This window comes from Coregonus lavaretus (genome assembly GCF_964263955.1).
Source record: "Coregonus lavaretus genome assembly, chromosome: 36".
Lineage (NCBI taxonomy): Eukaryota > Metazoa > Chordata > Actinopteri > Salmoniformes > Salmonidae > Coregonus > Coregonus lavaretus.
In genome coordinates, this window is record NC_140023.1 from 20,465,508 (window position 1) to 20,537,596 (window position 72,089).

Below are 72,089 nucleotides of genomic sequence, written 5' to 3' on the forward strand. Positions count from 1 at the left end.
CGGCGATGTCATTTACAAAATAGCCTCCAACACTCTACTCAGCAAATTGGATGTAGTCTATCACAGTGCCAACCTGGTTTTGTCTCCAAAGCCCCATACGCTACCCACCACTGTGACCTGTACGCTCTTGTTGGCTGGTCCTCACTACATGTTCGTCGTCAAACCCACTGGCTCCAGGCCATCTATAAATCACTGCTAGGCAAATCCCCGCCTTATCTTAGCTCATTGGTCACCATAGCAGCACCCACCCGTAGTCTGCGCTCCAGCAGGTATATCTCACTGGTCATTCCCAAAGCCAACACCTCCTTTGGCCGCCATTCCTTCCAGTTCTCTGCTGCCAATGACTGGAACGAATTGCAAAAATCTCTGAAGCTGGAGACTCTTATCTCCCTCAATAACTTTAAGCATCCGTTGTCAGAGCACCTTACCGATCACTGCACCTGTACACAGCCCATCTGAAATTAGCCCACCCAACTACCTCATCCCTATATTGTTATTTATTTTGCTCTTTTGCACCCCAGTATCTCTATTTGCACATAATCTCTTGCACATCTAGCATTCCAGTGTTAATACTATTGTAATTATTTTGCACTATAGCCTATTTATTGCCTTACCTCCATAACTTGCTACATTTGCACACACTGTATATATATTTTCTGTTGTATTTTTGACTTTATGTTTTTTACCCCATATGTAACTCTGTGTTGTTTTTATCGCACTGCTTTGCTTTATCTTGGCCAGGTCGCAGTTGTAAATGAGAACTTGTTCTCAACTGGCTTACCTGGTTAAATAAAGGTGAAATAAATAAAATAAAAATAAAAATATCTGAATGATTCAGAGGAGAACTGGGTGAAAGTGTTGTGGTCAGATGAGACCAAAATGGACCTCTTTGGCATCAACTCAACTCGCCGTGTTTGGAGGAGGAGGAATGCTGCCTATGACCCCAAGAACACCATCCCCACCGTCAAACATGGAGGTGGAAACATTATGCTTTGGGGGTCTTTTTCTGCTAAGGGGACAGGACAACTTCACCGCATCAAAGGGACGATGGACGGGGCCATGTACCGTCAAATCTTGGGTGAGAACATCCTTCCCTCAGCCAGGGCATTGAAAATGCATTGTGGATGGGTATTCCAGCATGAAAATGACTCAAAACACACGGCCAAGGCAACAAAGGAGTGGCTCAAGAAGAAGCACATTAAGGTCCTGGAGTGGCCTAGCCAGTCTCCAGACCTTAATCCCATAGAAAATCTGTGGAGGAAGCTGAAGACGTCAGCCTCAAAACCTTAATGACTTGGAGAAGTTCTGCAAAGAGGAGTGGGACAAAATCCCTCTTGAGATGTGTGCAAACCTGGTGGCCAACTACAAGAAATGTCTGACCTCTGTGATTGCCAACAAGGGTTTTGCCACCAAGTACTAAGTCATGTTTTGCAGAGGGGTCAAATACTTATTTCCCTCATTGAAATGCAAATCAATTTATAACATTTTTGACATGAGTTTTTCTGGATTTTTTTGTTGTTATTCTGTCTCATTGTTCAAATAAACCTACCATTAAAATTATAGACTGATCATTTCTTTGTCAGTGGAAAATGTACAAAATCAGCAGGGGATCAAATACTTTTTTCCCTCACTGTACAGTAGCACACTTCTGTGTATAACATGAGCTGGTAAGTATGTGTAGGTAATCTTTTCTAAAGCAGCTTTGTTGAAAGATATCACGTAGTAGAACTGCAAAAGTGTTGCTCTCCACTTTCTGGAGGACTGATGCAGTTTTGAAATCAGTGGAATGCCCGGTGGAATTAGAGTATGATAGCTAAGGAGATTCTGGCATTTGATTGCAAATATGCAGAGGAAGTCAAAAAGAGAACACACAGAAGGCTGTTGTATAAAACACCTGTCTCCGGATTACATCTTCAAACTAAGGTAACCATGGCATCCGTGACCGAGAGGGAGAAGCGTCCATCCATGTATACGGGTAAGATAGTCTAGCTAGCTACATTTTCAGATATTATACGTTTCTAATTTTGTCAGAAAGTCGTTTTTATTTCAAGTTAAAGTGTACTGTTAGCTAGCTAGCTAACGTCATGTGTATGATCTGTGTAGTAATATTATTCGTATCTCAGATCCATTTGCATTGCTAGTTATAGCCTAATGTTAGCTAGCTAGCTAACATTGAACCTGGTTGGTTAGCTGCCTGCAGATTCATGCAGGGTAGAAACGTTATGAATTTGGATTATAGTTCATTGTTTTACTTTACCATTGTTCCTCAACTGCAGTGTATGATATACCATTTTCTAGCTCTGAGTCTCTATACTTTTATCCAATGTAAAAAACACCTTTTCAAATGTTGCTACATGAGACCGAATCGAGCCGGTCGGTCACAAATGTCCTGACCGCCACGGCCCAAACCACCACTGCACCTGACTATCAGCGGAGCCTCGTCTGGCAGCGAAACAGTTAATTCAGCCTCATTTACTGCCTTTTTATAAACCATAGCTGATCTGGCTGACTTGCTTAAATAAATATGGTTTCTACTGACTCCTTGTGGATTTGTGTAACTCGATAAGAACCGCATTCTCCTTCAATAACGAGTATTCACTTTTGAACCATACACAAACATTATTACATTTATGTTCAGTGAATTCATAATGTATATCAGCTCTAAGTATAAGCAAGTGCAATCAAACGAGGTAGGCCTATTCGTTCAGCACTTTCGAAATGGACAGCGACAAATTCAGATAGATGTTAGTTCAGATTAATTCAGCAAGATGTTGAGGCCTTAACTTTTACTCTTCTCACACTCACACGAGAGAGAGAGAGAGAGAGAGAGAGAGAGAGAGAGAGAGAGAGAGAGAGAGAGAGAGACATGGACTCAGTAGTTAGCCTACCATTTGAAGCATTTTATTATGTGGTCTAAAAAGGAAGGAAAATACAATTTCAACAAGGATCCACTTTTATAGACAATAATATACCAATGCACAGACAGTGCATAACATAAACAAAACCACCCTCGCAATATGAACTGGAATTACATGGGTCCATTACTGAACAGAAATATACTGAACAAAAATGTAAACACAACACGTAAATAACATGTACAAAAAGCTTATTTCTCTCAAATTTTGTGCACAAATTTGTTTACCTCCACGTTAGTGCGCATTTCTCCTTTGCCAAGATAATCCATCCACCTGACAGATGTGGCATATCAAGAAGCTGAATAAACAGCACGATCATTACATAGGTGCATCTTGTGCTGGGGACTATAAAAGGACACTCTAAAATGTGCAGTTTTGTCAAACAACACAATGCCACAGAGGTCTCAAGTTTTGAGGGAGTGTGCACTTGACATGCTGACTGCAGGAATGTCCTCCAGAGCTGTTTCCAGATAATTTAATGTTCATGTCTCTACCATAAGCCCCCTCCAACGTTGTTTTAGAACATTTGGCAGTACGTTCAACCAGCCTCACAGCCGCAGACCACGTATAACCACGCCAGCCCAGGACCTCCACATCCGGCTTCTTCACCTGCAGGATCGACTGAGACCAGCCAACCGGACAGCTGATGAAACTGTGGGTTTGCACAACCGAATAATTTCTGCACAAGCTGCCTCGACATGACATACAGCTTTTTGTGTCACCTGCTAGTTTATTTCGATAGATGGGCATTGCAGACAGTGTGCAGAAATTGCAGAGGAGGCTCATTGGTACTGTTCCAGACCACATCTGAAGTGTGGTGGGCTTTCTGCGCTGTTCCAGCTGCAAGAGCAAGTCACCCAGGTAGGTGCTACACTTTCAGCAGTGGAGGACGAGCAACCTACGGCCGGAGGAGCAGCTACGGAGGAACCTCAAAAGTCGGATACAATGTGCCCTGATGAAGAGCTCCTGAACTGTCTAGATGTTCCTTTTTCTCTCTGCCCTACACCATCGATGCTCCCTCCCTTCGTCCAAGCTATGCTGCCTGACTGAACTGCCTCATATCTGACTACAGACTTCATCACTCTCCATCTTATTATTAACATCTGAAGTTGTGGAAGCCATCGCCCAAGAATCTGTAAGAGTACGATTAATTTAGTTTTTTTTGTTTTAAAGAGACTGAGATTACGTGTGTAATGAAACGCTCTATGTAAAATAAATCTATTATTATTATTATAGTGCAGCTCGATTAGATTAAATTGGGAAATAGACCACCTCTGGCCGTGTCTACACTTGACACTTACATGCGACTTCTGCTATCAGAATACAGTGCATTCGGAAAGTATTCAGTCCCCTTGACCTTTTCCACATTTTGTTATGTTAAAGCCTTATTCTAAAATGGATTAAATAAAACAATTTCCTCATCTATACACAATACGTCATAATGACAAAACGAACAGTTTTTTAGAAATTTTAGCAAGAAAAAATGAATATATACCTTATTTACATAAGTATTCAGACCCTTTGCTAGGAGCATAGAAATTGAGCTCAGGTGCATCCTGTTTCCATTGATAATCCTTGAAATGTGTCTACAACTTGATTGGAGTCCACCTCTGGTAAATTCAATTGATTGGAGATGATTTGGAAAGGCACACACCTGTCTATATAAGGGCCCACAGTTGACAGTGCATGTCAGAGCAAATACCAAGCCATGAGGTCGAAGGAATTGTCCGTAGAGCTCCGAGACAGGATTGTGTCGAGGCACAGATCTGGGGAAGGGTACCAAAACATTTCTGCAGCATTGAAGGTCTGCAAGAACACAGTGGCCTTCATCATTCTTAAAATGGAAGAAGTTTGGAACCATCAAGACTCTACCTAGAGCTGGCCGCCCGGCCAAACTGAGCAATTGGGGGAGAAGGACCTTGGTCAGGGAGGTGACCAAGAACACGATGGTCACTCTGACAGAGCTCCAGAGTTCCTCTGTGGTGATGGGAAAACTTTCCAGAAGGATCTCTGCAGCACTCCACCAATCAGGCCTTTATAGTAGTGGCCAGATGGAAGCCACTCCTCAGTAAAAGGCACGACAGCCCGCTTGGAGTTTGCCAAAAGGCACCTAAAGGACTCAGACCATGAGAAACAAGATTCTCTGGTCTGATGAAACCAAGATTGAACTCTCTAGCCTGAATGCCAAGCATCACGTCTGGAGGAATCCTGGCACCAGCTCTACAGTGAAGCATGGTGGTGGCAGCATCATGCTGTGGGGATGTTTTTCAGCAAAAGGGACTGGGAGACTAGTCAGGATCGAGGGAAAGATGAACGGTGCAAAGTACAGAGAGATCCTTGATGAAAATCTGATCCAGAGCGCTCAGAACCTCAGACTGGGGCAAAGGTTCACCTTCCAACAGGACAACGACCCAAAGCACACAGCTAAGACAACACAGGAGTGGCTTCGGGACAAGTCTCTAAATGTCCTTGAGTGGCCCAGCTAAAACCCGGACTTGAACTAGATCGAACATCTCTGGAGAGACCTGAAAATAGCTGTGCAGCGACGCTCCCCATCCAAACTGACAGTGCTTAAGAGGATCTGCAGAGAATGGGAGAAACTCCCCAAATACAGGTGTGCCAAGCTTGTAGCGTCATACCCAAGAAGACTCAAGGCTGTAATCGCTGCCAAAGGTGTTTCAACAAAGTACTGAGTAAAGGGTCTGCAAAAATGTAAAAAAAACTGTTTTTGCCTTGTCATTATGGGGTGTGTAGATTGCTGAGGGGAAAAAACTATTTAATCAATTTTAGATTAAGGCTGTGACAAAATGTGGAAAAGGTCAAGGGGTCTGAATACTTTCCGAATGCACTATACAAAGCTTGACGGGTCTAGACGCACAAACAACGCTTTGTGGTCTGATTGTGTTCAGATCTGTCTGACCACTTCAAGTGGTGGTCAGGGATGCATTGTGTGCGGATTTCTCCTCAGTCTGGATGCAATCAGGCTACCGAAAGTGCATACAGTGGGCGTCGTCATCAGCACTCCTCCCACAAGTCTCCAGAAAACTTGTGTTTTGGAACCGAGGCACCTTTTCATTATGATATTGGAGGAAATATGTTCCTAGCATGTGGGGATCGTGTTTGCTGGCCTCATAAATGCTTGCCAGCTAGCTAATATTTAGAAATAATATTTTTTGTTTGGCTAGCGTTATGCTAACTCGTTTGCAATCCCTTTAGCGTTGCTTGCTAGCGATCTACAGAAGTTAGCTGGTTACTTAGCTACAGTAGTTAGCTACTGCCATCAGTTGTTATTGTTATCATCATATTTAGCCTATTCCACCGTTTGTAGTATGCATACTGGCATTTGAATATAGCGCGGGAACGGACACGGTGGACACATTTAAATGTAACAGTAGACGCATGACGTGTTCGGAATTCCATGATCATAACTCCATTTTCAGAATACAAAAGCTGCATAAACTGTCAAGTCTAGACCCGGCCTCTGATGTACTGTGGCATTTACAAAATGGCTACTCTGATGATTCGCTCCAGTTGACTTTTCCTTGATGGTGCTGCCAACAATAACTGCTTATTCAAGCTCAATGTGCTCAAGAGAGATACATGTGTATATTGTGGAGGCTAACACTCAGACTCTCTACTGATGAGGTGCCTCAGGTTGAACCGAGTCAGAGCCTAGCAGGTCTAGAGATCTTGTGGGTTTGGCCCAGAGCTCACCGCGAGAATCCCCAACTCATTCCAGTGGTGTCTTGGTCCAGCTCAGGATTCCACAACTTATTGGAAATTCCCTGAGCACCTTGGGGTATTTGTGGCTGAAGGCTGAAGCTTTTAAGGGCCTGAGGCGGGTTTACAAGTGAACTTGATGTTGGCATTGGTAGTGTTATAAAAGCAGAGCTTGAGTCCAAGCAGCACATTTGATGGGGGATCTGCCTGCAGTAAGGTGCTGCTCAGAATCTCTGATCTAAAATTCACCTTACATGCCAAATAACCACTCTTTATGTGATCAAGTTGAGCAAATCTGTGCAGCACCTTGCTCAAGCTTATCTTCTCGAACATGCTGTGTGTTGAGAGGGATTGTGAGCTTTGTGCATGTTCAGGTATTTATTATGTATTGAGCTCTGTTGTTTTTCAACAGGTTCAAGCCTACAGAACGCTTCCTGTCATCCCGTGCTTGCTTGCTCACCCTCTCTCCCTCTGGGCGAGCTAAAATTATTTATAAGTCTCGGCTAGCTAACTTGAAACCGATAACCCACATGCTATTTATACTTTATTTCAAGGAACAAATACTAAACTCCAGGGTCGTGCTTGCATCTCCAGTCAGCTACTGGTAGGCCCTGGGTCCCCAGATCACTAGGCTAACTCATATCCAACCGACTCCACATACCAAATCCTGCCTGGGTCGTCAACCTCATTTAAGTTTGAAGGTAAACTTGACTAGACTACTTTAAAAATGGTTAGGAAACATTCAAACACACTGTAATTTTAGTGAATTATCCCTTTCATTTAAGGTAGAGAGAACGGTGAAAGGTAAGAAAATGCGGCACAGTGAGAAAGAGAAGAATGAGAGACCTGGAATCAAACACGGCCCAATGTAGATTACACTTAACAGTTTTATTTGGAATATTAAGACAATGAAGCATAAGCCAAGCGCCAAGAGTGACAGCTACAAGTGTCGCATCATACGGCTCTTTAAAATGAACAGGCTATAATGGAAAGAAACAACTTTCTGAATGGTGAAGCAGATGCACAGAACAACAAAGACATTGAAAATGTGAACATTTACACTCTCCAAATCCTTCCTGACAACTGTAAAAAAAAAAAAAAGATTTTTAATAAAGAAAGAAAATGGAACAGCGATATTCGTCTGACCAGAGTTTGGTAAGCTCGTGGCAGTGCCTGCGGCCCCAGATTTGAAAGGGCTCTTGTGATTGGTCAGAACGAATAAGGCAGTCTGGGAACACAATTGTGCTGTAGAATGACAACCATTAGTCCCCATCATTGTCAAGTCCTGTTGCCACGGCACCCACATAGCAACCAATGTGCACATACAGCATTAAAGTGACAGAGGATTGCGACCATTGTTACAGTACACTCCATTGCATATAAGGGAGAAGAATAATACAAAATAATAATTATTTAGTCGTACATCTTTTCTTTTTCTCGTTTGCATATAGCATTTTTACCCAGCTTTCCAAAAATAATAGGGGAAAAGATGAGAATAAAACGTTTTTATTTTTCCTCTAAGAGCTGAAACCTTGATCCAGGCCAGGGGTCATGATGTGGTCAAACAGGGTTGGCTGGTGATATGACCTGCCTGTCTCAGATTTATTACAAGAAGGTCGAGAAGAGATCCTGGAACTAGCCTAATGGTGGGCCTGCCTGAGAATAGGTGGACAAGAGGCATTGTTCATAGCGGTTCATAGGGGGTACCCCTCACAGCAGACTCCACATCCCCTCCACCAGACCCCCTCTATGTGGTCTACACACACACACACACACGTCTGCAACTCAACAGAACAGAAATCTGTCCTCCAACATTGCTTGTAATGTATGAACACAAATGAAATACTCCAGGACCACCATCTTCTCCTGACTCACACCCACATCTCCACCTTGAACAAATAAACAAACGCGCACACAGACACAGACAATTAAAGTGCCATTACTTCAACAAATCCCAAGACCCCCCCCCCACACACCCCATTCCCACAGCAGGAAACCGCCGTTCAATGGTAGATTGTGTGACTGAGGCGCTACTCTCTTTTAATGCTAACTTTAGCCTAGCTTCCAAACTGGGCTGGGGCGGCCGCAACATGTGGAGGGGAAGCAGACAGCAGTACAAACAATAGCCCCTAAGTCCCCTCCACATATCCCAGTAGCATCATGTTGAGGATGTGGTCAGAGAAAGAGAGGGGGCGAAAACAATTCTCCCTCACTAAGAGTCACACAGCACCCATTAGGAAACACAGTGGCCCTTTTAGCACACGGTATATGTAGATCCTGGCGAGGTACATTTAGCCAGTGATTAGCACCCACGGGTGGGGTGGGGTAGTGCCAGTAGGCCATAGACGTAGCATGATAGACAGGTGGCAAAGAGTAGGCGTGTGTGTGTGTGCGCGTGTGGGTAAGAGCCTGTGTGTGTGCAGGCGAGTGAGTTAACAGATATCCCATACAAGATGTCAGGGTGATAGAGAGACATGGATGTGGACATAGAACATACAAGTGCACATGCAAGTGACTTATATGTCAACTTATTTATTTTTTTAAACCGTCCTCCACAGCCCTTCATAGATCATACAAATGGGTGATTTTCACATGCAATCTTCAAGCTTTCTGAAAACAAAGTAAGTTCTGTCTGATTGGGTTTAGGACACAGAAGAGAGAGAGAGGGAGGGAGGGGGGATATGAAAAATAACATTGTTGATTGAACTATCACCCACACGCCTCAATTACACCATTTACCCTTGACAATGAAACACTTTCCCGCCCTTCCGCCTCCAAACCATAACACATACCCACACATCACCTTTCATTATTACACTGTGATAGTAGCACAAAGGGCTTGGCAGAGGCCAGAGGGGGGTTAGTCATTAAAAGCATTTCCAAGACTGAGGTGTGAGGTGATAGGGGCTCATCTCTGTTTCTACCTGGTAACATCGCCTGCACTGTATACTTCAGCCAATCAGGCATTGTTGGGGTATCTGTCCTAAGCTGTGATTGGCTGCCATTGAAATGTTTGTTCAGTTTTGAAAAAAAATTCAGTATGGTAATTTTAAAGAGCCCTAGAGACATAGTGGCAAGCAATACCACTAAAAACAACACAGGTTGTGTGCAACACCGTTGAATAACAGAGCTTTGGTCACAGACACTCAGAGATGCTCATGAATAAGCTAATCATATGCATTCATTGAATTTTCATTCATGATCCTCCCACTCTGATAACCCTCAACACACACACACACACACACACACACACACACACACGACGCGTTGGGTAGTTAAAATAAACATTTCCCCTGCCATTCAGAGAGACGGGATTCGAGCGTTACCTATCCAACCAGGATAAAAATCACTGATATCACACCGATATTTTGTAAGAGTTATATTTGTATACATTTGCAGATAGTATTTCCATATACAGGGGTACTCCTCATTTCGTATCTTTTTCAGAGTGTTACATAGATTTTATAGACTCGTGCCTATGTGTGTCAATATAGGTGTGCAGTGTCGAAGCCCTCCAAGACCTGACGCTGCCTTGCCCAACCTATCCAGCCACCTATAAAACCCAATGAGTTTTACAAGTGAAGCCAATAAATTATTCTAGACAGCAGTGGCGGCTGGTGGGAGGAGCTATAGGAGGACGGGCTTATTGTAATGGCTGGAATGGAATAAATGGAACGGTATCAAACACATCAAAGATACGGAAACCATGTTTGACTCCATTTATTCCATTCCAGCCATTACAATAAGCCCGTCCTCCTATAGCTCTTCCCACCAGCCTCCACTGCTAGACAGTGGAGTAGTGCATTCACTTCTAGCTAGCTAGCTAACATTGACAATATTTTCTTGATGAAATAGAAATGTGAAAAATGTAAATATGTATATAAAAAATATTGAATGTGCACCAATGAACAGAGAGCAAGCTCAGAGCTCACACTTCATCCCCTGCTCCTCATCATTCCTTTTCCACCTCATCATCCATTTAAAGGCTACATGAGTGGGAAGTGCTGCTGGAGTATTCTATGCACCAGGCTCAAGAGTTTTAAGTAGATCAGGAGGCTCTATGAAAAGGCACATAGGTTACGCTTTGTTGTCTTCGTCTTCCTGATGCAAGCTCTCACAATATGCTGGGTTATTATGGGCATGGCTAGCAGCAGTGACAATGCGCATATCAAATGTAGCTCCTTCAGGTACTAATAATATAAAGCGGGACTGTGGCTGTAATGTGTAAAGGGGAGTTAAGTTAACTGTAAAATATCAATGGTATGTAGAGGGAGCAGACATTAATTATATTAACCCTAAGTAGCATGGTGGATGCCACAGAGAGAGATAAGTGACACCATGAAGGCAGAACACAGGTCCAGAAACAAACCAGACCCTGAGACAATAACCAGTGTGTGTGTGTGTGTTCAAAAACTGCACGCACTGTCAAAGTGCCTGTTCTGTTGCCAGTTTGAGCCACTGGCAGACATGTGTGAGAAAACCACCACCAGGACAAATATCATTAGTATTGTTCCATTAGAAGAACCGTACACCTGTGCCAACACAGTGGTGGTGGGAGACAATGATTATGCTTAGATAAATGACAGTGAGGATATCTAAAAGCCAAGGACTCACAGTGACCACACACACTCCTATGTATGCCTCGCTCCCTATAGGTGTACGGAAGCAGGATGTTGTAGCAGCACCTTTGGACATGGCTGCGTTCCGCATTGCCCTTGGGGCGAAGACCTCCTGGACAGCACCCTTAAACAGCACCTTATTTCCGACATAGGCCTACTCAATGATGCATGATGATGGCTGGGTGTGTGTCTGTGTGACTGTCCACCAAACGGGCCCTAACGAGCTGCAGTAGGAGTTGTAGTCGCAGCAAACCCCCCCTCCAGAAGTGCCACTGTCAATCCCATACCTCAAGCCTCATGATGCCCGCCAGGCAGTCTTCTAGCAATAGGAAAAAAGGAAGGATAGAAAGTATATGTGAACTGTACGACATAGCTAGCTAACCATGTGGGCCTAGATAGAGACTGGGGGGGTGAGGGGGGGCATGCAGGCAGCTCATGCTGTGGGATCAGGCAGACATTTGACAGAATGAAAGAGGAGAGAGGGAGACAAAGCATGAAGGCTTGTGCTCTCCCGTTCTGAACCTGTTCAATACTAAAAATGTGCTTGCCAGACAGCATTATACTGAATATAATCATACATATGTATTCCATGTGATGTAAGTAATAACTAAAACAAAAGAGATTAGAATGAATCTTCGATAGATCACTTTACCTAACTCCTCCCCTCCAGTTACCCCTCCCCGCCTGACTGAAAAGTGCCATGTTCAGTATGGCCTCTCCTGATTGGCTGGGAGTTTTTCCTGTTTTGACTAAGCCCGCAGCGGCGCGCACAGGCCACCGGAGCCCCGCCACTATTTGATCTTGAGTGGCGGCTCCCACTCCAGCCAGCGCACGCGCACTTTCTGTTTGTAGTGATACTCCTTGAGGAAGTCCTGCATGGCCGGGGGCAGTGGCAGGGCGCCGATGCCATCGTACGTGGTCCGGGGGCAGATGGCGGCGCGTGCCAGGTGCTGCAGGCCGAAAGGGAAGGTCCGGTGGAGCGGCGACGTGAGCAGTGGCTCAAAGAACATGCAGGCGCTGGGGTCCTTGTAGTGCTCCAGCAGGCCTGTGACGGTGGATGAGTGGAACACACAGGGGTCGTGGGCGTCGAAGCTGAAGTTGTGGTTCCACTGCTCGATGCGGGCGTGCAGAGAGCGGTTGTAGCGGCGAAAGCTGACCGAGAACAGGTAGTCCTCCTGGGCCGAGTCGCGCAGTAGGAAGGTGCCCTCGGGCCGTCCATCCAGCAGTGCCTCCGCCTCGTAGCGGTCCATAACGCCCCAGTAGCAGGGCAGTGCAGTGATCTGCAGCAGGTCCGGTACCAGGCAGTGGATGTAGTCGATCTGGGTGTGCACCTTCCATGGCCCAGGCTGGTTCCGGCTCAGATTGCCATCCCCGGACGCGTGCCGCTGCTTGGGCCTCCGGGCCTGCAGGCAGAGGGTGGTTGAGTCCTCCTCCGAGTCACAGTCAGCCAGCTGGGCTGTAGCCCCTCCGAGCACCTGCACCGATACCCCTCCTGAGCAGCTGGCCGTGGCGCCCCGGGCCTCCCCAGAGGCCTCTGCAATGCCGGGGGCCATCTTTGGTCCCAGTTTGTACAGAGAGGAGCCCTGCGCCAAGGCCTCCAGGGTGTGGATCTGGGCGTTGGGTGGGGGGTCCACTCCCTCCTCGATGCTGAGCCTGCGGCGTTCGCGCAGACGCTCCTCCTCATCCTCAGGGGAGGGGTGGGCAGTGTCGAAGGCGTCAAGCAGAGCCGTGGAGGAATGCGGGCTGACGGGCGCCGTGTGCTGCTTGATCAGGTGCCACTTGTTGGCCAAGTCCGAGCCCTGGGGGAAGGGACAGGTCTCCAGCATCAGTTCTGTCAGGTGGATCTTGCGCTTGGAGATGGTGGGGGTCTTGGAGGAGCGCGAGCGGCGGCGGGGGGGAAGGGGGAGACAAAGGCCCACTGTATCGCTAAGCCGCTGGCGCAGAGAACGGGTGCTCAGACTGCGCCCTCCGCCCCCAGAGTCACCCATTTCCTGGATGGAGCTGACCCCATAGCGACGCTCCCTCCGGCCAGTGGCCCCGCGCGTGCGCCCTGACCGCCTGTCTGTATCCATGGAGCTCTGGGTCTTAGTGGAACATGAGTGTTTTTTCTTGCCCCCCCAAGGTGCATGGCGTGAGTACGAGTCTCTCCGGGCCATAGGTACTCCCCCACGACCCCCCCTCGCATCCTCACTGTCTTTGCTGTCTATGGTGATCTCCACTATCTGGGGGATGTCCGACACACAGTTGTGACGTCGTCCTCCAGTAACCATGGGGAGCGGCAAGAGGCTTCGGGACAGGCTAGAGGCCCGAGAAGCCTGGGCCTCGCCTGAATTGCCTCCCCGTCCCAGGTCAACCACACAGTGCATACCGTCCACCTCCACCACGCTGTTCTCTGTACTGGGTCCCGCACCGTCACTGTGGAAGAGGGTCTGGCATCGGCTCCTCAGGTTGCTCCACATCTTGCCCACTTTCTCCATGGATAGGAGACCAAGACCTGCCAGACAGATGGACACATCAGATTAGACCAGTTGTAGGGTACAGGAATCTCACACAATCCATGGCCTACATTACTATACAATTGCAGAATTGAACATAAAAAAACCTTAATTTTAGTTAGGCCTAAACAAAGCTAGGTTTTCATCCAATTGGCGACAGATTTCCATGCGAATATTCTTGAATCCGCATAAAGAAAATGTGCGCATTTTTACACCAGTGATATGTTTTCACCAAATGGACTTGTTGCGGATAAAAATCAGTATGTGATGACGTAGTGCACACTAAATGTACTTTTTCGCTTAAGTGTACATGTACCAAATCTAAGTTCAATGTGTTTCCATCGCATTTTCAACTCTAATTATAGTTTTGTCACAAAAACGGTTGCGTTAAATAGCAAATGTGCCTACTCTGGTCTTGGCACCTGCGCTCTAGCCAACAGCTCCCAGATTCAGAGTGGGTAGGCTGTGCGGGTTGTCTAGTCTACATGAGGTTTTTATGGATAAGAGCGTGAATATTTTTGTCAAACGGCAGTCGGCATCGATCATCATGTCACCAGAATAAGACACTGGATATTTATATGTTCATCATAACTTATTTCATATGTAGCCTAATAAACTGCATGGTCGTAGTGGGAGGACCACACACCATATCATCGCGTGACTCCAAATTTACTTCGATATGATGGTTATTCTATCAATATTTGCACATAAAGGTGTTTCCACTGCCATTTCCCACATACAGTGGGGAGAACAAGTATTTGATACACTGCCGATTTTCCTACTTACAAAGCATGTAGAGGTCTGTAATTTTTATCATAGGTACACTTCAACTGTGAGAGACGGAATCTAAAACAAAAATCCAGAAAATCACATTGTATGATTTTTAAGTAATTAATTTGCATTTTATTGCATGACATAAGTATTTGATCACCTACCAACCAGTAAGAATTCCGTCTCTCACAGACCTGTTAGTTTTTCTTTAAGAAGCCCTCCTGTTCTCCACTCATTACCTGTATTAACTGCACCTGTTTGAACTCGTTACCTGTATAAAAGACACCTGTCCACACACTCAATCAAACAGACTCCAACCTCTCCACAATGGCCAAGACCAGAGAGCTGTGTAAGGACATCAGGGATAAAATTGTAGACCTGCACAAGGCTGGGATGGGCTACAGGACAATAGGCAAGCAGCTTGGTGAGAAGGCAACAACTGTTGGCGCAATTATTAGAAAATGGAAGAAGTTCAAGATGACGGTCAATCACCCTCGGTCTGGGGTTCCATGCAAGATCTCACCTCGTGGGGCATCAATGATCATGAGGAAGGTGAGGGATCAGCCCAGAACTACACGGCAGGACCTGGTCAATGACCTGAAGAGAGCTGGGACCACAGTCTCAAAGAAAACCATTAGTAACACACTACGCCGCCAGCGCATGTCCAGGCCCGTCTGAAGTTTGCCAATGACCATCTGGATGATCCAGAGGAGGAATGGGAGAAGGTCATGTGGTCTGATGAGATAAAAATAGAGCTTTTTGGTCTAAACTCCACTCGCCGTGTTTGGAGGAAGAAGAAGGATGAGTACAACCCCAATAACACCATCCCAACCGTGAAGCATGGAGGTGGAAACATCATTCTTTGGGGATGCTTTTCTGCAAAGGGGACAGGACGACTGCACCGTATTGAGGGGAGGATGGATGGGGCCATGTATCGCGAGATCTTGGCCAACAACCTCCTTCCCTCAGTAAGAGCATTGAAGATGGGTCGTGGCTGGGTCTTCCAGCATGACAACGACCCGAAACACACAGCCAGGGCAACTAAGGAGTGGCTCCGTAAGAAGCATCTCAAGGTCCTGGAGTGGCCTAGCCAGTCTCCAGACCTGAACCCAATATAACATCTTTGGAGGGAGCTGAAAGTCCGTATTGCCCAGCGACAGCCCCGAAACCTGAAGGATCTGGAGAAGGTCTGTATGGAGGAGTGGGCCAAAATCCCTGCTGCAGTGTGTGCAAACCTGGTCAAGACCTACAGGAAACGTATGATCTCTGTAATTGCAAACAAAGGTTTCTGTACCAAATATGAAGTTCTGCTTTTCTGATGTATCAAATACTTATGTCATGCAATAAAATGCAAATTAATTACTTAAAAATCATACAATGTGATTTTCTGGATTTTTGTTTTAGATTCCGTCTCTCACAGTTGAAGTGTACCTATGATAAAAATTACAGACCTTTACATGCTTTGTAAGTAGGAAAACCTGCAAAATCGGCAGTGTATCAAATACTTGTTCTCCCCACTGTAATTCATTTTCCCAACACAAAAAGATCCCACCATGTCGAACGAACAAACAATCTGTCGGCATTCATAAAATTACACCGAAACTTTATGTTTCCATCACAGCTGTCGTGATCATTTTTTATACTATATTACTTTACTTGCATAAAAACTGTGGATGGAAACGTGGTTACTGTAGCAATTCTGCAAATTCAAATGGTAGTGATCCTAGAGACAAAATCCGGGTGTTGGGGAAATTGGGTGATTCTTCGCACGTGGGATTCTTGCACATAGATTTTTTGTGTGTGAGAGAAACAGGGCTAGTTGGAGCAGTAAAGTGAGTGAGGAGTTGCCAGGCAGACGTGCAGGGACACGGCTGTAAATGAACCCGGGGATCTGCCTGCTCCCAGCTGATCTGCTGGTATGTACTGTATTACAACGTCCGTCTGGACCTGACCAAGAACTTTCCCTGTCACAACAGTGTAGACAGCCAGCACACACACAGAGACACACACACACAAACACTAAATTCATCAGTGTGCATGGGTTATACTAGGTTCTTGAGAGCAGTGACCCCAAACTGCCTTCATGTTTAGAATCAACTTGTGGCAGGCAGCCCTCTTCCCTCCTTATCAAAGGTAACGGATCTCTTTAACACTGCATTTCCTTCCAATTGAACCATTGATTATTGACTTTAAACCTTTAGTAGTATAATAATACAGTAATATATGCCATTTAGCAGACACTTTTATCCAAAGCGACTTAGTCATGTGTGCATAAATTTTTTGTACGGGTGGTCCTGGGAATCGAACCCACTACTCTGGCGTTACAAGCGTCATGCTCTACTAACTGAGCTACAGAGGACCACTAGTAGTGGATCTCTAGCAGTGGGAGATCTAATCTGCTCTCCAAACTGCCATGGTGTACTCCCAGTCTCCCTCCCACCCGCTCAAATTTGCAGAGATATCATTGTGGTCCTTTGTAGCTCTGTTGGTAGAGCATATTGCTTGTAACGCCAGGGTAGTGGGTTCGATTCCCAAGACCACCTAAACGTAAAATGTATGCAAGCATTACTAAGTCGCTTTGGATAAAAGTGTCTGCTAAATGGCATATATTATTATTATATAGTATTGCCCAAGTTACATAACATAGTTGCCCCAGTTAGCCTAGATGAGCCAAGCAGAGCAGGCTCTACAGTCTGCCCTAGCTTGCTACAACACTGGAACCTCTGTTTCGATAGAGATACAAGAATTTTGCACAGTCAGCTGCAACGGCGTTAAGATGCCCGAGGAATCAGGCCCAGACTCAGCACAACTGATTACGTTGATTTACCAAGGCCTATCCTCCCCTGACCTAGAGCAGCCTATGACTAATACCACTCATGACATCCAGACAGAGCTAGAACCAGATGATCGCTCTTAACATTAGGCTATCTTTTTTACCAAGGACTTTTTATTCTTAAAATGTTGCCTTCATTTAACCAGGTAAATCACTGAGAACAGATGCTCTTTTACAATAATGACCTGACCAAGATGGAGCACAATTAGGACAATAGGACACATCATGTACCCAAGTCAGGTGGTCAGAGGTGGTCATGACAAAAGACAGAGAAGCACGAGATATTACTAATATGTCATGTTTGGTAGAAGACGCAGCAAACATCACTCTCGTGATATAGGCATTTGATAGAAGAAGTGGTGGGCACAAATACCAGTATCCATAATACATCATATGATTTTGATCGCTATCCCCCCCCTCTTATTGCCAAAATAAATTGTTGCATTCGACAAAACAAAAACATTCAAGCCAGTCTGAAATGTCACCTGCTACAGACCTTCATAGACTGTGGCAGAAATTGATTTATGATGGGTGTAGGCCTAATGTACGGCCCAATAAAATCTGTGTTGTGGAATACACAGACGGAATCCAGACATTAAAACGTAATACAATAATATTCAAAAATATATTTAACTTATTAGAAAATGCATTCATTCTGTCTGGCAGAATTATATCATGATTATTTGCATCAATCCAGTGGCCATTTGTTTTGCAAACTCTGCAATCAAATGAGCGCTCGAGAAACACCTCTAACCAAACAACAGTCTCTGGCTGGTGTGCACTTGCATTAAAAAGGTAGGCCTAACTTTACCCCACATTTTTCTGATACAACTAAAGTGGTCTCCTGATGTGATTTAAGCAGTTATGGACTTAGAACTTCAAAAGGGTGACAGAGCTAAAACCTGAAAACATTTGGAAAAACGGAATCAGGCACAAAATAACAGAGTTTACAGGGCCCTACTAATTAGGGATGGGCATTTTACATTTTTGACTGTTCAAGTACTCCGATTTTTTTTTCAAGTACACAAATATTTGTTTATTTTATTTGTGACCCATTTCAGAAAGCTGCCCATATTACAGAAGTCACTACTTCTCATGAGAGCTATTTGAACGTTTAAAAAAATGCACTTTTTGAACATGTGAACTTTTATGTGCCATAATAACAAACTCGTATGTAATCTGTAAATATAAATAAAATGTGAAATCACAAAACTGTTTAGAAACGGAGAAAATACAGAATATTGCCCAACCATGATTGGTTGAGATAATGATGGGGCCGGGACATTCACGAGAAAGAGTCCATTCTATCATGCAAGGCTTCTCTGTCAAATGACACATCCAGCCCTCTGCCACCGTGGATATTATACAGATCCATTGGATTTACTCATATTTTCATCATGGACATGCAAAGTGTAGCTACAGCTTTCAATAATAGTGTTGTCCTGCATACAGCTGTATCAACACAGCTCTGTCTTCTGTGGCAAAAGCAGTCTGGACTGGTTGAAGCCGAGTGGGAAGGATTATTTTGATATGTTTCAGTCTGCTGTGAATCATCAGAATCCATACACAGGTAAGAGTCTACAGTTAAAATGCCAAGATAGCTACACGTGCATACGTTGTCGTCTCAACTGTATCAAAAAGTAGTTTTCATTGCTAGCTATATAGCTAGCTAGCTAGACAGTTGCATACAGGTAACGTTATAGCCAGCTAGCTAGAGGAGCTGGCCAGTTGCATTCTGCTGATTGCTGATGTGCTAAGCCATGCCATGACAATAATATTTTTCATGTTTGCCAGTTTGTCATGTTTAACTTGCAAGCTACCAAATATTGGCACTGTGGTGAAAATGCTATCCGATTAGCATGTTAATCAAACCCCATGGTAAGTGATAGGGACACATGCTAAGTTGGCTAGCGAGATAGCCACGATGAAGTGATAGCTAAATATCTAGATATTGGATAATAGATTGTCGTTTTTTGCATGTTCAACTAGCTTGCTAGCTATATGAATACCATTTACATCTAGCCAGCTGGTAATTATGAAGCTAAATGTTTGCTAAATCTAGCTAGTTATCTTATAGTTTCTGCATTGCCATTGTTGGGTTGGAAGCAGGTTGAGTGTGTGTACATGGCATTTTAGTACATATGTAGTAGTCAACAGGCAATAACAAGCTATAGGATATGAATTAATTTATGTTTTAATATATTTTTCTGGAATTTGTCTTTCAGCAGAAACCTGTTCTCCACCACCAGTACAAGGAGATGATTGAGGTTGAACAAGCAACAATTCAGGTATGTTGTCTTTGAACTTTGAGCTTATTGCTTGAACTTGGGGGTCAATTAATGTTATTGCTGGTATGCAAGGTGTAATGTCTTTCCCCCTTTAAAGCGTCAATTGTCTGGAGCCTGGTGTTGTGGCCAAGGGGTTTTCACTCCGATGGAACCGGGTTTCAGCTGCTGTGCAATGTTGACGTCCTTCCTCCCAGAGATGTGAAAGCATCCCCCGGACTGGACACAACCCGGCAAACGTATATTTTTTTAGAAGATCAGGACTTTTGCAATGAAAAGGCCATGGACATTACATGTCCTGCTCCAAAGGGCAGGACAGAAATATGCTCTCAGGCTAGATTCCTTTGCTCATATTATATCACTGAAAGGATCTTATGATATACATTTGAATTCTTTAAGAGATGGGTGGGTCTAAGGCTTTAGAGGATGTGAACAATGCTAAATGGACGTAGACAAAGAGCAGCACTGTAGCTGTTCAATGTGAAAGGTTATCTTTATTATACAACAATAGGGAACTTAATACTGTTAATGGTTTGCCTAATGGGGGAACTTGGTGAGATAATGTTCAGAGAATCCATTTAGGTAATTTGGTGAAAGTATTACTTTATATTTTATAGTAAAAAAGGTGCGAAGTGATGCGCATCTCGTGCCTGGAACAGTCTACACATCTCAACATCAACTGTTCAGAGGAGACTGCGTGAATCAGGCCTTCATGGTCGAATTGCTTCAAAGAAAGCACTACTAAAGGCCACCAATAATAAGAAGAGACTTGCTTGGGCCAAGAAACACGAGCAATGGACATTAGACTGGTGGAAATCTGTCCGTTGGTCTGATGAATCCAAATTTGAGATTTTTGGTTCCAACCACCGTGTCTTTGTGAGATGCAGAGTAGGTGAACAGATGATCTCCGCATGTGTGGTTCCCACCGTGAAGCATGGATGAGGTGGTGTGATGGTGTGGGGGGTGCTTTGCTGGTGACACTGTCGGTGACTTATTTATAATTCAAGGCACACTTAACCAGCATGGGTACCACAGCATTCTGCAGCGATACGCCATCCCATTTGGTTTGTGCTTAGTGGGACTATCATTTGTTTTTCAACAGGACAATGACCCAAAACACACCTCCAGGCTGTGTAAGGGCTATTTGACCAAGGAGAGTGATGGAGTGCTGCATCAGATGACCTGGCCTCCAATCACCCGACCTCAACCCAATTGAGATGGTTTGGGATGAGTTGGACCGCAGAGTGAAGGAAAAGCAGCCAACAAGTGCTCAGCATATGTGGGAACTCCTTCAAAACTGTTGGAAACGCATTCCTCATGAAGCTGGTTGAGAGAATGCCAAGAGTGTGCAAAGCTGTCAAGGCAAAGTGTGGCTACTTTGAAGAAACTAAAATATATTTTGATTTGTTTAACCCTTTTTTGGTGACTACATGATTCCATACGTGTTATTTCATAGTATTGATGTCTTCACTATTATTCTATAATGTAGAAAATAGTAAAAAGAAAATAAAAAAAAAACACTTGAATGAGTAGGTGTCCAAACTTTTGACTGGTATTGTAAATGTGCCCATTTGGGGATCTGATAGTATTTCTGATTAGCTTAACGCACCACCACTAATGAGCTGTGGAGCTTCTCAAAGTATTGTTTTCTTCACCTCAAACAGCAAGCAAAGGAAGTCTGTTTTTACATGCATTGTATGTAAAATGACAATAGTTCCTCAACGTGTTCGAAAAATCTTTACAGCCATCTCTTTTTCGATAACCACTAAGCGTGAAAGGGAAAACTGTAATGCTCTGATCAAGTGGAAACTTCATAAAATAGGCCTACCTGATTACTTCCTATCCCTTGCGCAAATTGCCTACAACTGTTTCTGTCCTGAGCTCACTGGCCCGGGAAACTCTGAGGCCAGACCCAAGTTAGTTGATACAATGTTTCAAGTTCGTTGCAGACAGGCCATGCTTAGCCAATGCGATTTATAGGATATTTCTTTTTAAAATCAGGATATTTTCTACCTGCAGGCTGCAATGTTTTTATTTGTTGGCTTTATGTAGGCTATTTTTACATAGTTGGCAATGGAAGTTACTCTTTAGGTTTGTATCATTTTCATTTAGATAGAATTTTGATTTAACCACATGACAATGACTTTGAGATAGGAAGACGTTATTATAAATGAAATGAAATAGTTCCACGTAAAAGTGCACATGAAAACCATAACTGGCACGCAGATCGGTAGAAATGTTAAGATAAATTAGCATTCCACATGAGAAAGGTTGCAGACTCCTCGTGTAGCCTATTACCGGCCACTTCAGGAGAGGAATGGCAGAATCTGCAAAAGCCAGCAGGAGTGGGAGGAGGATGGTCGGGTCAGGTTACGTTTTTTCCCCTTCTGGTTATCTTGATCTCTGGCTCCCTCGAGACATTTGTGTCTTATTTAATCAAACGGTGTGCTTAAAGAATCAGACAAGCTCAATACATATAGTTGATTTTATTAACAACACACCGGGTGTGTATGTATACAGTGCCTTCGGAAAGTATTCAGACCCCTTGACTTTTTCTACATTTTGTTACGTTACAGCCTTATTCTAAAATTGATTCAATTGTTTTTTCCACTCATATCTACACACAATACCCCATAATGACAAAGCAAAAACAGGTTTAGATTTTTCGCTAATTTACAACAACAAAAAAATTGAAATATCACATTTACATAAGTATTCAGACCCTTTACTCAGTACTTTGTACCTTTGGCAGTGATTACAGCCACAAGTCTTCTTGGGTATGACGCTACAAGATTGGCACACCTGTATTTGGGGAGTTTCTCCCATTCTTCTCTGCAGATCCTCTCAAGCTCTGTCAGGTTGGATGGGGAGCGTTGCTGCACAGCTATTTTCAGGTCTCTCCAGAGATGTTTGATCGGGTCCATGGTCACCTCCCTGACCAAGGCCCTTCTCCCCTGATTGCTCAGTTTGGCCGGGCGGACAGCTCTAGGAAGAGTCCTGGTGGTTCCAAACTTCTTCCATTTAAGAATGATGGAGGCCACTGTGTTCTTGGGGAACTTCAATACTGCAGAGATTTTTTGGTACCCTTCCCCAGATCTGCACCTCGACACAATCCTGTCTCGGAGCTCTACGGACAATTCCTTCAACCTCATGGCTTGGTTTTTGCTCTGACATGCAGTCAACTGTGGGACCTTATATAGACAGGTGTGTGCCTTTCCAAATCATGTCCAATCAATTGAATTTACCACAGGTGGACTCCAACCAAGTTGTAGAAACATCAAGGATGATCAATGGAAACAGGACGCACCGGAGCTCAATTTTGAGTCTCATAGCAAAGGGTCTAAATACTTATGTAAATAAAGTATTTCTATTTTTAATAAATATGCAAAAAAATCTAAAAACCTGTTTTCGCTTTGTCATTATGGGGTATTGTGTGTAGATTGCTCAGGAAAATGTTTTATTTGATCCATTTTAGAATAAGGCCGTAACTTAACAAAATGTAGAAAAAGTCAAGGGGTCTGAATACTTTCCCGAAGGCACTGTATATGGAAAAATACACTATTTAAAATTGACCAATCGATTGGTCAAAAGAACAGCCGACTTCCGGTCGACCAAGATTTTTTTTTGTCGGGGACAGCCCTACTATGTTTATGGGGGTTATAGCCTAGGCCAGGGTTCTTCAATTCCGGTCCTGGAGGGCCGAAACACCTCTGTTTTTCATCCTCTCCTTCTAAATCAGGGGCCAATTCAGACCTGGGACACCAGGTGAGTGCAATTAACTACCAGGTAGAAATTAAAAACAGAAGTGTTTCGGCCCTCCAGGACCGGAATTGAAGAACCCTGGCCTAGGCTAACCAATTCTAAATGGCACTAGCAGTTCACAAAGTAGCTTAAGCGGAAAATAGACGGGACGCAATTATTCCAAAACTGCAGCTCGTTGTTAGAACACTTATTTTCCTACTTCAAATCAACCAGTCCATTTTGAATTTGTGATAAAACTGTTGTCATTTGGCAAGGAATGTAGCTTGTGTCAGTTAGATACGTTTTTATAGGCATTTATTTCTGTAGGCCTAACGGGAGCTTGTGTGCGCACTCAGCACGTGTGTGTGGAGGGAGCGGTCGGAACACAATTGAGGGAATGAGACACAGAGGGGAAAGGGAATTTAGAGAGTAGAGCACTGTGATGCTTGGCTTGGTTTATTTTTTGTTGTGCCCCGCAAATGCACATGTAGAAATGGAACACTTGAGTCAAAGCAAATTAAAAAGTGGTCTTCAAGACAAGATTTCACTTGCCGGGCAGCCACAAAACACATTCCATCAAATAGTAGTACAGTATTTGATTTTTTTTGGGATCTCTGGTTAAAGATCGAGCTTTGATGTCCGTTCGAGTACTCATGCCCATCCCTACTACTAATGATGATCACACAAATACACACCCATCACTAAGTGGGGGGAGAGAACGAACAGTGAACAGTGTGTAATGATCATAGGCCTAACTCATAAGGTTGCTCATGGCAGGCTAAATAGTGAGGGGAGGGAGGGACGAGTGAGTTTCAAACAGGACGTTCCTCCTCAAACTGTAGCTGTAAACAGCCAAGATTGGAGCAGGGGGCCCGGGTGTGACATCACTCATTCTCACTGTAATTGATCTAGCGTTACAGTCAGTCTCCCGTCCCCGACTAAGTCGTGATAAGAGTGCGAGTGGGGGTGTATTGTGTGTTGGGTTGGAGGTGTTCCCTCTATTCTCTCAAGGGGTGGTGCCACTTCCCCTCTCTCCACAATAACTTACTGACTTTACACAGTATCTCCCTTCCCTCCTTCAAGACATGGCCCTTGAGGCCCCATACACCCTCAACCATGCTAACTTAGTGGTCAAAAGCTTTAGTTATGATAACAGGCATTTGCAATTACAGTAACCTATCCATCATCGGTTCTCACAAGACTTACTGAAAAACTCACTAGCCTATAAATAAAAAGTGTACAATTAATTTAAAAAACAATCCAGCTTTGACACACTTGATATACAGATTTAGTCTAAGATTCAAACAGCAAGGCCATTCACTTACACGCTAGGTTCAGATATGCACAGAAATGTCCTCACATACAGTTGAAGTCGGATGTTTACATACACTTAGGTTGGAGTCATTAAAACTCGTATTTCAACCACGCCACAAATTTCTTGTTAACTATAGTTTTGGCAAGTCTGTTAGGACATCTACTTTGTGCATGACACAAGTAATCTTTCCAACAATTGTTTACAGACAGATTACTTCACTTATAATTCACTGTATCACAATTCCAGTGGGTCAGAAGTTTACATACACTAAGTTGACTGTGCCTTTAACCAGCTTGGAAAATTCCAGAAAATGATGTCATGGCTTTAGAAGCTTCTGATAGGCTAATTGACATCATTTGAGTCAATTGGAGGTGTACCTGTGGATGTATTTCAAGGCCTACCTTCAAACTCAGTGTCTCTTTGCTTGACATCATGGGAAAATCAAAAGAAAATCAGCCAAGACCTCAGAAAATAAATTTTAGACCTCCACAAGTCTGGTTCATCCTTGGGAGCAATTTCCAAACGCCTGAAGGTACCACGTTCATCTGTACAAACAATAGTACGCAAGTATAAACACCATGGGACCACGCAGCCGTCATACTGCTCAGGAAGGAGACGCGTTCTGTCTCCTAGAGATGAATGTACTTTGGTGCGAAAAGTGCAAATCAATCCCAGAACAGCAAAGGACCTTGTGAAGATGCTGGAGGAAACAGGTACAAAAGTATCTATATCCACAGTAAAACGAGTCCTATATCGACATAACCTGAATGGCCGCTCAGCAAGGAAGAAGCCACTGCTCCAAAACCGCCATAAAAAAGCCAGACTACATTTTGTAACTGCAAAAGGGGGTTGCTTGCAAGCCGAAGAACACCATCCCAACCGTGAAGCACGGGGGTGGCAGCATCATGCTGTGGGGGTGCTTTGCTGCAGGAGGGACTGGTGCACTTCATAAAATAGATGGCATCATGAGGAAGGAACATTATGTGGATATATTAAAGCAACATCTCAAGACATCAGTCAGGAAGTTAAAGCTTGGTCGCAAATGGGTCTTCCAAATGGACAATGAACCCAAGTATACTTCCAAAGTTGTGGCAAAATGGCTTAAAGACAACAAAGTCAAGGTATTGGAGTGGCCATCACAAAGCCCTGACCTCAATCCTATAGAAAATGTGTGGGCAGAACTGAAAAAGCGTGTGCGAGCAAGGAGGCCTACAAACCTGACTCAGTTACACCAGCTCTGTCAGGAGGAATGGGCCAAAATTCACCCAACTTATTGTGGGAAGCTTGTGGAAGGCTACCCAAAACATTTGACCCAAGTTAAACAATTTAAAGGCAATGCTACCAAATACTAATTGAGTGTATGTAAACTTCTGACCCACTGGGAATGTGATGAAATAAATATTAGCTGAAATAAAATCACTCTCTACTATTATTCTGACATTTCACATTCTTAAAGTAAAGTGGTGATCCTAACTCATCTAAAACAGGGAATTCTTACTAGGATTAAATGTCAGGAATTGTGAAAACGGAGTTTAAATGTAGTTGGCTAAGGTGTATGTAAACTTACAACTTCAACTGTATTAATATCAGACAGGGATGGCCTCTATTACTGCCATTATAACAGTCCAACGCAAAGCAATCTACAAAGGCAAGATTCATCCCACTCACAGCAAGACTTAACTAAGAACATACGTGCATGTGTAACCTTTTGTGTGAGCTAATCTGTACAGAATACTCGGTTTGCATGTGTAGGCCTAGTTCAATTCCATACACAGACTGATTGGGAACAGTTAGGCCTTTCAAACACAAACAAGGTTGTGGTAGAAAAATAACTGTCCAGTCTACTGGACAATGCAGCTTTCAGCAAATGCACTTAACAGGAGAAAGGTGCACACCCTCCTTTTCCTTTTGTCTTTCCCTCCAAATGGACTGGTTGGTAATGTGAAGCAACATCAAAACGTCCTAAGGGAGGCCATGTTTTTCCATGTGGGTTGGCTGATTTTATCCTTTAGAAGTCTAATTACGTCGACGAAAAAAACAAACAAAGGTTACAGTTTAAAAGACGAGTAATTTGAGTATTTACATTCCCACAAAAACTTTACATTGTGCCCAAAAATAGCTAACCCATGTGGTGTTTTACACAGAAATAAATATTGTGATTGTGCAACTTTAACGGTGGTTATGTTGGGCAGGTGACAAATCTGAATTTTGTACCTGCACGCACTGCCCTGCACATAGCCTACATTTGATTGAGATGTAAAGGCTAAGTTTTTCAAAACATCAGAAGGACATTAGCCTGTCCATTTATCCAACATATCAGAGGTGTAACATGTAATGAAGGGTGTTTCAGAACGACATGAAGGTGGTGGGCACTAGGAAATGGGATGAGGCCTAGGCTACATACACTGCCACCATACTGTAATGTGGTAGAATAGTTTTACAGGCCTAAGAATAGTGAGGCCCTCATCTGCTTACTGCTCCTATAGTAGCCTATATGCTACTGTCGTTAGGCTAACACGGAGCGAGTGACCAGGGAAAAATGACGAGCACTGCCAGTGTGTGTTATGGGGTCAGTTAGCTAATCTGCGTCCATCCTGTGTCCTCATTAGCATGGCTCCATACTGATTAGTTATCAAAGGGACTCGGGTGAGCATTCCAAACGCAGCACCCAAAATAATACACCATGTGTGGCTGGTATAAAAAGATCACTAGTAGACCAGTAGTAGGCCTAGGCCGATATGCACACCTCCCTGTGCACCGTGCCTGTGCATTCAATGCAAAGCTAACAAGATAAGCCTAAATTGCGCAAGAGAGAGATGAGAAGGTGAGAGAGGGTTGCAGAGAGCAACCTATTGAGAGAGGTGACGACAAACCGACAACACAATCAACACCACAACAAACACCCTCTTAACACAACTAAAACTGCAGCCATCTGCAATTCCAGCTTTGCCAAATGACTGAGCAATCCAATTTCACATAATACACACCAACAACAGCCCATAAAACACCATTATGGATGGGTCGTGCTACTTACATTTACATTACATTTTAGTCATTTAGCAGACGCTCTTATCCAGAGCGACTTACAGGAGCAATTAGGGTTAAGTGCCTTGCTCAAGGGCACATCGACAGATTTTTCACCTAGTCGGCTCTGGGATTAGAACCAGCGACCTTTCGGTTACTGGCACAACGCTCTTAACCACTAAGCTACCTGCCGATAGAGCAGGGCAACTCAGATTCTTCATTTAAAATGTATGCCAAAAAACCCTGATTTCAAAGTTTAACAAACCATACAACTCTATGCACAATAACTACTTTTAACAATTTACACCTGAACATTTTACAAAAACACATTTACTGGAAGAACTGTGCAGATGCAAAGTTTGGTAACAGAATTTCAGTAAAAATCTCCCTCCGTTTTTTTATGAGTCCACATTTTCCAAAAACTCTTAAATAACGGCTCCGAATTAAGATTCAACGATGTCTGCTGAAGACTGGGGTGTCAGCTATGACATGACACATTGAAATTCCTGTTAAGGTTCCACCTCGAAGACTGATGCAGGCTACAAATACATACAGGAATTGGGGGTGGGAATGTTGTGGTGATTTCCACGTGTAGCAGAGAAATAACAACAGTTATAAACACGGGTGCGTCAATACCTTCAGGCTATGCTCAAACCCTACACAACACCCCGAGCACTCCGTTCTGCCACCTCAGGTCTCTTGGACCTCCCACCCCTACGGGAGGGCAGCTCCCGCTCAGCCAAGTCAAAGCTCTTCTCTGTCCTAGCACCCCAATGGTGGAACCAGCTTCCCCCTGAAGCTAGGACAGCAGAGTCCCTGCCCATCTTCAGAAAACATCTGAAACCATACCTCTTCAAACAGTATCTTAAATAATCTTCCTCCTCACCTCGACCCCCCCCCCCCCCCCAAAAAAAAGAAATTAATAATAATAATATAAAAAATTTAAAAAATACACTTAACCAGCACTTGCACTTGAAACCCCCCACCCCCCCTTCTAGCTCTGACTCTACTGATAGCTACGTTATTGAGGAAAAATGTACTTTCTATGCCTGTGATATGTGGTTGTCCCACCTAGCTATCTTAAGATGAATGCACTAACTTTAAGTCGCTCTGGATAAGAGCGTCTGCTAAATGCCTAAAATGTAAATGTAATTTTTTTATTAAAATAGGATTTTAAATTGAACTCTTTAACCCTAACCACACAGCTAACCTTAGCCTAACCCTAACCTGAAATTAAGACCAAAAAGCGAATTTTAGTTTTATGAATTTGTACGATATAGCCAATTTTAACTTTGAGGCTGTTTTAGCTAGTGGAAACCCAAGTGTAGGAAACAGCGAAAAGCTGTTTGACTCTCGGACAACTCGCGAATAAGAAGAACTTCACAGCAGGTGTTTCTGATTAATAAAGATTGCCACGCTGGCTTACCGCAAAAATGGAAGAGGAAAGTGGAAGGGGTGAAAGTAAGGAACTTGTCTGTCGGCCTTGCATTAAGGAACATCATTGGTTAAGGAAAACTGTGATAAATAAAAAAGTATATCAGTTTCATTTACGGACCAAAGGATTGACAGCCGTCCCATATAGATTGCAAAATAGTTGGGAAGAGATTTTTGACATACCGATCCCATGGCATAGTGTTTATGAACTGATACGCAAAACGACACCGGATTCAAAACTTGAAATTTTTCAATTTAAATTATTATCTACAATTCTTGCTACCAATATAATGTTATTTATATGGGGGATACAATCTTCCCAGCTCTGCAGATTTTGCTGCGAAGAGACAGAATCATTAGATCATTTGTTTTGGTACTGTCCATTTGTAGCTTGTTTTTGGACACAGGTCCAGGACTGGCTAAAGGATTGCAATATTTACCTGGAGCTAACCTTGCAGATAGCATTACTGGGTGATCTGAAAAGTCATAGTCAATCAATCAATAATATAATAATACTTTTAGCAAAAATGTTTATTTTCAATTCACAATCTGTAGAAACAATTTGTGAATCTGTAGAAACTTTTGTAAGACATCACAGTACAGTTGAAATATATATGGCAAATAGAAATCCTATATGGATGGTGTTGGGAGATAGATGGGAGGTATTGAATGGAATTGAAGGATGGGACTAATAACAACAAATAATAACAAGATAACTAATAATGTAGGCATACTGTGTCCATAATAAGTATATAGGTTGGGAGCTTTTGTGAAAGAGCACAGTTAGAAAGATATGGCATATAGAAGCAAACCAGATGGACATCATGAAAATGATCGGAGCGGTTGAGAGTAGAAGTAGTTCAGGAGAAAAACAAAAACAAAATGTAATTATTGTAAAATTGACTGTGTCCATAAAATGTAGATAGTTAGTATAAGCTGGAAGTAGAGGCCTAAGCATTGTTGTTCACTAGTTTACTCCAAGTAGGGAAAGGGTGGTGGGGTTGGAAAGTAATAAAGGGGAATATATATGTTTTTTTTTTTAAAGGATATGTATGTATGCATGTGTGTGTGTATATATATATATATATATATATATGTAAAACATGGGGGATTGGAAGTGATGCAGACAATTACATTGATGGAAGTTACAATCTATCTGCAATATTAAGCCATCTACCAACCCCCCCCCCAAAAAAAAGATTTAAAAAAAAAAAAAAGAAAGAAGAATGCCATGCTGGTGGATGGTGACATTTAAATAAAACACAGCCCTGAAACTAAACGTAGGCTGAAAAGAATGTCCACGTCATCTCATAGGAAAAGACACGGAAAGACTCACGGAAACATCCGAAGTCACACATTCAGATTTGGCACTTAAAGCCCAAATATATCATACTTTGACTAAAACGATGACTTATTCACTTGCATCGTTGTGCAACATCATGGGTAAGCTCGAAAAAGTGGATTTCTACTGGTGTGGGTGTTACAGAAGGCAGAATAATTTCTCCAAAACTAAATATAAGTGTTGATATTAGTTGGCAGGGGTCTTTAGTTCAACATTGTGTTTTGATGTATTTCTAATACCTTTTAAGACTTTTTCTGGTAGATGTTTTCTAAGACCCCTTTTCCATCTGTTTGACCAGAATCAAAGCCTTTGCTTTTTAGGAAAGAATTGGCTGTAAAAAATATAGACTCTTTGCTTTCATTTGACATGCTCCTATGAACTTCACATGTTGGTGCATATAGAAATTACCAGCAGTAAACAGGCATTTGCCAGCCAATCAGCAGCCAGGACCAGAACTTCCCATTGAATAATGTGCCAAAACTATATTTTAGTGATGTCTGACCCATCTTGACCTTGCTACAATTAGTGTTGGTATGCGATCGAATAAATAAATTAACAAATCTGGAAGTGATTATCAAAACCAGTCAAAGTGCGTCTTGCAAGTGGGGCCTACTAGATGCTAGTGCACTGTGCTTATATGATTACTATTCATTACACATATGATCAACTAGCCTAAACTGACAATAAGTGCAACTCCAGCCCATAGAAAACCCTGGCTGCGTTGAAACTGAAATGGGCTACTTCTGCTTCTCGACAGCCTAACACACCCATTCTCTAGGGATCCTAGTGATCTAAGGGGGGATTGGAGAGTGGACAAGATTAAGGGAGGAAGCCTTCTCTCTGCCCAGACCAGAGTAAATTAGATATTTATGGTGTGTTACTTTTAGAAAGATCTGTGGGATGGCCAAGAGCCATGGAGGGTCTGTTCTGTTCAAGGCACTCACAGAAGACTTAGTTTTTTCAAATTTTAGTTAGTTAGGCCTACTTGTTTAACCAGAATTATGAGAAAGGCTTAATATCAGACGGATCTAAAGCATGAAACACACAGACTGACGATAGACTGACGATAGACTGCCGATAAGCACTTATCACAGTAGGAGGCCGTTCCTTCTCTTGCTAGAACAAAAGACTTACCTGGTGCATACCGAGGAGCCTGCCGTTTCTACTGTAACGTTATTTTGTAATGTTAACTTGCTAGCTAGCTAGTTGTAACGTTAGCTTGGAAGCTAGCTAGTTGTAACTTTAGCTTGCTAGCTAGCTAGATAGCTAACTTTAGCTTGCTAGCTAGCTTGATAGCTAACTTTAGCTTGCTAGCTAGCTTGATAGCTAACTTTAGCTTGCTAGCTAGCTAGATAGCTAACTTTAGCTTGCTAGCTAGCTAGATAGCTAACTTTAGCTTGCTAGCTAGCTAGATAGCTAACTGAGCAAGTCAGTCACAAACTACATATGAAACGAACGGGGTGTTAAGTGCAGCACAATGCACACAACACAATGCTTTACCAAGCTAGCTATCTGGCCACTGTAGCTAGTAACATAATTCAATCACAATGGATCCGTTTCCATGAAGCAGCTGCCTGTAGCTGGCTGCCGAGAGTCAATGCAGTGTCTTTACTTCACCTAGCTAGTGAATCATGCTGACCATTTAGCTAACGTTAGTCAGCTAGTTAAAAATGTATCTATGGGCTGTATGCGATTGAGAGTGAATTACATTTACTGAACAAAAATGTAAACGCAACATGTAAAGTGTTGGTCCCATTTTTCATGAGCTGAAATAAAAAGATCCCAGTAATGCTCCATACGCACAAAAAGCTTATTTCTCTAAAAATGTGCAGAAATTCGTTTACATCCCTGTAAGTGAGCATTTCTCCGTTGCCAAGATAATCCATCAACCTGACAGGTGTGGCATATCAAGAAGCTGGATAAACAGCGTGACCATTACACAGGTGTGCCTGTAACGCAGTAAAATATTTGAAATTGTCGCGGATGCTACGCTACAGGACTGTTTTGCTAGCACAGACTGGAATATGTTCCGTGATTCATCCAATGGCTTTGAGGAGTATACCATCTCAGTCACTGGCTTCATCAATAAGTGCATCTACGACGTCATCCCCACAGTGACCATACGTACATATCCCAACCAGAAGCCATGGATTACAGGCAACATCCGCACCGAGCTAAAGGCTAGAGCTGCTGCTTTCAAGGAGTGGGACACTAATCCGGACGCTTATAAGAAATCCCGCTATGCCCTCAGACGAACCATCAAACAGGCAAAGCGTCAATACAGGACTAAGATTGAATCCTACTACATCGGCTCTGACGGTCGGCGGATGTGGCAGCGCTTGCAAACTATTACGGACTACAAAGGAAAACCAGCTGCGAGCTGCCCTGTTATGCAAGCCTAACAGACGAGCTAAATGCCTTCTATGCTCGCTTCGAGGCAAGCAACACTGAAGCATGCATGAGAGCACCAGCTGTTCCGTACGACTGTGTGATCACGCTCGCCGTAGCCGATGTGAGCAAGACCTTTAAACAGGTAAACATTCACAAGGCCGCGGGGCCAGATGGATTACCAGGGTGTGTACTCAGAGCATGCGCGGACCAACTGGCAAGTGTCTGACATTTTCAACCTCTCCCTGACCGAGTCTGTAATGCCTACATGTTTCAAGCAGACCACCATAGTCCCTGTGCCCAAGAAAGCGAAGGTAACCTGCCTAAATGACTACCGCCCCATAGCACTCACGTCGGTAGCCATGAAGTGCTTTGAAAGGCTGGTCATGGTTCACATCAACACCATCCCGGAAACCATAGAACCACTCCAATTCGCATACAGCCCAAAAAGATCCACAGATGATGCAATCTCAATCGTACTCCACACTACCCTTTCCTACCTGGACAAAATAAACACCTATGTGAGAATGCTGTTCATTGACTACAACTCCCTTAGATCATTCAACACCATAGTGCCCACTAAGCTAAGGACCCTGGGACAAAAACACCTACCTCTGCAACTGCCATTCAGGGGTGCGTGCTTAGTCCCCTCCTGTACTCCCTGTTCACCCACGACTGTGTGGCCAAGCACGACTCCAACACCATCATTATGTTTGCTGACGACAACAGTGGTAGGCCTGATCACCGCCAACGATGGGACAGCCTATAGGGAGGAGGTCAGAGACCTGGCAGTGTGGTGCCAGGACAACAATCTCTCCCTCAATGTGAGCAAGACAAAGGAGATGATAGTGGACTACAGGAAAAGGAGGGCCTAACAGGCCACCATTAACATCGACAGGGCTGTAGTGGAGTGGGTCGAGAGTTCCAGGTTCCTTGGTGTCCACATCACCAACAAACTATCATGGTCCAAACACACCAAGACAGTCGTGAAGAGGACATGACAACACCTTTTCCCCCTCAGGAGACTGAAAAGATTTGGCATGGGTCCCCAGATCCTCAAAAAGCTATACAGTTGCACCATCGAGAGCATCCTGACCGGTTGCCTCACCACCTGGTATGGCAACTGCTCGGCATCCGACCGTAAGGCGCTCCAGAAGGTAGTGCGTACGGCTCAATACATCACTGGGGCCAAGCTTCCTGCCATCCAGGACCTATATACTAGGCGGTGTCAGAGGAAGGCCCAAAAAATTGTAAAAGACTCCAGTCACCCAAGTCATAGACTGTTCCCTCTCTTTACCCCTACCTACAGTTGAAGTTGGAAGTTTACATACACCTTAGCCAAATACATTTAAACTCAGTTTTTCACAATTCCTGACATTTAATCCTAGTAAAAATTCCCTGTTTTAGGTCAGTTTGGATCACCACTTTATTTTATGAATGTGAAATGTCAGAATAATAGTAGAGAGAATTATTTATTTAAGCTTTTATTTCTTTCATCACATTCCCAGCCCAGTGGGTCAGAAGTTTACATACACTCAATTAGTATTTGGTAGCATTGCCTTTAAACTGTTTAACTTGGGTCAAACGTTTTGGGTAGTCTTCCACAAGCTTCCCACAATAAGTTGGGTGAATTTTGGCCCATTCCTCCTGACAGAGCTGGTGTAACGGTCAGGTTTTTAGGCCTCCTTGCTCGCCTCCATGCCTTTTCAGTTCTGCCCAGAAATGTTCTATAGGATTGTGGTCAGGGCTTTGTGATGGCCACTCCAATACCTTGACTTTGTTGTCCTTAAGCCATTTTGCCACAACTTTGGAAGTATGCTTGGGGTCATTGTCCATTTGGAAGACCCATTTGCGACCAAGCTTTAACTTCCTGACTGATGTCTTGAGATGTTGCTTCAATATATCCACATAATTTTCCTTCCTCATGATGCCATCTATTTTGTGAAGTGCACCAGTCCCTCCTGCAGCAAAGCACCCCCACAGCATGATGCTGCCACCCCCATGCTTTACGGTTGGGATGGTGTTCTTCATCTTGCAAGCATTCCCCTTTTTCCTCCAAACATAACGATGGTCATTATGGACAGTTCTATTTTTGTTTCATCAGACCAGAGGACATCTTCACAAGGTCCTTTGCTGTTGTTCTGGGATTGATTTGCACTTTTCGCACCAAAGTACGTTAATCTCTAGGAGACTCCTTCCTGAGCGGTATGACGGCTGCGTGGTCCCATGGTGTTTATACTTGCGTACTATTGTTTGTACAGATGAACGTGGTACCTTCAGGCGTTTGGAAATTGCTCCCAAGGATGAACCAGACTTGTGGAGGTCTACCATTTTTTTTCTGAGGTCTTGGCCGATTTCTTTTGATTTTCCCATGATGTCAAGCAAAGAAGCACTGAGTTTGAAATCCATTGGAATACATCCACAGGTACTCCAATTGACTCAAATGATGTCAATTAGCCTATCAGAAGCTTCTAAAGCCATGACATAATTTTCTGGAATTGTCCAAGCTGTTTAAAGGCACAGTCAACTTAGTGTATGTAAACTTCTGACCCACTGGAATTGTGATACAGTGAATTATAAGTGAAATAATCTGTCTGTAAACAATTGTTGAAAGAATTACTTAGGACATCTACTTTGTGCATGACACAGACTTTCCAAAACTATAGTTTGTTAACAAGAAATTTGTGGAGTGGTTGAAAAACAAGCTTTAATGACTCCAACCTAAGTGTATGTAAACTTCCGACTTCAACTGTACATGTACAAATTACCTCTACTAACCTGTACCCCCGCACATTGACTCGGTACCCCCTGTATATAGCCTCGTTATTGTTATGTAATTTTGTGTTACTTTTAATTTTTTACTTTAGTTTATTTACTAAATATTTTCTCAACACTATTTCTTGAACTGCATTGTTGTTTAAGGGCTTGTAAGTAAGCATTTCACGGTAAGGTCTACACCTGTGGTATTCGGCGCATGTGACAAATACAATTTGATTATATTTTAGACCAGGGTATTCTACTCTTACACTACGAGGTCCGGAGCCTGCTGGTTTTCTGTTCTACCTGATAATTAATTACAGCAGTCTAAATCAGTCCCTGATTAGTAAGGAACAATGAAAAACACAGTGGAACTGGCTTCGAGGTCCAGAGTTGAGTTTGAGGGGACTAGACCATAAACAGGGTTTGATACTGCGACCTTTTTTTATCATCATGAATTATTAAAACTAGCAATGTGCAATTGACCAAAAATTAACCAACTTCCTGAAGAGGCAACAACGGCACGGGAATGCCCCTGTCTGTGTGTGTCAGGGCTCGACATACAGGGGAATTTTCGGAAACCCTCCGGGCCAGTCGATCATCCCTGTCAGTGGCCCGCTTGGGCCAGTGAAAAAAACATTGTAATAATGCTATTTTCAATCTAGGCTATATCATTTATTAAAAACAGATGGATTCCAGAAGCTGTTCGTTCATTATGTTGATTATTTATCACGCTCGCTGCACACATAGCCTATAGATAATCTGTCGGGCAGAGAGAGCGCCAGCTCTCAAACAGCTGGTTGGTGCGTGGAGTGCAGACTGACAGTGGTAGGGGTATGAAAGATTTTCCAAGTTATGATATCTACCAGTAAATGCTAAGGCAAGAATGGGTATGCAAACCAGGTATTTAAAAAGTTCAAAGTCTTAGTTTAATATTTGCGATGCACAATTCAGTCATCATGGAATAGCCTACCTGTAAAATCAGACATTTCCTCTAGGCTCTTTGGTTCTTGAAAAGTAATCGAAGTTATGGTAGCCGATTTAGAAGTTCTATTGCTCCAATATAATTATTCTGTGATTTCATTTCTGATCAGTTTATGAGAGATGTAGGCACTTTTGTTTGTTTCCCGCCATTTCAATTGAAGTCTGTTGCGTTTGTTGCAGTAAAATCATGTGCAGTTATTATGAGCAAGACAACATTGAATATTGGCTTCAATTTGGTTTTCCATACAAAGCGTTCCATTACAAAGGGAACCCGTTTTTTTTGTCAATTTCTCGTTTTGAAACATGATACTGTAACCCCTCAATAACTCTTCAAAATCTCAAATGGCGAGTGACTAGCTACTAGGCTTGGGCGGTATACCGTATATAATTTGAATATTTGTAGATACTTTTTAAATTAATACCTGCAGTCAACTTGTGCAATACGTTAGGAGATAAAGCAGATTGCGTTGTTAATTTCACCTGTCACATTATTTTACATTACGAAGCTTCCTGTAGTTCCCCAGAACAGTCGAGCCAGTCACGTGTTTGTTTGTAAATAGCACAACGGGAGAAAGCAGGAGCTGGTGAGTCCATAACGTTCTATATCTTTCGGCGAGTCTCTGTTGTGCGGCGCACATGAAGTTACTTGTACGCAATTCACTACTAAATGTTTTCCATTGGCTATCTTATAATGGCTTTCTGCCAGAAGTCAAAGTGCTCTGGATGAGTTATCTGTACAGTTGCCATTTTTTTCCCTGTGCTTCCTACTATGTTTTTTCCCCCTCCTCTGTTCTTCTCCCCTCTGCTCCATGTACACATGCTGCTCTTCCTTCAGAAAAGCATTTATCACAACTTTGTTCATTTGCACAATTTCTCTCGTTCACTTTCACTTGTAAAATGTCCACACTCACCGAAAATGACATTTGGTAGCTACTAGCTATGCTTGTATAACTGAATTAGCTGGATTTGCCACCACATGGACAGACTTCATCAGTGCATTTGTGTGTGGAGCATGCCGTCCATTGAGTCAAGCAATGCCCACATTATTCTGACGTAAAAATAATGTAAATGTCAATGCATAATACCATTGGATAGGCCTATTAAAAAATGCATTATTCTTAAAGTGGTAATGCATACTTTTCTGCATACACTTTGGGGGGAGTTTTTTTACTATAGGCTATTACAACAATTAAATATAAAATGTAGGTCCTTGAAAATGATAAGTGCTTGGAAAACTCCTTGAATTTGACTTGCCAATGTCTGTATGAACCCTGTATAGGCTACTTGCGCATCCCGCAAATGAAAGAAAATCTCCTGCTATTGAAATTACGCACGCATCATTCGCTTTCCTGTCAGATCTTGACCTGGGCCAGTAAGTTTAATGACTTTACTTACATGTTTTAATAAGACAAAAAATATTTGATAAAATGTGAAAAGTCCGGACTGGGCTTAATGGGTACAGAGTGTACCCTTTATGCCCATGGGTGTTCCAAATAAGCCCATCTCTTAAATAATACATCCTAATTCATTTCCACATGTTCAAAACTTACAAACTTACATTTCTTATGTAAAATGAGATTATTTTAATAACTTTAGGGAAGATTAATATTAACGGATCATTACTATTCATCATGAAAGTAGCACTCACAACAGGGGGGTGTCCAATCGTATCAACAGAGATCAATATGGACTTAGACTTTTGTTCTTGCCGACCAGTACACACCTGATTCAACTAATCATAGACTTTAATCAAGACATGATTAGTTGAATCAGGTGTCTTATTGCTTGGTTAGAACACAAACATACACCCACACTGGCCCTCTGTTGATAAGAAGCCATGCAACAAAGACCATAACACACACAACTTCCAATGAATTATTGAAAGCTAACTCACATTTGCTGTACTGCTATTCTAATTACTTCAACTTGTCTTCCTAAAGCCCATCTGAAGACAGTTTCAAATATCCCTCTCTGTGTTTAGGTGGTGGACCAAAAAACGGAATCACCTGGGTGAATGAAAGACGACAACATGACAATGCCGCCAACCAAAAGTGCATGAGTAGTCACCAAATAGTAATCTTCTTGTCCCTCAGTTGTTTGCATTTTTATCCACCACTTGTAGGTCTTTCTATCCCTGATATCCCTCAACCCTGATCTTCTTCTTCTCTCTCCCGCCATCAACGACTACCTGTCCACTCCAAACGTCTTGGAGAGAGTACAGAGATTTCTAATTGTTCCTAATCTTGGTAAAGGCACCATGGCTAGATGCACAGTATGCATTAACTGTAGTTTTTGTGTTACTTAAATCTGAACAAAAGAACATGTATGCTCATGTTCATTGAATATTTGGGACACTATCCCCATGTGTTTCAATGTAAACTGGGCTTAATAGGAGCATACTGGGCTTAATTTAATTGGCACATGTTATTTATGGGGAAAAAGACAGAATAGCAAAGTCTACCCATAAAATATTTGGTAAATATACACTATAGACTACAATATTATGCAAAGCTATTATTTATCATATTGAACAATTTTGTTTTATTGTCAATTACATTCTGTATAGAGGGAGTGCTTTTTGTGTTATGTGTACCCATTAAGCTCACCTAAGATAAATGTCAAATTTACAAAAATGGTATCTATGTATAACAATGCAAGGTTCATTTAACAGTAAAATAAGACCAAATCCATTTTTAAAATGTAGGCTGTGAATGGATGAAATCTATTATCTTGTTGTAGTTCACCAAGTTATGCTGCTACTGTGAGACTGACATGCAGGCACGACTGCTAGCATGAAAAGCACATTTTCAAATTGGTCAAGAAATAGTCATGAATGCTCATGAAATATACTATCATGTGCATATATCAGCACATTCGTCTCTTAATTTTAGATAATGTATGATCACTTACAGTGGGGAAAAAAAGTATTTAGTCAGCCACCAATTGTGCAAGTTCTCCCACTTAAAAAGATGAGAGAGGCCTGTAATTTTCATCATAGGTACACGTCAACTATGACAGACAAAATGAGGAAAAAAAATCCAGAAAATCACATTGTAGGATTTTTAATGAATATATTTGCAAATTATGGTGGAAAATAAGTATTTGGTCACCTACAAACAAGCAAGATTTCTGTCTCTCACAGACCTGTAACTTCTTCTTTAAGAGGCTCCTCTGTCCTCCACTCGTTACCTGTATTAATGGCACCTGTTTGAACTTGTTATCAGTATAAAAGACACCTGTCCACAACCTCAAACAGTCACACTCCAAACTCCACTATGGCCAAGACCAAAGAGCTGTCAAAGGACACCAGAAACAAAATTGTAGACCTGCACCAGGCTGGGAAGACTGAATCTGCAATAGGTAAGCAGCTTGGTTTGAAGAAATCAACTGTGGGAGCAATTATTAGGAAATGGAAGACATACAAGACCAGTGATAATCTCCCTCGATCTGGGGCTCCACGCAAGATCTACCTCATGGGGTCAAAATGATCACAAGAACGGTCAGCAAAAATCCCAGAACCACACGGGGGGACCTAGTGAATGACCTGCAGAGAGCTGGGACCAAAGTAACAAAGCCTACCATCAGTAACACACTACGCCGCCAGGGACTCAAATCCTGCTTAAGCCAGTACATGTCCAGGACCGTCTGAAGTTTGCTAGAGTGCATTTGGATGATCCAGAAGAGGATTGGGAGAATGTCATATGGTCAGATGAAACCAAAATATAACTTTTTGGTAACAACTCAACTTGCATCCAAAGATCACCATACCTACTGTGAAGCATGGGTGTGGAAACATCATGCTTTGGGGCTGTTTTTCTGCAAAAGGACCAGGACGACTGATCCGTGTAAAGGAAAGAATGAATGAGGCCATGTATCGTGAGATTTTGAGTGAAAACCTCCTTCCATCAGCAAGGGCATTGAAGAAGAAAACGTAACTGGGTCTTTCAGCATGACAATGATCCCAAACACACCGCCTGGGCAACGAAGGAGTGGCTTCGTAAGAAGCATTTCAAGGTCCTGGAGTGGCCTAGCCAGTCTCCAGATCTCAACCCCATAGAAAATCTTTGGAGGGAGTTGAAAGTCTGTGTTGCCCAGTGACAGCCCCAAAACATCACTGCTCTAGAGGAGATCTGCATGGAGGAATGGGCCAAAATACCAGCAACAGTGTGTGAAAACCTTGTGAAGACTTACAGAAAACGTTTGACCTGTGTCATTGCCAAAGGGTATATAACAAAGTATTGAGAAACTTTTGTTATTGACCAAATACTTATTTTCCACCATAATTTGCAAATAAATTCATTAAAAAATCCTACAATGTGATTTTCTGGATTTTTTTTCCTCATTTTGTATGTCATAGTTGACGTGTACCTATGATGAAAATTACAGGCCTCTCATCTTTTTAAGTGGGAGAACTTGCACAATTGGTGGCTGACTAAATACTTTTTTTCCCCACTGTATCTGAGAAGGTACTAAAGAATATCAGAAAAATATGTATCTGAGGGTGGCCTCAACACCAAAGTTTTTTTGCAGCTTTGAAATTGGCCACTAGCGGGAACTGACACATAATTGTCAATAACTTAATAATACATTTTTATAAAAGTGTGATTTTGAGCGCTAAAACAAACAAAAAACGGGGGAAATCACAGTCCTTCTCATCACTTTTTTTCCATGGTATCAAGTATCTTTTTTTCAAATTCTGCCCTCTAGAGGATTGCAAAAAATAACATATGGCACTTTGAAATCTGCAAAAAAATACATTTTGCACTTTATTTGAAGTCTCTTTTCTTTGCAGTAAATCTATTCAAATCAATGCAATAGCACAAGGGCATGTTCATTTAAAGGATGGCTAGTCATGATTAGCCTGGTTCTGTATGGAATGCAGGCACATTATGGGACATTGGGCGGCAGGTAGCTTAGTGGTTAAGAGCGTTGTGCCAGTAACCGAAAGGTCGCTGGTTCTAATCCCCGAGCCGACTAGGTGAAAAATCTGTCGATGTGCCCTTGAGCAAGGCACTTAACCCTAATTGGTCCTGTAAGTCGCTCTGGATAAGAGTGTCTGCTAAATGACTAAAATGTAAATGACAGGTCATTATCAATTATTTAAAAAATATATATGTACAAAATTGCTGCTTTATATGTACAACAAAAAAGGTATTAGCTGTGTGAACACAAATGAGATTGACTGCTGACACTCTGTTCAGAAGTACTGTCGTCATGCAAACGTTTGACAATTCTACCCAGGGCTCTATGCTAACTATTTTTACATGGAGCACGTGTGTACCTAAAAGTTGGAAAATGTAGGCGCACATAGGGCTGTTATGGTGACTGTATAACTGACACACCGGCGGTTACGAGTCCTGACGGCAGTCAAATTGAACGTGACTGTTTAGTCACGGTAATTAGGCTTCTGTTTGCTGCTCTGATGCTGCTGATGGTCATTAGTAGCCTACCAAACTTGCTAACTGTCTGGCACTCAGCACTCTATTGTCCCTCTAAATCACTCTGACATTAATGCAAAATCTAATCAAACACTTTATGAGAGCCCATGAGCTCATGTTGCGCAACATTTCTATAGGCTATGCAATTGCTTGAGGAAAGTGTGATGGCCTCTATTGAAGAGAGGAGGATCCAATCAGCTTTCTATAGGCTAGGCCTACTATAATTATTTCTCAACTTTACTCATATTAAGCACATTGCTCCTCTTTATGTCAGGAGTATAGCCTACCTGGCTGGCATGAAAATGAACCACGAGAGAAGCATCCTCCATTTGCTATTTAAGTGCATAGATGACATTTCTTTGCCTGCTGCCCCCGTTTCGAGACAGGTGCATGATAATGGTCCATTCTAAATCAAACAAATTTGTGGACAGGTGTCTTTTATACAGGTAACAAGCTGAGATTAGAAGCACTCCCTTTAAGAGTGTGCCCCTAATCTCAGCTCGTTACCTGTATAAAAGACACCTGGGAGCCAGAAATCTTTCTGATTGAGAGGGGGTCAAATACTTATTTCCCTCATTAAAATGCTAATCAATTTATAACATTTTTGACATACGTTTTTCTGGATTTATTTTTTATTATTCTGTCTCTCACTGTTCAAATAAACCTACCATTAAAATTATATACTGATCATGTCTTTGTCAGTGGGCAAACGTACAAAATCAGCAGGGGATCAAATACTTTTTCCCCCTCACTGTATGGCATAGTCAGATCAGGGCCTAACATAAGGACAACTCAGAGTATGCTATTCTGTTCTTCTGAAATAACATTTTCTTCATTTAATGTTTCCTTAAACCTGTCGATTGTGATGGTGTAGGCTATATTACATGGATTTATTAGACTTTTAAAAATGTAGATGTTCCAAAACGTCTGCATCAGTGGCTTGTAGGCTATGCATGGAAGCCAGGACATGCTAAATGTGTTTGTTAATTAACGGATTTGGCTTAGTTTTAGATTAAGCATTAAGAAATGCTTGAGGCCATGACTGAATTCAAACGTGAGTTGGTTTTGGGGTATGGTTTGATGTGGGCGTCTCATGTGTGTTTGCAGGTTGGAAGAGTTAGCCAAATTATTTCGCCAATTAGCTTCAGCCGGCTGGTGTGTGACCGTGGCAAAGTCGAGTTGACTTTGGATAGCCAATCTCCGGGGCTAGTTGGGACTGTCAATAAATTACAAAATGTTCATGAAATGAAGAAAACATTAATAAAATTGACGCCAGCCAATTGTCCAGGAGGACAAAAAAAAGCATGCTTCCCATTCGCCATTAAAGTGCAGAGGCAACTAGGCAGGCTTCAGCACATCACACACCACTTTGCAATGAGCTGGAGGCAGTATGCATTTTGAAAACATATACTTACTTGTTTGAAACCTGAACGTTTTACTACATATTATGAGGCATGTCTTACCTTACTTCAAAGTAGCCTAGCCAAAAATCAACCCAAACGTGCAGGCAATTATTTTATAAAGACTTCCATAGTCTAGTTAGATCTCCCCACTTTCTAACTGATATTTTCATGTCTGTCACATGAAACCGCTCACAATTTTGTTTCCCCGCTAATTGTTTTATGGAACGAACATTCGCACATAGCTGCACTTATAATGTGAACGAATAGTTTATCAACACTTTTTATTAAACATTTGGTTGTATGAGCCTCATTGCTTTTATGGATATAGCCTAGGCCTATTGGTTGAATGAATTTGGGATCTATCATAGCACTGTCCCAGAGTCTTTTTGGAAGTGGCTATTTCTTTCTCGCACAGAACGACAAGCTAACCAATAGAATAGGTAAACTTTTATACTATGGGGGATAGTAGATTAACATAGGCTAGTGATTTTGCTGTTAGTTACTCGTCTCGTTGGCTGAGGAAAAGTAAATGTGGACAGTTATAACATAAGCACCTTTATAATAATAATAAAGCATTCCATGCATCCTCACATTTGCGGACTAACATTTTTACGCATGTTACAGCCTTATTCTAAAATTAATAAAATAAAAAATAATCTCATCAATCTACACACAATACCCCATAATGACAAAGTGAAAAAAGCTTGACATTTCTGCAAATATCTTATTTACATAAGTATTGCTATTAGACTCGAAATTGAGCTATAATTTCCATTGATCATCCTTGAGATGTTTCTACAACTTGATTGGAGTCCACCTGTGGTAAATTCAATTGATTGGACATGATTTGGAATGGAACAAACCCGTCTATAGAAAAGGTCCCACAGTTGACAGTGCAGGTCAGAGCAAAAACCAAGCCATGGGGTTGATGTAATTGTCTGTAGAGTTCCGAGACTGGATTGTGTTGAGGCACAAATCTTGGGAAGGGTACCAAAACGTTTCTGCAGCATTGAAGGTCCCCAAGAACACAGTGGCCTCCATCATTCTTAAATGAAGACGTTTGGAACCACCAAGACTCTTCCTAGAGCTGGCCGCCCGGCCAAACTGAGCAATCGTGGGGAGAAGGGCCTTGGTCAGGGAGGTGACCAAGAACCCGATGGTCACTCTGACAGAGCTCCAGAGTTCCTTTGTGGAGATGGGAGAATCTTCCAGAAGGACAACCATCTCTGCAGCACTCCACCAATCAGGCCTTTATGGTAGAGTGGCCAGACGGAAGCCACTCCTCAGTAAAAAGGCAAGACAGCCCGCTTGGAGTTTGCCTTAAAGGCACCTAAAGATTCTCAGACCATGAGAAACAGGATTCTCTGGTCTGATGAAACCAAGATTAAACTCTTTGGCCTGAATGCCAAGCGTCACGTCTGGAGTAAACTTGGTACCATCCTTATGGTGAAGCATGTGGTGGCAGCATCATGCTGTGGGATGTTTTCAACAGCAGGGACTGGGAAACTAGTCAGGATCGAGGGAAAGATGAATGGAGCAAAGTACAGAGAGATCCTTGATGAAAACCTGATCCAGAGCACTCAGGACCTCAGACTGGGGTGAAGGTTCACCTTTCAACAGGACAACGACCCTAAGCACACAGCCAAGACAACACAGGAGTGGCTTTGGGACAAGTCTCTGAATGTCGTTGAGTGGCCTAGCCAGAGCCCGGACTTGAACCCGATCGAACATCTCTGGAGAGACCTGGAAATAGCTGTGCACCGACGCTCCCCATCCAAACTGACAAGAGTTTGAGAGGATCTGCAGAGAAGAATGGGAGAAACTCCCCAAATACAGGTGTGCCAAGCTTATAGCGTCATACCAAAGAAGACTCGAAGCTGTAATCGCTGCCAAAGGTGCTTCAACAAAGTACTGAGTAAAGGGTCTGAATACTTATGTAAATGTGCTAAAGTTTTTTTTTTATATACATTTGCAAACATTTCTAAAAACCTGTTTTTGCTTTGTCATTATGGGGTATTGTGTGTAGACTGATGAGAAAAATAAAATAAACAGTTCATCCATTTTAGAATAAGCCTGTAACGTAACAAAATGTGGAAAAAGTAAAGGCGTCTGAACACTTTCATACACTGTATGTAAGATAGCCTACTATTCCTAATGTGATGATTAGATAGTCATAATTTAGGATAATAACATAACGCAATCACTGTTCGCTAAAAAAACAGTTCAATGCAGCACGTAGCAGCTTGGAGTAGGCCTAGGCTATAGGCGATATCAGATAGGAGAAGATATATAGACTTTCTCTGCACAGGAAAATGTTGGCCTGTTATTAAAACAGATTTTACTTCACTTTATTTGACTGGAGACATTAGTAGAATCTTTTTAATACAACAACATTTTTAGGGTAGCCTACTCTGCTGACACTGACAGACAAATAAATAAACTTTGTATGATCCATATATTAGGCCTACAAAAAGGGGAGAAACAAATACAATATTTACATTTACATTTTAGTCATTTAGCAGACGCTCTTATCCAGAGCGACTTACAGTTAGTGAATACATATTTTTTTATACTGGCCCCCCGTGGGAATCGAACCCACAACCCTGGCGTTGCAAACGCCATGCTCTATCAACTGAGCTACATCCCTGCCGGCCATTCCCTCCCCTACCCTGGACGACGCTGGGCCAATTGTGCGCCGCCCATGAGTCTCCCGGTCGCGGCCGGCTGCGACAGAGCCTGGATTCGAACCAGGATCTCTAGTGGCACAGTTAGCACTGCGATGCAGTGCCTTAGACCACTGCGCCACTCAGGAGTATGACATCCATCTAATCTGGAGGAGTAAATTATTGTCCAAAAACAAGAAAACGTGGCACTGACCCAATGATAAAGACAGTGAATATGTACATTCACCGGGGATATGGCCAATGTTCTCCGCTGGAGACATTAAGGTGAGATTTATCTTTACGGCAATAGCCATTTGTTTTCCAAATAGTTTTTCTATGACTATTTTCAAATATTGCGATATGCCTGGCTGGGTCTCTCTGCTTTTCACTGACAGTCGCAACTCAATAATCATCTATTTGGTATTTGCCACGCACTCTGCCCATATTGCGGGCCCTTTCGACTGTAGGCTTCGCGATTTTGAAACAATACACCAGTTATTTATTTTTTAAGAAGCTAATGATCCTCTGTGGTCAAATCATGCTTTCTGGTATAGTAGCCTATTTTGAATTATTTTATTTATTTATGTGTAGAAAGGAGTAAGCTAATTAGGCTATATAATTTTGGCAATTTACTTCACTTTAGGGAAAGCTTAGCTTCCCCTAACCTTATGGATGCGCTGCTTATGTATTCTAACATCTTCAAATTGCTCATCGGAATTCGGTAAGAGTGTCACATGCTGTTGCATCCGAGTTGCATGTTCTGTTAAGATAAATTACCATAAACTAAATGTGATTTCTGTCATTCTGAGAACCGTGGGTGGACGCCCTAATCAGGCTATGCAACCAATGTATATCGATCCGAGAAACCCCAACACACACACTTTCCCACTCACCACATTCGCTGCTGCTAGTCACTTTACCCCTACCTACAGTGCCTTCAGAAAGTATTCACACCCCTTTACTTTTTCCACATTTTGTTGTGTTACAGCCTGAATTTAAAATGGATTAAATTGACATTTTTGGTCACTGGCCTACACACAATACCCCATCATGTCATAGTGGAATTATGTTTTTCAGCATTTTTACTAATTAACTAAAAATGAAAACCTGAAATGTCTTGAGTCAATAAGCATTAAACTCCTTTGTTATTGCAAGCCTAAAGTTCAGGAGTAAAAATGTACTTAACAAGTCACATAAGTTGGATGGACTCACTTTGTGTGCAATAATAGTGTTTAACATGATTTTTGAACGACTACTTCATCTCTGTACCCCACACATACAATAATTTGTAAGGTCTCTCAGTCGAGCAGTGAATTTCAAACACAGATTTAACCACAAAGACCAGGGAGGTTTTCCAGTGCCTCGCAAAGAAGGGCACCTATTGGTAAATGGGTAAAAAAGAAAAAAAGCAGACACTGAATATCCCTTTGAGCATGGTAAAGTTATTAATTACACTTTGGATGGTGTATCAATACACCCAGTACCTACTAAGATACAAGCGTCCTTCCTAACTCAGTTGCCGGAGAGGAAGGAAACCGCTTATGGATTTCACCATGAGGCCAATGGTGACTTTAAAACAGTTAGAGTTTAATGGCTGTGATAGGAGAAAACTGAGGATGGATCAACAACATTGTAGTTACTTTACAATACTAACCTAATTGACAGAGTGAAAAGAAGGAAGCCTGTACAGAATACAAAGTATTCCAAAATATGCATTCTGTTTTCAACAAGGCACTAAAGTAATACTGCAAAAAAACGTGGCAACACAATTAACTTTTTGTCCTGTTATGTTTGGGGCAAATCCAATACAACACATTAGAGTACCACTCTCCATATTTTCAAGCATAGTGGTGGCTGCATCATGTTATGGACTGGGGACCTGTAATCATTAAGGACTGGGGAGTTTTTCAGAATAAAAAATAAACGGAATGGAGCTAAACACAGGCAATATCCTAAAGGAAAACCTAGTTCAGTCTGCTTTCCACCAATACTGGAAAATGAATTCACCTTTCAGCAGGCCAATAACCTAAAACACAAGGCCAAATCTACACTGGAGTTACTTACTAAGAAGACCGTGAATTTTCCTGAGTGGCAGAGTTTTCACTTAAAGGGGAATTTCACCCTGGCTCTGCCACAGCATATAGTCATTGCTATATTAACAACATTATGTTTTTATCACAAACATCACAATTATCCAAACAGCAAGCTAGAACCAGTGTTGCCAACTTAGCGACTTTGTCGCTATATTTAGCGAGTATTAAGACCCCTCTAGCGACACATTAAAAAAAAATAGACTAGCGACAAATCTAGTGACTTTTTCTGGTGTTATTGGAGACTTTTGGAGACTCTGACGTGAAAGCACATATCGTTCTTACTCTTCTCAACGAGCAGCGGGTGCTGCCGTGGGCCCCACCCCCGTCCCAAAGCACTCACAGGCGGCCCAGTTCTCGCGCAGCAGTCCCTCCCAGCTGCAGTCAGAGCAGGAGATGTTCACCCCTCCGCGTCCAGACTGCAAATGAATCGCGCATGCGGGAAGCAGCCGCTGGCTGATCCCGCCCTGGCTTACATTCAGGGCGGGATGAAAATGTAAAATGTTCTTTGTCTAAAATAAATCACTGCACAAAAATAAATTACTGCATTTGACTCACACAGCCTCAGTCACTTATTCACCTCGTCCACTGTGTGTGTGCCTCTCTGTGACATAAGCTAAACATCTAGCTGGCTAGCTCATCATGTCTCAGTCTAAACTGTACACTCAAAAATACAGAAAGGAGTGGGAATCAAACCCTGAATTCAAAGGCTGGTTGAAGCCGTTTCTTGGAGATGATACACGGGCATACTGCCTGTATTGTAAGGCTGATTTCTACGCCAAACTTAGTGATGTAAAAAAACCATTTACAAGCTGACGGCTAAGATAGCTCAATTTACAGTAAGCATGGTATAAACATGAATTGAGTAGTATTTGTATAATTTGTGTTATGGGGTTACAGGTGGTTAGAGGTAGCCTGAGGACCACAAAGTACCTTCCAGACTATGTAATCAATTTAGTGTACCCCTCTTATCTTTTTGTAAAACGGGAGTCATTCCACAGTCCCCTGCTGAAAAATACCCCAAAGCGGGGGCATGATGGAGCGGACACACTGTGCGGTTATGGAGCACAACAAGATTGTGGGACAGAAACCAGCAAGGGACACTGAAAGACTACAACCGTAATGCAGATTCTCAAAACACAATACAAAGACGTCTACAAAATTCCCCTGCAAGGGGCTACTATTGACAAGAATGATCTTGCACTCCCTAGTGGCGCAGCGGTCTAAGGCACTGCATCACTACAGTCGGGTTCGATCCCAGGCTGTGTCATAACCGGCCATGACCGGGAGTCCCATAGGGCGGCGCACAATTGGCCCAGTGTCATGAGGGTTTGGCCAGGGGGGGCTTTACTTGGCTCATCGCGCTCTAGCGATTCCTTGTGGCGGGCCAGGCGCCTGCAGGCTGACTGCGGTCGTCAGTTGAGCGGTGTTTCCTCCGACACATTGGTGCAGCTGGCTTCTGGGTTAAGCGGGGGGGGTGTTAAGGGCGGTTTGGCGGGTCATACAGTGTGCATCCTTGTTGATATGTAAGTACATATTTCATATCTTTCAGGTGTTTATGTCTGAAGATGCACTCTGTGACGATAATTTCATATTTACAGTTATGCTAATTAGTAGTTTATACTGCGAGCTAGCTATTGTGAGCTGGCTAGCTCTGGTTTGGTTGTCATATCATTTCGGACATTTAACCCTGTCTTTGTAAAGGATAATGTCCCTCAGTGCGTTGTTTATATGCCCTGTAATTGTATAGGTGTATGGTACATCATTATATGGGTATTCCATTGCATTTCACTGTTTAGAGGTATTCAAGTTCATTGTGCAGTTGTAGCCTGTACTGAAGATGATGGTGCTATGCTTTGTAGTACACGTGTGGCTGCATCCCTTTGATCTCAAATTAGTGCAGTCACAGTCATGTTGTATTGCTCTGTCTGGTCCTGTATAGCATTAAGTCATCATAGTCATGTTATAGCCATGCATATTGTTTATAAGAGATGTGAATTGGAGATTGTATTCTGTCAGTATGAAAAAAAAAAAAAAAGTATGCACTCACTACCTAACTGTAAATCGCTCTGGATTAGAGCGTCTGCTAAATGACTAAAATGTCAATGTAAATATTTCCCAGGACGCATGACTCGACCTTCGCCACTCTCGAGCCCGTTGGGGAGTTGCAGCGATGAGACAAGATCGTAATTGGATATCACGAAATTGGGGAGAAAAAAAGGGGGTAAAATACAACAAAAATGATTATAATATGAATGGGCTGGGGGAGGTTTACAGACAGTACTTTGAGATGAGGAAGGGGGTTTCGGTTATGCTTAGACAGTAAATGTATTGTTGTGTATGAGAGCGATTGAGGTGCCATTTCTCCCCAATCTCCCATACACAACACTTCATACTGTGTAAGGACTGCCTTCCTAAGACTTTTCACACCTTCTTTATCGTCTCTAAACAATACGCTAGCCGGTCCCATTCGGTTGATACCTTTACCAACAAAGGTGTGTTGCCCTAAGTCCCTTCCACAGAAAGTGTAAAATGCTAAGACCACAACCATGTCTTTCCAGGAGACGTGCAGTACCAGCAAATCTTCTGCAAGAGGACCAAACAGTTGGTGGTTAAGAAGCCCTACGCCACTTTCGGCAGAGTCTTATCCAGCTGGCCGTTCACCGCAAACAGGACAAGTCAATCACCATAAGCACAAAGAGTCTCAGCTTCCCCAGCCCACCACTGCCAGTGTACCGGAGACGGATAAAGGACTATGGCTGCGTTTACACAGGGAGCCCAATTCTGATATTTATTTCTCACCAATTGGTCTTTTGACAAATCAGATCAGTTCTGAAAAAGATCTGATGTGATTAAGATCAATTAGTGGAAGAAATATCATAATTGGGCTGCCTGTGTAAACACAGCTAATTATAAGAATCAGGTGTGCTAGATTAGGGTTGGAGTGAAAACCTACAGGACGGTAGATCTCCAGGAACAGGGCTGGAGAGCCCTGATTTAGAACCACCATAAAATAAATATGGATATTTTCTATCAATCTTTGAAAGTTTTCTGCCCTTATGGATTTACATAATATATTTATATAAGCTGTACAGGGCTCTGTAGCATCAAACAGATGCTAGACATTCAGATATCGAAAGGATGTTTATTTGTCAAAATCTAAAATACTGTAGAGTGTACACTATTTAATGATAACTCAAGAGAACTGGGTATTCAACAATGTTATATGGTAAAAGTAACATACAAAAAAAAGAGTATGAACAGTGTAGTACAGTTCAGTGTCCGAGTGTGTCTCAGGTGTGGAGACACACATGCGCAGAGAACTGTAGTTACAGATTGTTACACCAGAAAATGTGATTTCCCCAAAGATTTTAGCCGACATCTTGTCTGTTTCAAGTCTTCTCTCATTGATCGAGACAGGTGGGTGTCCACCCAAATGTGCTGCATGTCATGATGACAGAGACCTGTCTCAATCAATGAGTGAGAAGACTTGAAATAGATACGATGGCGGCGCATATATTGTTGGATTACTTCGAGGAATTTTTATTTTAATAACGGAGCACTTTCTAAACTCAAACTGAGCCCCTGCAACTGGACACTGACATTTTATGAGACTCAAATCAAATTTGATTGGTCGCATACACATATTTAGCTGATGTTATTGCGGGTGTAGCGAAATGCTTGTGTTCCTAGCTCCAACAGTGCAGTAATATCTAACAATTCACAACAATACACACAAATCTAAAAGTAAAAAAATGTAATTAAGAAATATAGGAATATTAGAACGAGCAATGTCAGAGTCCGGAGTGTGTGTGTGTGTATATATACATACATACACACACACATACACACAGTACCAGTCAAAAGTTTGGACACACAACATATGTGGGAACTCCTTCAAGACTTTTGGAAAAGCATTCCTCATGAAGCTGGTTGAGAGAAAGGGTGGCTATTTGAAGAATCTCAAATATAACATATTTTGATTTGTTTAACACTTTTTTGGTTACTACATGATTCCATGTGTTATTTCATAGTTTTGATGTCTTCACTATTATTATACAATGTAGTAAATACTAAAAATAAAGAAAAACCCTTGAATGAGTAGGTGTTCTAAAACCGGTAGTGTATATATTTTTAAAAGGCACCCTATCTGACCACCTTGTCCTGAACACAGGAGTTCCACAAGGTTGTGTCATGTCACCTCTCCTGTTCTCCATATACACTAATGAAATTGCATGCAACAACTGCGACCTCATCAAATATCCGGACGACATGGCTCTGGTTGCATACTTGGAGGGCAAGTCTAGCTCAAGCTACTCCCAGTTCATTGACTGCCTTGTAACGTGGATTGACAATAGCTTCCTTGACCTCAATTTTACCAAGACTAAAGAACTGTAGCTTGGAGGTAAGCTGGGGAACAACGGAAGTCCCTCTTTCGAGCATGTCACCATGAAAGGCTGGGACGTGGAACACGTCACATTTTAAATACTTTGGGACAATTTAAGACCACAAACTTAACTTCCAGGAAAACAATTACCTCATTATCAAAAAGGCAAGTCAGTGTCTCTTCCTACTTTGGAAGCTAATAAGTAAATGCAAGCAAACACACACACTGATCATGGTGTACACTTGATTGAGAGTGTTCTCATTTTCAACATTTCTTCCTGGTATGGGACTTTCTCACTCAGGAACAGGAGTAACCTGGCATAATTTGTCAATCAGGCCAGCAAAACAGCGGGCAGGAAACAGCCACAACTCCAAGAAGTGTACACAGAACATCACAAGGAAAGCACTCCAGGTCTTCAACGACAACACCCACCCACTGCACGCATCCTTCCAAATGCAGTGACAATCCTGAATAAGACTCTGATGAACTGACATGTACATGTTTAGTGTGTGTAATGTGTATGTTTAATGTCTGCTTTTATCCTTTTACTGTAAGCCAGAGCGCCTAAGACACTTTTCCATTCTGTGCAAACTTAATGGACAATCAAGTTCTCTTATCTTAAATAATATGCCAGTATAGCCTTGGGATAGAATAGCCCTACAATAATCAGACGTTTCAGGTTACTGCATGACAATGACAATGGTGGAAGACATACTGGGACACAGATTGGATTCGTTCCATTCATTATTATATAAACATGTAGTGAAACACTTCACAATAGCATTAATTAGGATATGGTGCTTGCACAGAACGACATCAGCTATAACGTTTTCTATAATTTGGACCATTCATTGGATTGGTGAGGTAGGCTATAACCTAATAACCTAACGTTAGCCTAATTTACAACCTAATTGCTAAATATTTTCTAGACAATATTAATGAGTTTGATTGTGAGATTAGTATTTGACAACCTAATATTTAGGCAATCATAAACTAATATTGCATGAGAGATAGATGAGATAGGGCCATTTAAACCAATGTAGCAGTGCCAAATCGAGGCCTATCCTCGGTCAGACAGCACTGGTTAACTCTGTTTAACTATCTACAGTAGCTAGTTAGCTACTGCTACCACTGGACGTTGACAATAGTTGGCATTACATCATGACCTGTAAGTAAGGATCTGTATAATGCGATATGTTTTTGAAATGATGTAGGAGTTGTGATAATATACCTCAGTAGATCGATGGTAACATTATGCAAAAAAAAATACGACAGATCACCCTTCCTCCAAACAAATGGCTGCATTTCGCAAATAACGGTGTCTAGTTAGCTAGCTGGATGCTAACGTGAGCCAACATCGAGTTGGTCTGCTAGCTAATTAGCTAGCTAGGATGAACAAATCTAATACGAAATTACACAGACAGACGTACACAATACGGTTATTTAGCGACATAAAGTAGCTAAATTACATGTATTCCGTAATTATTCATGGTTATTAATATTCTCAACTTACCCTTTTGTCTTTTATAAACACTACTCAACAGTTCTCTTTGTCTGCAAAAAATGGCTATCAAGATAAGTCAGGCACATATCCCCCTTGAGCTCCACGGTGTCGAACGAAACACAAAAACGTACGCGGGCCCTTTTCAATGTCATTCCGAATGGTCTTTCTAATACCTAAGACAATGTATATTTTAAATAAAAACTCTAAAATGATACATAAAAGTGAGAAACCCGGTTCTTTCTCTTGGCCGACACTTCTCTTCGGCCGTGGTGGTCGTTCCTGTTCCTGACAGCCAATACCGTCGCTAAGCAAAGCCGAGAAAAGAAGGGGCGTTCAGTGTGGATTGCAGGCGGGTAGAGAATGGCAACATGGAACTCCAATGGGGAAAGCAGGACGAGAGCGAGCTTCTGATGGTGGATACTGTAGGGAAAGTCCATGCCTGTGGCCCAGCATGACAGACACTGCATATCGCCTGTGGGCAGGCATGACAGGCACTGCATATCGCCAATGACAGCAGAGTAGGAAATCAAGTAGTGGCCTGTTGGCATTTACTTGGAAACGTGGAGAGGCCCCGCGTGTCTCGGTTGATTCGTGTCAATTTGCTCGAGGCAAACAGCAGGTTATATTGGAGGGGCCTGGGAGTGATCATTTCAGTAGCTAATGGGAGACTGGGTTGCTCTCTGCCTGAAAGGTTATTCTGTTGTAATAGTTCCACCCGCCAAATCCTGAATGATTTAATTTACTTTGTACCAATACATTCAACAATGGGCTATGTTATTTCACTTTGATTTTATTGATGTAGGCCAATAGAAATTATATATTCTTACAGCCTATATTACTAGTGACTTCAGTTGACTGATTCAGGGCTCCAGTCTGCGATCATAGCCTAGTCGCATTTTGCGACCCTTTGACTTGGCTGTGCGAGTTAAATGTTTAATTGGTCGCAATGGTGCGAGGTGGACATTCTATCTGCTCGCCTCAATCAAAACGTCCTATTTTGGGGGCAGATAAAACCATGATTCTGTCAAACAGTAAAGTGCGTTATCCTCATGATTCCTGCAATGAATGTGTCTGCCCAGCCGCCTGTTTCACACAATGTTTTACAATCAAAATACTTTTGGTTATGTAGTGTATGTGGACACCTGTTCGTCGAAAATCTCATTCCAAAATCATGGGCATTAATATGGAGTTGGTCCCCCCTTTGCTGCTATAACTCTTCTGGGAAGGCTTTCCATTCAGCCACAAGTGCATTAGTGAGATCGGGCACTGATGTTGGGTGATTAGGCCTGGCTAGCAGTCGGCGTTCCAATTCATCCTAAAGGTGTTCGATGGGGTTGAGGTCAGGGCTCTGTGCAGGCCAGTCAAGTTCTTCAACACCGATCTCGACTAACCATTTCTGAATGGACCTTGCTTTGTGCACGGGGGCATTGTCATGCTGAAACAGTTGCCACAAAGTTGGAATCGTCTAGAATGTCATTGTATGTTTACATTTTAGTCATTTTAGCAGACGCTCTTATCCAGAGTGACTTACATATGAGCAATTAGGGTTAAGTGCCTTGCTTAAGGGCACATCGGCAGATTTTTCACCTAGTCGGCTCGGGGATTAGAACCAGCGACATTTCGGTTACTGGCACAACGCTCTTACCCACTAAGCTACCTGCCGCCCTAGCTATATTGTAGCGTTAAGATTTCCCTTCACTGGAACTAAGAGGCTTAGCCCGAACCATGAAAAAAAGCCCCTGACATTATTCCTCCTCCACCAAACTTTGCAGTCAGCACTATGCTTTGGGGCAGGTAGCGTTCTCCTGGCATCCGCTAGACCCCGATTTGTCCGTCTTACTGCCAGATGGAGAAGCGTGATTCATCACTCCAGAGAACGCGTTTCCACTGCTCCAGAGTACAATGGTGGCGAGCTTTACACCACTCCAAACAACGCTTGGCATTGTGCATGGTGATCTTAGGCTTGTGTACGACTGCTCGGCCATGGAAACCCATTTCATGAAGCTCCCGACGATAGCCGAATCCACTAATTTGAAGGGGTGTCCACATACTTTTGTATATACTGTATAGTGTATCTCATATGACTTTGAAGTACGAAGCTGCACATCGGCTACTGCGAGTGCACTAGGCCTCATTGGGTAGTAATAGCCTATTAAACTTCGTAGGAAATCAATTAAATGTATTGAACTCATTAGGGGCTCATTTACCCAAGTTCATAATAAGACATGAACAGAATGCATCAGTAATTCGTATTTCCTGCAAGTTTCTGAAGAGGCAACAACACGGCAATGCCCCTGTTTTGTCTGTGTGTGTGTGTGTGTGTGTAGTGTGCGTATGTCTATCACTGTAGCCATTAGCGATGCTAATGATAACTGTCTTCTGGTAGATGGAGAAAGGCTTTCCCAAAAACCTTTTAATTAATTAGAAAGTAGCATATACCCTATGGAGGACCACATCTGCCATAATTAGAAATAAATGAATATATAAATGCACACATAAATAGATGAATACATGAATAAATACAGTTGAAGTCAGAAGTTTACATATACTTAGGTTGGAGTCATTAAAACTCGTTTTTCAACCACTCCACAAATGTCTTGTTAACAAACTATAGTTTTGGCAAGTCGGTTTGGACATCTACTTTGTGCATGACACAAGTAATTTTTCCAACAATTGTTTACAGACAGATTATTTCACTTATAATTCACTGTATCACAATTCCAGTGGGTCAGAAGTTTACATACACTAAGTTGACTGTGCCTTTAAACAGCTTGGAAAATTCCAGAAAATGATGTCATGGCTTTAGAAGCTTCTGATAGGCTAATTGACATCATTTGAGTCAATTGGAGGTGTACCTGTGGATGTATTTCAAGGCCTACCTTTAACCTCAGTGCCTCTTTGCTTGACATCATGGGAAAATCAAAATAAATCAGCCAAGACCTCAGAAAAAAAATTGTAGACCTCCACAAGTCTGGTTCATCCTTGGGAGCAATTTCCAAACACCTGAAGGTACCACATTCATCTGTACAAACAATAGTACGCAAGTATAAACACCATGGGACCACGCAGACGTCATACCGCTCAGGAAGGAGACGTGTTCTGTCTCCTAGAGATGAACGTACTTTGGTGCGAAAAGTGCAAATCAATCCCAGAGCAACAGCAAAGGACCTTGTGAAGATGCTGGAGGAAACAGGTAATAAAGTATCTATATCCACAGTAAAACGAGTCCTATATCGACATAACCTGAAAGGCTGCTCAGCAAGGAAGAAGCCACTGCTCCAAAACCGCCATAAAAAAGCCAGACTACGGTTTGCAACTGCACATGGGGACAAAGATCGTACTTTTTTGAGAAATGTCCTCTGGTCTGATGAAACAAAAATAGAACTGTTTGGCCATAATGACCATCGTTATGTTTGGAGGAAAAAGGGGATGGCTTGCAAGCCAAAGAACACCATCCCAACCGTGAAGCACGGGGTGGCAGCATCATGCTGTGGGGGTGCTTTGCTGCAGGAGGGACTGGTGCACTTCACAAAATAGATGGCATCATGAGGAAGGAACATTATGTGGATATATTGAAGCAACATCTCAAGACATCAGTCAGGAAGTTAAAGCTTGGTCACAAATGGGTCTTCCAAATGGACAATGACTGGACTACAGCCATATATAGTAGATTTGAACCTAGAAGAAGACCAAGAGACTGGACTAGGCAAGAAGGAGTCGACCGGGATTGGCCAGAAAATCACGGTAAGCTAACGCTACTGAGTGAGTATCAAGCAAGCTAGCTTGGCTACAACTGATAAAGTCAAGCTAGCTAGCTAGCCACGTTTTACAGCCAGACCTTCACCCTTAAAAAAATGAATTTGTTGTCAGAAACTTCCCACAAGTTTATGGCAAATTAGCTGCAAGCTAAATAGTGTGCCACAAAATGTTGCCAGAAGTTTGCAAATATTTGCCACTAGTGGTGAATCTGCGGCAAACCTTTGGCAACAATAATATTTATTGCCACTAGTGGCAAACAGTTCCGCAGAGTTTTATTTCTGGCGTACAATTCTTTTTTTATATTTTTATTCTGTCAAGATTCTATTTGAATCTGTGGCAAACCTGTGGCAACAATATTTATTGCCACTAGTGGCAAACCATTTACCAGAAGCCGTTTCTGGTGAACACATGAGTTCCAAGACCAGTAACCGTTGATGACCAATCAGGGGGATTAGAAAAATCTGTTGGAAAATGGAAACCACGCTATCTAGCTAGCAACCTACCAAAGTTGTCAGGTGTCTAACTTATTAATTACATTTCCTAATAAACTTTAAAATTATGTTAGCTAATTGATGCCTAGTTAGCAATGTCGTGTTTTATGGGATAGAGTGAAACACATTTTGTTGATACCAGTTTCAGTTCGGTCAATGCCACTAACTGGCTAGCGTTTAGCTAGCTGGCTAGCGCATAGCTATCATATCTGTGCACAATTAATGTGATAGCTAGCTATCTAACTAATGATTTGCCTAAACACTTATTTTTTGCTGTCTTTTAATACCAATATGCATGTCAATATGCTAGTGTCACTGTTCAGTTGCATGTTAGCTAGCACAACCACTGTTATGATGTCTTTTCATGGTGTTGTGGGAACAAGGTTACATTTATTAGATGAGTGACTCTTGGTGCCACACAGTCTGAATAACAAGGATTCCAGTATGTCAAGGAAGCTTACTGGTGTATATCTTAGAATGATTGATAGATGGGATATACTGACTTGGGGTAAAGGGTAATACCATCAAAGAAGGGAGTGCCAACTGATGGTTACCAGATGTTGTTGAAGAAACGTGTAACATGAACTATATAAACTGAGAGATTTTCTTTGTCTAGGGTTGTTATGACAAGAGGCAAAGCATGTGCCATTTGTTAGACGAACCCGGTACCGAATCTATTAAATATTTGTATTAACTCTCCATCTAAGTGTTAAACATCTTCTTGCATCATGAATTACTTGATACCTGAGAAACTCATCATAACAACAACTAAGGTAGAAAAGATATGAGCTGACTTGACATCAAAGCAAAGCTTCACTTTTGCAGTTGGATACCCTTCCCCAACCCATGGTGTTGGAAGAGGCTGTATTGGGAGGAGGATGCATAAACACCCTGGAAAGATGTTTGTGGTGCAATCAGTCATAATACTTTTTTTTGGAATGATAAATGAGTGTATCGTCTTCAAGCTTGATAAGGTAAACAAATGCATGTATTATTCTCATAAATGTAGCCCATACATTCATTCTTTGTAAAAAATTACACTAAACAAAAATCTAAGCGCATCATGTAACGTGTTGGTTCCATGTTTCATGAGCTGAAATAAAAGATGCAACTGGCATGCTGACTGCAGGAATGTCTACCAGAGCTGTTGCCAGAGAATTGAATGTTCATTTCTCTACCATAAGACGTCATTTTAGTATGAAAAAAAAAATGTATGCACTCACTAACTGTAAGTCGCTCTGGATAAGAGCGTCTGCTAAAATGACTAAAAAAAAAGTGAAAAATTTCTTCACCTGCGGGATCGTCTGAGACCAGCGACCCGGACAGCTGATGAAACTGTGGGTTTGCACAACCGAATCATTTCTGCACAAACTGTCAGAAACCGTCTAAGGGAAGCTCATCTGCGTGCTCGTCATCCTCACTAGGGTCTTGACCTGACTGCAGTTTGGCGTCGTAACCGACATCAGTGGGCAAATGCTCACCTTCGATGGCCACTGGCACACTGGAGAAGTGTGCTCTTCACGGATGAATCCCGGTTTCAACTGTACCGGGCAGCGTTGTGTGGGCGAGCAGTTTGCTGATGTCAACGTTGTGAACAGAGTGTCCCATTATGGTGGTGGGGTTATGGTATGGGCAGGTATAAGCTATGACTACAAACACAATTGCATTTTATCGATAGCAATTTGAATGCACAGAGATACCGTGACGAGATCCTGAGGCCCATTGTCGTGCCATTCATCCGCCACCATCACCTCATGTTTCAGCATGATAATGCACGGCCCCATGTCGCAAGGATCTATACACAATTTGTGGAAGCTGAAAATGTCCCAGTTTGGCCTGCATACTCACCAGACATGTCACCCATTGAGCATGTTTGGGATGCTCTGGATTGACGTGTACGACACGTGTTCCAGTTCCCGCCAATATCCAGCAACTGCACACACCCATTGAAGAGGAGTGGGACAACATTCCACAGGCCACAATCAACAGCCTGATCAACTCTATGCAAAGGAGATGTATCGCGCTCCATGAGGCAAATGGTGGTCACATGGCTTTGAGATGTAAGTTAACAATAATTCATTTTGGAAAAATGAATTGCCATATTCGGCATAACTCAATTTTAAATTGCTTTTCTTCCACCCAAGTCTTACACACCTGAGTTAGGAAGAAGAGACAACTAGTAGACAACTGTCTCTCAATGATGATGTCCCCAGTCTAGATTGACTGTCATAATTAGTTGATTCGTTTGAATCAATTGTGTTGAGGCTTGCCTGTGGCTCGCTAGGAACAGTTGGCCACACATTTAAAGGTAGTTTTAGTTGGCCTAAGTCCCAGTTTATGCTAGCTACATTGTTGGTTTATATAGCATTTATACAAGGCAGAAACATTGTTTCCTTGCTGAAAAATATATAAAATGCCACCTTAGCAATTGTTCATGAGATGAGACGTGGTGCCATAATATACCCAGTGTACAAAACATTAAGAACACCTTCCTAATATTAAGTTGGGCCGCAGGCACTTCATGTTTTTGATTTAACCGACCTGGAAGACCAGGTGTGTTGAATTTAGGAAATCACTGAAATGATCAATTAGCTCAATTGGTCAGGGCTGCGTTCAGGACATAAAAATGTGATAGAATGTTAAATTGAACAGAAACAGTGCTGTACTAAACGACCAGTTGAAAAAACGGGAAGGGTTAGGTTGAGGGTTCAAAATGCACCGCTTCCCTTTAAATATGTCACTTGTTGCTTCAAGCCACACCCCGGCACACCCATTGAACGGAGCAAACGTATCTGTCTGTTCAAGAACGTTTTGGGAAAACGTGTCATTCAGTATAAACCCGTTCCGCAACGTAGCAAACGTTCAAGCAAACTGCACACACCCCCTGGTTTAGAGCTTACTTGGAACATTTACATTTACATTTTAGTAGACGCTCTTATCCAGAGCGACTTACAGTGAGTGAGTGCATACATTATTATTATTATATATATTTTATTTTTTTATCATACTGGCCCCCCGTGGGAATCGAACACACAACCCTGGCGTTGCAAACGCCAGGCTCTACCAACTGAGCTACATCCCGGCCGGCCATTCCCTCCCCTACCCTGGACAACGCTGGGCCAATTGTGCGCCGCCCCACAGAATCCTGCAGTACCTGCGGGACTCCAGGAACAGGGTTGCCTACCCCTGCTCTAGGGTCCTTTGGTGAAGTGACTGCTGTGCAAGGTATTGGGCAACAGTTTTCTTCCTTGGCCCATATTTACAAAGCGTCTCAGAGTAAGGATAGTGATCTAGGATAACCTCCCCTTTGTCAATGTAATTGTACTCCGTGTGAAGGAAAAACTTAAATCAGTACTCATACTCTGAGATTCTTTGTGAATATGGGCCCTGGCCTGTCAGCATTCTGGCCTGTCAGTAATGCCACTCCACATGTAATGCAATAAAACATTTAGAAGAATTAGCTTAGTCTGTCAGTAACTTAGCTAACTAGCTAATGAAACACATGTAAATGTGCACAAGCCTAATGAGCCAAATGATATGAAAACAACAGCCTATTTGCAGTGAAATTAGGAGGGACATTTTTCTTGCCAACTTTAAGTCACCAATACATCAAACAGGCAGGGGAACAAAGTATTGACAAAAACTGTTGAATAGTCAGTAACTAGCTAGTCTTTAAAATATAGCTACCAATTATATTGCTAGTTGTTCTTTTCTACAGTCCACTTAGCCAGCTATGGTGAACTCTGATGGTGGGAGTAAGCTAACGTTAGCTAGCTTTACCCCAACAGTTTCAAGATAGCTGGCTAGTTAATGGCATTTTTTTTATCAATCAGATTAATAGCTAGCAAATATATTAATTCACCTATATACAGTGAGGGGAAAAAAGTATTTGATCCCCTGCTGATTTTGTACGTTTGCCCACTGACAAAGACATGATCAGTCTATAATTTTAATGGTAGGTTTATTTGAACAGTGAGAGACAGAATAACAACAACAAAATCCAGAAAAACACATGTCAAAAATGTTATTAATTGATTTGCATTTTAATGAGGGAAATAAGTATTTGACCCTTCTGCAAAACATGACTTAGTACTTGGTGGCAAAACCCTTGTTGGCAATCACATAGGTCAGACGTTTCTTGTAGTTGGCCACCAGGTTTGCACACAACTCAGGAGGGATTTTGTCCCACTCCTCTTTGCAGATCTTCTCCAATTAAGGTTTCGAGGCTGACGTTTGGCAACTCGAACCTTCAGCTCCCGCCACAGATTTTCTATGGGATTAAGGTCTGGAGACTGGCTAGGCCACTCCAGGACCTTAATGTGCCTGTTCTTGAGCCACTCCTTTGTTGCCTTGGCCGTGTGTTTTGGGTCATTGTCATGCTGGAATACCCATCCACAACCCATTTTCAATGCCCTGGCTGAGGGAAGGAGGTTCTCACCCAAGATTTGACGGTACATGGCCCCATCCATCGTCCCTTTGATGCGGTGAAGTTGTCCTGGCCCCTTAGCAGAAAAAGACCCCCAAAGCATAATGTTTCCACCTCAATGTTTGACGGTGGGGATGGTGTTCTTGGGGTCATAGGCAGCATTCCTCCTCCTCCAAACACGGCGAGTTGAGTTGATGCCAAAGAGCTCCATTTTGGTCTCATCTGACCACAACACTTTCACCCAGTTCTCCTCTGAATCATTCAGATGTTCATTGGCAAACTTCAGGCGGCCCTGTATATGTGCTTTCTTGAGCAGGGGGACATTGCTGGCGCTGAAGGATTTCAGTCCTTTAAGAGTGTGCTCCTAATCTCAGCTCGTTACCTGTATAAAAGACACCTGGGAGCCAGAAATCTTTCTGATTGAGAGGGGGTCAAATACCTATTTCCCTCATTAAAATGCAAATCAATTTATAACATTTTTGACATGTTTTTTTCTGAATTTTTGTTGTTGTTATTCTGTCTCTCACTGTTAAAATAAACCTACCATTAAAATGATAGACTGATTTCTTTGCCAGTGGAAAAACGTACAAAATCAGCAGGGGATCAAAACACTGTATGTGTCCCTTGTAGCAGCTAGCTAACCCAAGTTTTCGATGCATGCCTCCACACGGAAAAGCAGGTAATGTGGAGATCCGTTGTTTTCAGCAGCCGCCAGCACTGCCAGAGTAATCTATGTTAAGCAAGCCACAATAATGTTTAGCCACAATAGTGGATTTTGCGGTTCGACTTCGAAGTCATTCATTGAAACTGATGCAAACTGATACAAAAAAGTGAAATCATGCCATATTTGGACTAGATAATGCTTAACCTGTTTGGAATGTTTTTATATAAATTCAACAGACAATAATTCGTTAATTTGACCAAAAATGACAAATCAGTTGAAATCGCACCATTATTAGACTTCATAATTGCATTGGGGACATACTTATATTTTTCTGTACAGCCTTACCTATTGATTGTGGATAAATGCAATGTGGTATCAGCCTACTCAGTGACACAACAGAACACAACTGTGAAGAGTGTACACAAATATTAGCATTGTAGCTCATATTAGAGGGCTTTGACTTGTGGGAAATCACCTCCCCAGGCAGTCTATTGTTTGTATTGAACATTCATATTGCACTGTACAGACTTACCCCATTTCATGGACCCAAGATCCATAGGTATCAGCCTACTCAGTGACACCCAGAGAACACAACTGTGAAGAGTTTACACATACAGTGGGGAAAAAAAGTATTTAGTCAGCCACAAATTGTGCAAGTTCTCCCACTTAAAAAGATGAGAGAGGCCTGTAATTTTCATCATAGGTACACTTCAACTATGACAGACAAAATGAGAAAAAAAAATCCAGAAAATCACACGATTTTTTATGAATTTATTTGCAAATTATGGTGGAAAATAAGTATTTGGTCAATAACAAAAGTTTCTCAATACTTTGTTATATACCCTTTGTTGGCAATGACACAGGTCAAACGTTTTCTGTAAGTCTTCACAAGGTTTTCACACACTGTTGCTGGTATTTCGGCCCATTCCTCCATGCAGATCTCCTCTAGAGCAGTGATGTTTTGGGGCTGTCGCTGGGCAACACAGACTTTCAACTCCCTCCAAAGATTTTCTATAGGGTTGAGATCTGGAGACTAGCTAGGCCACTCCAGGACCTTGAAATGGTTCTTACGAAGCCACTCCTTCGTTGCCCGGGCGGTGTGTTTGGGATCATTGTCATGCTGAGAGACCCAGCCACGTTTCATCTTCAATGCCCTTGCTGATGGAAGGATGTTTTCACTCAAAATCTCACGATACATGGCCCCATTCATTCTTTCCTTTACACGGATCAGTCGTCCTGGTCCCTTTGCAGAAAAACAGCCCCAAAGCATGATGTTTCCACCCCCATGCTTCATAGTAGGTATGGTGTTCTTTGGATGCAACTCAGCATTCTTTGTCCTCCAAACACGACGAGTTGAGTTTTTACCAAAAAGTTATATTTTGGTTTCATCTGACCATATGAGATTCTCCCAATCCTCTTCTGGATCATCCAAATGCACTCTAGCAAACTTCAGACGGGCCTGGACATGTACTGGCTTAAGCAGGATTTGAGTCTCTGGCGGCGTAGTGTGTTACTGATGGTAGGCTTTGTTACTTTGGTCCCAGCTCTCTGCAGGTCATTCACTAGGTCCCCCCGTGTGGTTCTGAGATTTTTGCTCACCGTTCTTGTGATCATTTTGACCCCACGGGGTGAGATCTTGCGTGGAGCCCCAGATCGAGGGAGATGATCAATGGTCTTGTATGTCTTCCATTTCCTAATAATTGCTCCCACAGTTGATTTCTTCAAACCAAGCTGCTTACCTATTGCAGATTCAGTCTTCCCAGCCTGGTGCAGGTCTACAATTTAGTTTCTGGTGTCCTTTGACAGCTCTTTGGTCTTGGCCATAGTGGAGTTTGGAGTGTGACTGTTTGAGGTTGTGGACAGGTGTCTTTTATACTGATAACAAGTTCAAACAGGTGCCATTAATACAGGTAACGAGTGGAGGACAGAGGAGCCTCTTAAAGAAGAAGTTACAGGTCTGTGAGAGCCAGAAATCTTGCTTGTTTGTAGGTGACCAAATACTTATTTTCCACCATAATTTGCAAATAAATTCATAAAAAATCCTACAATGTGATTTTCAGGATTTTTTTCCCTCATTTTGTCTGTCATAGTTGACGTGTACCTATGATGAAAATGACAGGCCTCTCTCATCTTTTTAAGTGGGAAAACTTGCACAATTGGTGGCTGACTAAATACTTTTTTTCCCCACTGTATTAGCATTGTAGCTCTTATTGCAGGATTTTGACTGTGGGAAATCACCTCACCAGTCAACCTACTTTGTGTATTGAACATTCATATTGCGATGTACAATCTAGGGATCCTGGGTATATGAAATGGGGTATCAGCCAGTGGTGTAATCAGATGAGTGAGCGCTATTTAAAAAAAAAAATGATATTATAATTTCTCAATCAAAGTTTGTACTGACAGGTGTAGCCTATTGAAAATCATTATAGAATAGGCCTATGCATAAAATGCATCCTCCAATTGCAACATCTTCCTATGCCCACACATATTGTCACAAATATTGTCAAAACATTTTCTTCTATGTTTAATACCCTCAAACATCAAGTTAGGCATACAGTGGGGAGAACAAATATTTGATACACTGCCGATTTTGCAGGTTTTCCTACTTACAAAGCATGTAGAGGTCTGCAATTTTTATCATAGGTACACTTCAACTGTGAGAGACGGAATCTAAAACAAAAATCCAGAAAATCACATTGTATGATTTTTAAGTAATTAATTTGCATTTTATTGCATGACATAAGTATTTGATCACCTACCAACCAGTAAGAATTCCGGCTCTCACAGACCTGTTAGTTTTTCTTTAAGAAGCCCTCCTGTTCTCCACTCATTACCTGTATTAACTGCACCTGTTTGAACTCGTTACCTGTATAAAAGACACCTGTCCACACACTCAATCAAACAGACTCCAACCTCTCCACAATGGCCAAGACCAGAGAGCTGTGTAAGGACATCAGGGATACAATTGTAGACCTGCACAAGGCTGGGATGGGCTACAGGACAATAGGCAAGCAGCTTGGTGAGAAGGCAACAACTGTTGGCGCAATTATTAGAAAATGGAAGAAGTTCAAGATGACGGTCAATCACCCTCGGTCTGGGGCTCCATGCAAAATCTCACCTCGTGGGGCATCAATGATCATGAGGAAGGTGAGGGATCAGCCCAGAACTACACGGCAGGACCTGGTCAATGACCTGAAGAGAGCTGGGACCACAGTCTCAAAGAAAACCATTAGAAACACACTACGCCGTCATGGATTAAAATCCTGCAGCGCACGCAAGGTCCCCCTGCTCAAGCCAGCGCATGTCCAGGCCCGTCTGAAGTTTGCCAATGACCATCTGGATGATCCAGAGGAGGAATGGGAGAAGGTCATGTGGTCTGATGAGACAAAAATATAGCTTTTTGGTCTAAACTCCACTCGCCGTGTTTGGAGGAAGAAGAAGGATGAGTACAAAACCTAGAACACCATCCCAACCGTGAAGCATGGAGGTGGAAACATAATTCTTTGGGGATGCTTTTCTGCAAAGGGGACAGGACGACTGCACCGTATTGAGGGGAGGATGGATGGGGCCATGTATCGTGAGATCTTGGCCAACGACCTCCTTCCCTCAGTAAGAGCATTGAAGACGGGTCGTGGCTGGGTCTTCCAGCATGACAACGACCCGAAACACACAGCCAGGGCAACTAAGGAGTGGCTCCGTAAGAAGCATCTCAAGGTCCTGGAGTGGCCTAGCCAGTCTCCAGACCTGAACCCAATATAACATATTTGGAGGGAGCTGAAAGTCCGTATTGCCCAGTGACAGCCCCGAAACCTGAAGGATCTGGAGAAGGTCTGTATGGAGGAGTGGGCCAAAATCCCTGCTGCAGTGTGTGCAAACCTGGTCAAGACCTACAGGAAACGTATGATCTCTGTAATTGCAAACAAAGGTTTCTGTACCAAATATGAAGTTCTGCTTTTCTGATGTATCAAATACTTATGTCATGCAATAAAATGCAAATTAATTACTTAAAAATCATACAATGTGATTTTCTGGATTTTTGTTTTAGATTCTCACAGTTGAAGTGTACCTATGATAAAAATGACAGACCTCTACATGCTTTGTAAGTAGGAAAACCTGCAAAATCGGCAGTGTATCAAATACTTGTTCCCCCACTGTACCTAATTTCAAAATAGGCCATCATCACTGTCAATCGTGAATGATAATTCTTCACGTTTTACCGGTGAAATGTCCAAACTGCATGCAAATCATTTGATCTCAATCAGTTTCATTGGAATATTTATTTAGATCTTTTTGAATTACTGTTTCGTGGGTGAATTAAAGCAGACGGTGTTAACAAACTATTAGCCTTTCTTGTAGGCCAATTTTCTTTCAATCAATGATGAGGGTTATTTGAAGTGATTTGAGCGCCCTTTGAATCGCGGTGGTGAAAGGACCGCACCGTAACCAAGTGGTCACATATCACTCTGGGTTCCACTGTGCAAGAGGGGTCCCTTGGAGTTTAATGAAAAGCAAGGGAGACGCGGTGAATTTGGATCCTAGATCTCATTGGTGTGATGATAAGGTTCATGCAGTGGATCAGTTTGTCTTCATACGCAATAGAGGTGGTACGTTTCTGTAAGCTAAGCACTCAGACAGTAGGGCGAGTTCAAGTGCGTCGTAGGCCTACATGAGCCCGAAGTCCATAACAAACTGTTTTGTGGACAGCCGTTTTATCAACCCCTGGTAGAGTTTTCTGTCTGTGGCTGTTCTTGTTACGTCGGATTTGGCCCACTCAAAGTGGTCAAGTCTCCAACCGACGGGCCTCTGCACACACTCCTACAGTTATTCATAATTCGCGCCACCTCCAGAGAGAGAGAAGACATTGAAGAAATCACAATTTACTTACCTATAGGCTACATATTTATTTAGTTTATCATTCTATCGTTTTCATGGAATTTTAGTAGTAATTAAATATAATTTATTTAGAATTTATTAGAATACATTTTCCAGAATATTTTTATCAGTTCCGTGTATTCTCAAATTGAAAAAAGTGAGGGAGCGCCACTCCACTGCGCTATGGCAGCACTACATCCCTGGTATCAGCCTACTCAGTGACCACCACAGAACATAACTGTGAAGGGTGTACACAAATATTAGCGTCGTAGCTCTTATTGCAGGACTTTGACCGTGGGAAATCACCTCACTATTCAGCCTATTGACTGGTGAGCTAATGTGGCTCATTTCACAGTGGTTTCATTTCACAGTCATGTCAAAGTCCTGCAATAAGAGCTACAACCTTAATATTTGTGTAAACTCTTCACAGTTGTGTTCTGTGGGTGTCTCTGAGTAGACTGAGTCGGCTGATACCCCATTTCATGGACCCAAAATCCATAGGTTAGGCTGTACATTGCAATATGAATGACTAGTATGCACAATAGACTGACTGGTGAGGTGATTTCCCACAGTTAAGAGCTACGACTTTAACATTTGTGTAAACTCTTCACAGTTTTAAACATTTCATGGACCCTAGATCCATAGGCAAGGCATACAGTATGTGTTAGGCCTACTGCTGCTAGGTAGCTCTCTCTCTGCTCTCCCCCTCCCCTCTGTCTGTCCTTGATTGCAGGAGTGAAGTCTGGTGTGCGGGAGTCAGGGTTCCAGCTGCAGCTCTTTCACCATAATCACCTCAGCCTTAAAGACCCGGTCAAACTTGCCACTCATCGTCAGATCATAGTCAAGACTACCATGTTAGTTTCGCTGTTGACTCAACCTGCTTGTTTTCGCCCTTTGTGTTTTTGGCCTGTTCTAGTTACTTTTCTCCTGTGCCACAGATTATTGGAACCTGACTCCTGCCTCCGCTTCACTCCTGCCACCACCATCCTGCTTTCCACTACCGGACCTTCCTTTTGGACTCACCATGGACACTAGGACGTTACGGTACCACTCCTGCTCTGAACCTGGATCTGTTACCCTCCCTGTAAACCTGGACTTGCTCTTCCCCTATTATTGGAAACCTGGACAAATTGAACTTTGTAAATAAACCTGTTAAACCTTCTCTGGCTCGGTGTAGTTGTCTGCATTTGGGTTCAAATCCAGTTAAATCATGACAGTATGCCCCCAATTCAATTCTGAAGTCTAAGGGGGTTTTCACATATGTGATTCATTTCAGGAAACTAGCCGTATGTCACGCGTCACTACTTCACAGGAGAGCCATTTGAATGTAAACTTTTTTTTAAATCAAAATGCCTTCTGGAACATGTGAACTTTCATGTGCCTTAATAACAAACTTGTATGCCATCTGTAAATACAAATAAAATAGTTAAATTACGAGCCTAGTTGGTTTAGCCACAGAAAAAAGACAGCGACCTTCCCGCTAGCCATGATTGGCTGAGATAATGAGTGGCTGGACATGCTGAGAGATCAAGTTTTGAAATCAGTGGAATTAGAGTATGATAGCTAAGGAGATGGAGAAAACACCTGTCTCCGGATTACATCTTCAAACTAAGGGCAACCATGGCATCCGTGACAGAGAGGGAGAAGCGTCCATCCATGTATTCGGGTAAGATAGTCTAGCTAGCTACATTTTCAGATATTACACGTTTCTAATTTTGTCAGAAAGTCGTTTTCATTACAAGTTAAAGTGTACTGTTAGCTAGCAAGCTAACATTAGCTGGCTGGCTCACTAGTTAACGTTACGTGTATGATCTGTGTAGTAATATTATTCGTATCTCAGAGCCATTTGCTTTGCTAGTTATAGCTAACATTGAACGTGATTGGTGAGCTACAGTGAGGGAAAAAAGTATTTGATCCCCTGCTGATTTTGTATGTTTGCCCACTGGCAAAGAAATGATCAGTCTAATTTTAATGGTAGGTTTATTTGAACAGTGAGAGACAGAATAACAACAACAAAATCCAGAAAAACGCATGTCAAAAATGTTATAAATTGATTTGCATTTTAATGAGGGAAATAAGTATTTGACCCCCTCTCAATCAGAAAGATTTCTGGCTCCCAGGTGTCTTTTATACAGGTAACGAGCTGAGATTAGGAGCACACTCTTAAAGGGAGTGGGCAAACGTACAAAATCAGCAGGGATCAAGTACTTTTTTCCCTCACTGTACCTGCAGATTCATGCAGGGTAGTAACGTCATGAGTTGAGATTATGGTTCATTGTCTTAACAAAAGACTCCACTATGCAAGTAACCATTTCAATAGAATGTTAATGATGTCAATGTGACAACTGTTGATAGACGTAGCTGGTAAATTTGCTCTGGCTATCTATGCCGATTTCAGAGCACTCTCGTCTGAGTGTGCTAGAGCGCAGAATAACTGACGAATATTACGAACGCTCAACTCCCGTTGAATATGGCCGGTGTCAGTAAATGTTGGCAAAAAAGCATAATTAAATTGTTGCCAGCAGCACAGCTGCAGTCACCAATGCTCTGAATAACATAAAAACAGCCTAACCAGCACTGCTAGGGCGAGTAAAATGGTCAGTGAGCTGTTCTCTCATTTGTGTCTGGAAGTAGCTAGCCAACGTTAGCCAGTTAGCTTGGGTGCTTGACTGCTGTTGTTAGGACAGAACGCTCGGCTCAACCCTACTCCTCGGCCAGAGCGTCCAGTGTGCGCTCCGAGAGCGAAACGCTCTGAATCTATGGGCGGGGCTATAGCTTAAGAGGGTGTGAACGATGCTGAATGGGTGTAGACAAAGAAGAGCTCTCCAGTGGGTGTACCAAAACATTCAAAGGCCATTATCTCAAAAGTGAGGTTACAAGTTTATCAACTTTCAAAGCAGAATTACTTTCCCATTGTTCCTCAACTGTAGTGTATGGCATACCATTTTCTAGCTCTGCTTTTATTCAATGTAAAAAACACAATTTCAAATATTGCTACATAAGACCGAATCGAGCCAGTCAAAATTATTAGATTTTTCGCAGATCTCAACACATAGTCTTTTTAATCATTCTTTAAAAGAACCAATCTCAGTCCTCTTTAAAGTGAACTCTGGGGGAAAAAAAGATTAACAACTCAGTTCTCTGTATTCACACTGCCCTTGCCTTTGAATGAGGACTCAACTATTTTGCCAGAGTCCGCTTTGCATTCACATTGCTATGTTTAGAAAGAACCCAAGATCTTTTTCCAATATTTACTCAGTGTACTCTGGGTTTTTACAATGCACTCTGGGTTTTTCTACCTACTTACATTTTGAAAGGTTATAGATTGCATTTAGTTAGAGACAATAATTGTAATCAGAAGATACTATTAACATGTAAATATTATTGGTAACAGAATAAATAGTAGAAGAATAATTGCAGATTAAACAGTGCTGGAATTGTACACCCAATATAGGCTACAGAAATGAATATATATACACTGCTCAAAATAATAAAGGGAACACTAAAATAACACATCCTAGATCTGAATGAATGAAATAATCTTATTAAATACTTTTTTCTTTACATAGTTGAATGTGCTGACAACAAAATCACACAAAAATTATCAATGGAAATCAAATTTATCAACCCATGGAGGTCTGGATTTGGAGTCACCCTCAAAATTAAAGTGGAAAACCACACTACAGGCTGATCCAACTTTGATGTAATGTCCTTAAAACAAGTCAAAATGAGGCTCAGTAGTGTGTGTGGCCTCCACGTGCCTGTA

At 42.3% G+C, this 72,089-nt stretch overlaps 1 protein-coding gene and 1 long non-coding RNA gene across 2 annotated transcripts; one reads left to right on the forward strand and one right to left on the reverse strand.

The window, feature by feature from the left end:
• Positions 1-10,374: 10,374 nt before the first annotated feature.
• On the reverse strand, positions 10,375-54,503 carry LOC311110948 (suppressor of cytokine signaling 5-like). The gene is made up of 2 exons (XM_084153596.1): positions 54,118-54,503; positions 10,375-13,748 (listed from the first exon to the last, which is right to left on the reverse strand). Exon 2 carries the CDS (start codon positions 13,729-13,731, stop codon positions 12,046-12,048), a length of 1,686 nt encoding a protein of 561 aa, XP_084009722.1. The 5' UTR covers positions 13,732-13,748; positions 54,118-54,503; the 3' UTR covers positions 10,375-12,045.
• Positions 54,504-69,125: 14,622 nt separating this feature from the next.
• LOC311110662 lies at positions 69,126-69,484 on the forward strand. Its single transcript, XR_014610715.1, has 2 exons — positions 69,126-69,177; positions 69,262-69,484. It is a non-coding gene; the product is annotated as an uncharacterized lncRNA (long non-coding RNA).
• The last annotated feature ends 2,605 nt before the right edge of the window (positions 69,485-72,089 follow it).

Excerpts from the sequence above, each read along its gene's own strand:
- LOC311110948 (XM_084153596.1), bottom strand. The coding sequence starts at position 13,731 with ATGGAGAAAGTGGGCAAGATGTGGAGCAACCTGAGGAGCCGATGCCAG.